The 72,089-nt window shown below is 46.2% G+C and overlaps 1 protein-coding gene across 1 annotated transcript; it reads right to left on the reverse strand.

Moving 5' to 3' along the window:
* Positions 1 to 32,764: 32,764 nt before the first annotated feature.
* On the reverse strand, positions 32,765 to 60,028 carry LOC104026332 (zinc finger and BTB domain-containing protein 5). The gene is made up of 2 exons (XM_075725680.1): positions 59,973 to 60,028; positions 32,765 to 34,790 (listed from the first exon to the last, which is right to left on the reverse strand). The coding sequence occupies exons 1-2, from the start codon at positions 60,026 to 60,028 to the stop codon at positions 32,765 to 32,767; spliced, it is 2,082 nt and encodes a 693-aa protein (XP_075581795.1).
* Between the last annotated feature and the right edge of the window lie 12,061 nt (positions 60,029 to 72,089).

A 72,089-nucleotide genomic window follows, 5' to 3' on the forward strand; every position in this document is an offset into this window, starting at 1 on the left:
ACACCTGGAACCGACTGCCCCAGGGGTGGAAGCACAGCCCCACCATTTGCCATGGACTGATCCAGATGGCACTGGAACAGGGTGAAGCTCCCGAACATCTGCAGTATGTTGATGACATCATTGTGTGGGGCAATACAGCAGAAGAAGTTTTTGAGAAGGGAAAAAAAATAGTCCAAATCCTTCTGAAGGCCGGTTTTGCCATGAAACAAAGTAAGGTCAAGGGACCTGCACAGGTGATCCAATTTTTAGGAATAAAATGGCAAGATGGACGTCGTCAGATCCCAGTGGATGTGATCAACAAAATAACAGCTATGTCCCCACCAACTCGCCAAAAAGGAAACACAAGCTTTCTTAGGCGTTGTGGGTTTTTGGAGAATGCATATTCCAAATTACAGCCAGATCGTAAGCCCTCTCTATCAAGTGACCTGGAAGAAGAACAATTTCAAGTAGGGCCCTGAGCAGCAGCAAGCCTTTGAACAAATTAAATGGGAGATAGTTCATGCAGTAGCCCTTGGGCCAGTCCGGGCAGGGCAGGATATTAATAATGTGCTCTACACCGCAGCCGGGAAGAATGGCCCTACCTGGAGCCTCTGGCAGAAAGCACCAGGGGAGACTCGAGGTCGACCCCTAGGGTTTTGGAGTCGGGGATACAGAGGATCTGCGGCCTTCTATCCTCCAACTGAGAAAGAGATATTGGCAGCATATGAAGGGGTTCGAGCTGCTTCGGAAGTAGTTGGTACTGAAGCACAGCTCCTGCTGGCCCCCCAACTGCCTGTGCTGGTGTCGTGGTTTAACCCCAGCCAGCAACTAAGCACCACACAGCCACTCACTCACTTCCCCCTGGTGGGATCGGGGAGAGAATTGGAAGAGTAAAAGTGAGAAAACTCATGGGTTGAGATAAGAACAGTTTAATAGGTAAAGCAAAAGCCGTGCACTCAAGCAACACAAAATAAGGAATTCATTCACTGCTTCCTATTGGCAGGCAGATGGTTAGCCATTTCCAGGAAAGCAGGGCTCCATCATGTGTAACGGTTACTTGGGAAGACAAATGCCATGACTCCAGAAGTCCCCCCTTTCCTTCTTCTTCCCCCAGCTTTTATTGCTGAGCATGATGTCATATGGTATGGAATATCCCTTTGGTCAGTTGGGGTCCAATGTCCCAGCTGTGTCCCCTCCCAACTTCTTGTGCACCCCCAGCCTACTCGCTGATGGGGCAGTGTGAGAAGCAGAAAAGGCCTTGACTCTGTGTAAGCACTGCTCAGTAGTAACAAAAACATCCCTGTATTATCAACACTGTTTTCAGCACAAATCTAAAACATAGCCTCATACTAGCTTCTATGAAGAAAATTAACTCTACCCCAGCTGAAACCAGGACAGCTGGGCTGGATGTTCAAAGAGAAGGTTCCGTCTACACATCATGCAACTGATGCTACATGGAGGAAGTGGATTGCACTAATCACACAACGGGCTCGAATAGGAAACCCCAGTCGCCCAGGAATCTTGGAAGTGATCATGGAATGGCCAGAAGGAAAAACTTTAGAATATCACCAAAGGAGGTGACACGTGCTGAGGAGGCCCCACTGTATAATAAACTGCCAGAAAATGAGAAGCAATATGCCTTGTTCACTGATGGGTCCTGTCGTGAGCAAATGGCTGCGTGATGTTTAGCTGCTTGCCAGGTTAAACCACAACAGCAGGTTTTCTTCTACGCCCCACCTATAACAAACCCTTTAGGTCTCACAGTTAAGCACTATATTAAGATGGCATAGTTTCAGTTTCTTCATCTTCTTCCAGTGCACCCCCAGAGGTGGACAGACTGGTATGATCCCCATCACTGTCATCTGCCCACCCTTCCATTCACATTAATCATCCTGGTGCCTTCCTTTTTCATTTCCTAGTTTGGGTTAAAGGGGCATCTTCTTGTGTGGGTACAGGTTTCCCTCATCCTCAATCATAATAAATGAAGAATATATAATCCATCTCAGCCTCCCAGGTCCCATCCTTGGGCACAAATGGCAGCCACTTTGGTGTCAGCTATTCGCCTTCCTTGAGCCTCACTTGGAAATCTGCTATTTTCTTGGCAGACAGCTGCACCACTTTTTGGCGGCCCCGTAGGTGGTATCTCCAGCAGCCTGTGCTGAGAGCAGCGCCTCCTTAAGTAAGCCATTACGGTCCTCTAGACCAGCTATTTGTCTCTCCCCTTCTTAAGCCCGAAGTTTGTCTCAGTCTCCAATCCATAAGAGTCCTGTATGCAAAGGTGCACCCCCAACATAAATGCAGCACATCTTTCATCATATCCTTTTGTTGTGGCTTGACCACAGCCTGCAGCTAAGCTCCACATAGCCACTCGCTCACTCCCCTGACCAGCGGGACAGGGGAGAGAATAGGAAGAACAAAAGCAAGAAAACTCATGGGTGGAGAAAAATATCATTTAATAAGCAAAGGAGAGGACAAAGAAAGAAAGAAAAAAACCAAAAACAACTGATGCAAATGCAATCACTTACCACCTCCTACAAGACGACCAATGTCAGTCTCCGAGCAATGGCTACCTACCAAAAACCCCCTTCCCTCAGTTTTTATTGGTGAGCACGATGTTATATGGCATGGAATATCCCTTTGATCAGTTCAGGCCAGCTGTTCTGGTTGTGTCCCCTCCCAGCTTCTTGAACACCCCCAACATACTTGCTGAGGGAGCAGAAACAAACAGAAAAAGCCTTGACACTATGCAAACGCTGTTCAGCAATAGCTAAAACATCGGTGTGTTACCAACACTATTTTAGTCACAAATCCAAAACACAGCACCATATGAGCTGCTATGAAGAAAATTAACTCCATCCCAACCAGACCCAGTACAATCTCCACCCCTTATTCCATACAATGTACATCATGCTCAGGATCTACACTATCCAATACATCCTCATTAACCACCCCCCCACCCCCGCTTTCCCATCCTTTGTTATATACACAGATATCATTCCCTTAGTCTATGGGTCACCCCCATGAAATGTCCCTAAAATGTCCATTGAGCTCATTTAGTCCATGACTTAGGTTCCATCTGTTATGGTGGTTGCCCAGGACTGAAAAGATGGCATGTTGTGTTGAGTTACTGCACACCAAAGCCAACTCAGGTTGGGTCACTGCTGCACTTGCCCAGCTTCTTGCAAGGCTCGTTATCCATTGGTTCAGGTGATTCCTGCTGTAGTACTTCCTACATCCAACTCAAATCATGGGTTATTCTCCCCCAAGGTTAAATCTGCTTGAGGCACACACCAGATTTCCCCATCCTTCCATATTACCCACCAAGTACACCTGGGTCCTTGAACAAAAGCAATCCCATGAATGGGTTTGCCTTTTCCCGAGGGAGGAGTAACCCATGCTGTCTTTCCCAGCCAGTTCCCTACACACACTATGGGGACCTTATCTCCTTCCACAGTACCTAGGGGCTTTTTTGGGGCAGGGCCAGGACAGTTATCTGATCCTCAGGTCTGCTCCTGTCTCCTGAAGAACAGTGCTTGGAAACAGTGGCTAGGGAATTAAAAGTGATCATCCTATTTCTAGCTCTGTCTTTACTGAAGCTGCTTGAAAAATTCTTTCTGGGAGAATTTTCCATGGGGGAATTCAGGCATGATGTGGTGGGAACATGATGGATTTTGGAGGAAGTTTTCTCATTGGGGAGTCTTGATCAGTCTCATGTTGTGTCACTCATGCTGACTTGTATATTACCATGATAGTCTCTGAGCTTATCTAGATATTCATCATGATGCAATTTCTGAATCTCCTGCTTTGTGTGATACAGTCAAATCTCAACATGAGTGAAACAATTTGATGTTATTGCATCAAAACACATCAGCATTTCTTAAGAAACTCCCTCCACCATGATTACTTTCTAAATTTCAAATTCTCAGCTGTGTCCCCTCCCAAGTTCTTGTGCACCCTCAGCCTACTCGCTGGCGGGGCAGTCTGAGGAGCAGAAAAGGCCTTGACGCTGTGTAAGCACTGTTCAGCAATAACTAAAACATCAGTGTGTTACCAACACTGTTTTGGTCACAAATCCAAAACATAGCACCATGCATGCTACTATGAAGAATATTAACTCTATACTAGCCAAAACCAATACATGTGCCATGGGAAAATCCATCCGGAGTCTGTCTGATGCTGCACAAAAGCAAGGTTCCCAGCATCTGAAGGGACATAAGATTTACTTGCTATCTATATTCCTCTTTTTATTCTATCTTATTAAAACAGTTATTTTATTAAACCATTTGTTGTCAGGTCTTTCTTATTGAGGTCCGGAAAGAACCATGGACTGCACCTCAGTTCCCCCACTCCGCTCCCCCACTCCAATGAAACAAACACCTTGGTCCTTGAACAAAAGCAATCCCACAAATGGGTTTGCCTTTTCCCAAGGGGTGAGCAACCCATGCTGTCTTTCCAAGCCTACACATACTACGGGGACCTTATCCCCTTCCACAGTACCTAGGGGCTTTTTTGGGGCAGGGCCAGGTCGGTTATCTGATCCTCTGGTATAACTAGCTAAGTGGCTTCTGCTAAATTTATATCCCAGTGCTTCCATGCCCTGATGCACAACGCTCTCAGCATAGTCTTTAACAGTCCATTAGATCTCTCAATCTTTCTGGAGGCTTGTGGGTGATAGGGGTTGTGATACACCCAGTCAGTGCCATGTTTATTGGCCCAGGAGTCTATGAGGTTATTTCAGAAATGAGTCCCGTTGTCTGACTCAATTCTTTCTGGGGTACCATGTCGCCAAAGAAGTTGCCTTTCAAGGCCCAAAATTATGTTTCCGGTGGTGGCATGGTTTACAGGGTATATTTCTAGCCACCTGGTAGTTGCTTACACCATGGTGAGCATGTAACACTTGCCTTCATGAGCTAGTGGCAGTGGTCCAATATAGTCAATTTGGCAGGTCTCGCCTTATCAAAAACCCAGCCACTGCCCTCTATTCCAGGGAGACTTTACTTACGTGGCTCACTTGTTTGCGGCACATGTTTTACATTCATGAGTGACCTGCGTGATGGCCTCAATGGTCAAGTCCACCCCTCTATCAGGAGCCCATCTGTATGTTGCATCTCTGCCTAGATGTCCTGATGTTTCGTGGGCCCACCGAGCTACAAATAACTCACCCTTAAGCTCTCCATCCAGGTCCACCTGAGCCACTTTAGTTCTGGCAGCCTGGTCTACCTGTTCGTTGTTTTGATGTTCTTTGGTAGCGCAGATCTTGGGCATGTGAGCATCTACATGATATACCTTTACAGCAATGTTTTCTACCCAGGCAGCAATGTCTTGCCACAGTGCAGCAGCCCAGATGGGTTTACCTCTGTGCTGCCAGTTGCTCTGCTTCCATTGCTGTAGCACCCCCCACAGGGCATTAGCCACCATCCATGAGTCAGTGTAGAGTACTGGCCACTTTTCTCATTCGGCAATATCTAGGAACAGCTCGATGGATTTTACTTCTGAAAACTGACTCAATTCACCTTTTCCTTTGATAGTTTCTGCGACTTGTCATGTGGGACTCCACACAGCAGCTTTCCAGCTCTGATGGTTTCCTACAATATAACATTGGTAAACAGAGCATATAGAGTCTCTTTTTCTGGTAATTTATTATACACTGAGGCCTCTTGGGAATGGGTGACCTCCTCAGGCAATGCTCTGAAATCTCTGACTTCTGGCCAGTTCATGACCTTTTCTAGGATTCCTAGGCATCTGAGGTTTCCCATCCAAGCCCGAGCCCATTGCATGATCAACACTACCCACTTACTCCATGTAGCATCAGTTGCATGATGGGTAGAGAGGAGCCTTCCTTTGAACAACCAGTACAGTACAGGCAACTGTAGTGCCAAGAGGAGCTGTGCTTCTGTACTAACAACTTCTGAAGTGGCTTGAACCCCTTCATATGCTGGTAGTATATCCTTTTAATTTCCTCACTTTGATTTAAAGATACAGCTTGATTTTAATTCACTATGCATGCCTAGACAGAGTGTATGGGGGGTATTCTTCTCCACTTTCAGTTGAGTCGGTGGTCTTGTTCTCCCCCCTGCCAGAATTACCTTTCTCCTACTTTATTCTCTGCCAAGGCAAATCTTTCTAGTAATAATACTCATTCATAGTTTACTGATCAGAACAGTAATATATCACTCTGTTCTTTGTTTTGAACAATTTGTTAACTATCCACAAAACCATATTTTACCTACTCAGCTAGGGTTGCTTTAGCAACTTATTAACTAAACAAAGAAAAGTTAGGGCAGGGCTGTATAATGGACATCTATAGCAGCATCAATTTTTGGATAACAAAGGGACTGCAGCCTGTGCAGGAAACTATCCTGGCACAGAGGAGCAGTAAAAAGCAAGGATCAGTGGAGGAAAACAACTAAGAAGCAGAGAGTGACAGAAAGAAAACGTTATGCACTGATCCCAACCTCCTGCACCTCCCATCACCTCACCAAAGGAATTGGGAGGGACAAAGTGTAATGCACAGCGAAAACAAGGAAGCTGATGCTAGAAAGAGGGGAAGAGAGGTGTGTTCTGCACTGGGAGAGGAGCAGTATGAGAGATTGAGAGATGGTGCAGGGCTCTTTCTAGACCTCAATAAGAAAGGCCTGACAACAAATAGCTTAATGAAACAGCTGTTTTAAGAGGATAGCATACAAAGAGAAATATAATCAGTGAGTAAATCTTATGTCCTTTCAGATGCTGGGAACCCTGTGTTTGTGCAGCATCAGACAGAGCCCGAAGGGATTTTCCCACAGCACACTGCACAGATTCTGTCTGCGGACAGGTTCTTCCTTTTTGGTTATTTGAGGTATTATATGATTTCCTTACAAGAAAGCAACTCTATTCTTCATTTCTACTGTCAGACAGAAAGGATGTTTGCATAAGAACACCTTCCTGCACCTTTTGATAAAGGCACGGCCACACAGGTGGCGTAATCGCAGGTACCAAGTAGGAGCTGCCTGCAGGCTCCTCTGTTACAATGAGCTGGTTACATTTATCCTGAGGCTGAGGAATTTGTGCAGCACAAGACAGGCTTGGGCCTACTCAGCTTAACTCTTATGTGGATCACTCCTTGAAGTACAATGGTGTTCCGGTCAGGATCACTACATTGCACCCCTTGATCCACATACACTTTGACTTTCTTAAAGACATTATAAGTTACAGATTATGTTAGTAAGGTGTTCAGCTAATAGAAAGTTTCCCGACAGGTTGGAATGTTAACTCTGTCATAACATCCACCAGCACACAGCACAGGCCAGTGTCACGGCCCAAACTGGACTGTCCAGAGAGGATCGTGGAGGTTCTGTGATTCCCTTGGGCTAAATTAAGGTGAAACAACACCAAACGACCAATTAAACACTTTATTGACAGTAAACACCAACCTGAACTTGGAAAGCACCACGATATGCAGGGGATAAGGAGGACCCTCCCATTGAGTCACGAGGTTCAGAATAGACCCCCTTGCTTTCTAAACTCCTTTCCAGAGAGGAGTCTAGGTGCAGCTAGGTCCAATCTTAGTCTCAGACATGGTCAATGGTTTCATGTGAATAAGGAGGCAACCTAAACCAGGAAAGCACCACAATAGGCAACGTGGGTTCTAATCCAAATACTTATAAAAGGAAAGGAAAAGGAAGAAAGAGGAGAGAGAGAGAGCTATCACCACCCTTGGATCCCACGATATCGATGATAAACATGGCAGTCCTCCAGTGGTGGACATGCTGCTCTCGGAGCACAAGGCCTCCGGCTGCGCTGGCAGCGGGTGGGGGAAGGCCAGTCCAGAGCAGGGCCAGCGGCAGCAATGTAGGATCCTCTGATGGTAGGGGTGCACCACGTGGCTCCTCGAAGTTGTGTCTTTTATAGGCCAGTCCCCGCCTCTAGTCTCGCCCCCCTTGAGGTTTGTTCCAGAATATTCTTCATCTTCTGCGCAGGCACCACTGAGGGGGGTGGTTGCGAGGGGTCTTTTGGGTGGTTGTGAGCCCCTTCCTCAAATGAACTCTGCATGACCTTTGGCCATCAGAGGGCGGAACTGCAAATCCTCTGACACACCTACCGACTCCATGCCAACTCTGCACCAATCGGCTTCTCACCTGTGGTGCTATGCAGACCCCAATTTATCGGTATGGAGACCTTAACTTGCCTCTTTGCAGACCTTAACTTGCCTCACCACAATGTTTGAGGCATTAACTCTTTCAGTCCCTGACAGCCAGCATGGAGCATTCCAGCAGGTTCCCATACAGCGGCTACTCAAGCTAACCTATGTGCTTCTCAAGCGTTAATACAAAGCCCAATAGACATGTCCTGTTCAAGATCACAAACTCCTCGAATACAGTGTCTTCCCCAAGGCTGCCAATACAAGGTGTTTCACTGAAGCTGAGCCTGGAGAAGGGGGAGAAAAGGTGTTTCCCTAAGTGTTTGTTTAATTGTCTTTTTTTTCCTCAATACCCCTATAAGAAATTAAAAATTTATGTTAATTTGCAATAAATTAAGTTAAATTACTCAAGGTGAGACTGTTCTGCCTGTGACAATAGGAAAATTAATTCATTTGAGTGGGGACCCAAGCAACAACAAGCCTTTGACTAGGTAAAACAAGTAGCAGTACATGCAGTTGCCCTAGACCCCATCAGAACCAGTCCAAATGTCTGAAACGTACTATACACATCAGCAAGGGACCAATCAGTACAATGGTGTTTATGGTAGAAAGCACCAGGAGAGACCAGAGGAACACCCATTGGATTCTGGAGCTGAGGCTACTGAGGATGTGAGGAAAACTATATCCCAACAGAAAAAGAAATATTAGCTGCCTATGAGGGAATCTAGGAAGCATCTGAAGTGACGAGGATGGAATCACAACTGCTGCTGGCCCCTCGTCTGCCAGTATTTCACTGGATGCTGAAAGGAGAAATGCCCTCAACTAATCACGTGACAAGTGCTACCTGGAGTAAATGGACAGTCCTGATTACCCAGCAGGCTCAGATGGGGAAACAGGGACATCCAGGTCTGGTAGAAGAGCTGATGGAATGGCTTGAAAATTGTGATTTGGGGACCCCACCCAAGGTATTACTGTATGCTCAAGAAGCCCCAGAATAAGACAAACTATGAAAAAGAGCGACAATATGCCCTTTTCACTGACAGTTCTTGTTGAATTATTGGCAATCAGGAAAAATGGAAGGCTGCCATTTCGAACCCTGTCCAACAGGTGATAAAAACAGATGAAGGTGAAGAACAACTGAGTCAGTTTGCACAAGTCCAAGCCATAAGACTAGCCATTGATGTAGCATTGTAGAGGAAATGGCCCAGGTTATACCTGCATACTGATTCTTGGATGGTGACCAGTGCCCTCTGGGGCTGGCTCACGCAGTGGAAACAGGAATTGGCAGAGATGCCAAAAGCCTGCTTGAATGGTAACATGTGGAAAAACATCATACAGGATTTGGAAAAACTCAGTGTGCAAGTACAATACATCAATGCCCATATCCCAAAGGGAAGGGCCATCGAAGAACAAACCAACAACCATCAAGTGGACCAAGCTGCTCAGATTGCCACAATCAACAAAAACCTGTACTGGGAACACAGAGAGGAACTATTTGTAGCTTGATGGTTTCATGAAATGTCAGGATGAGATGTCACCTATCACTGGGTAAGAGACTGAGGGGGGGACTTGTTTCAAGACCCCATTGTACAAATAACAAAGGACTGTGAAATTTATGCATTAGTGAAAAAAGCTGAACAATGAAAAATATTGAAGCATGAAAGACAACATTTAAACTACCAATCTGGAGATACATAGCAAGTAGACTACATTAGAGCTTTGTGCAGGACTAGTAGGGGGCATCAATATCATAGAATCATAGAATCGTTTAGGTTGGAAAAGACCTTTAAGATCATCCAGTCCAACCATTAACCTACACTACCAAGTCTACTCTAAGCCAATCAAGGGTAGACTGGACTAAACCATGTCCCATAGTGCCACATCTACCCGTTTTTTGAACACTTCCAGGGATGATGACTCCACCACCTCTCTGGGCAGCCTGTTCCAATTCTTGACCACCCTTTCCATAAAGAAATTTTTCCTAATTTCCAACCTAAACCTCCCCTGGCGCAGCTTGAGTCCATTTCCTCTCATCCTATCGCTAACTCCATGGGAGAAGAGACCAACACCCACCTCACTACAACCTCCTTTCAGGCAGTTGTAGAGAGCGATAAGGTCTCCCCTCAGCCTCCTCTTCTCCAGGCTAAACAACCCCAGTTCCCTCAGCCGCTCCTCATAAGGCCTGTGCTCCAGACCCTTCACCAGCTTTGTTGCCCTTCTCTGAACACGCTCCAGCACCTTAATGTCTTTCTTGTATTGAGGGGCCCAAAATTGGACACAGTATTCCAGGTGCGGCCTCACCAGCGCTGAGTACAGGGGAACAATCACCTCCCTGCTCCTGCTGGCCACACTATTCCTGATATAAGCCAGGATGCTGTTGGCCTTCTTGGCCACCTGGGCACACTGCTGGCTCATGTTCAGCCATCATGTTCATATGTCTTAAGAATGGCAGAAATGACTACAGGCTGGCTGGAGACTTATCTAGTAGCCCGTGCCACTGCTAAAAACATGATAGTATATCTCTAAAAACAAGTTTTATGGAGACTTGATACACCTGTGTGGTGGGTTGACCCTGGAAGGCAGCTAAAACCCCACCTGATGGCTCGCTCATTCCCCTGCAGTATAATGGGGCAGAGAATCAGAAGGGCAAAAGCAAGAAAAACTCGTGGGTCAAGATAAAGACAGTTTAATAAGTGAAGGGGAAAAAAAAGGAAAAAAGACAAGTGATGCAAAAGCTATCACTCACCACCTCCCACCAGCCCAGCCAGTCTCCGAGCAACGGCTACCTTGGACACCCCCCCACCCCCACCCCCATTTTATTGCTGACCATGACGTTATACAGTATGGAATATCCCTTTGGTCAGTTCGAGTAAGCTGATCTGGCTGTGTCCCTTCAACCTCTTGCCCACACCCAGCCTACTAGCTGGGGGGGGCAGAGTGAGAAACAGAGAAAGCCTTGATGCATCACAAGCGTTGTTCACCAATCGCAAAACCATTGGTGTGTTGTCAACACTGTTTTAGTCACAGATCCAAAACACAGCACCATACAGGCTGCTATGAAGAAAATTAACTGCCAGACCCAGTAAAACCTGAAAGAATTGATTCTGACGGTGTCTCTCATATCAGAAAGGAAATGATAAAGTTATAGAGAGATAAACATGGAATTCACTGGATATACAATATCCCCTATTATTCCCTGGCCTCAGGAAAGGTAGAACTATATAATGGACTCCTGAAAAATATGCTATGAGCCCTGGGAAAAGAGGATGTGAGAAACTGGGATGTTAATTTGGAAGAAGCCACTTGGCTTGTGAACACCTGAGGGGGCATCATACCAACAAGGCCTGTCCCAGGCTAGACCTGTTAGAATACTAGATGGAGAAAAGGTTAAAAGGTTCCTGTTGTGACAGGTTGTATTGGGTCTGGCTGAGATGGAGTTAATTTTCCCCATAGCAGCCCTCATAGTGCTGTGCTTTGTATTGGTAGCTAGAAAAGTGTTGATAACACACCAGTGTTTTCGCTACTGCTGAGCAGTGCTCCCACAGCATCAAGGCTGTCTCTCCAACATTTCCCCCCTCACCAGTAGGCTGGGGGTGGGAAAGATCTTGGGAGGGGTCATAGCCAGGACAGCTGACCCAAATTGACCAAAGGGATATTCCATACCATATGACATCTGCTCAACAATAAAAGCTAAGAGAAAGGAGGAGGAAGGGGGGCATTTGTTATTATGACATTTGTCTTCTGGAGCAACTGCTAGGTGTGCTGAAGCCCTGCTTCCCAGGAAGTGGCTGGACATTGCCTGCTGACAAGAAGTAGAGAACAAATCTTTTGTTTCCCTTTGCTTCTGTGCTTTTACTTTATTAAACTGCCTTTATCTTGACCCATGAGGTTTTTTCCATCTTATTTTCTCCCCTCCCTGTCCTGCTGAGGAGGGGAGTGATAGAGTGGCTTGGTAGTGGCTTGGTGGGCACCTCACGTCCAGCCAAGGTCAACCCACTTACAGTCCTTTTTTGGTGCCCAACGTGAGGCACAAAACAATGGCAGTTTTGTATTAAGCATGCTATAGCTATAGTAGTTATTAAGTGGAAAGCTTCTGTGTGGGTCATGGAGTTTGCTGGCTGCACTGCTTATCTCTTTATTTTGCTGAGCTTGGGAACATGTTAATACAAACAATGGCTATGTGTTTTGCCCTGGCGTTGATGGCCTTACTGTGCTGGGGGAGCTGTCTCGTGGAGAGGATGAGGGAATACATCTCCCTCTTCCTACCCAGGATTGATGTGGGTGGTTTTATTATGCAGGCTCCTGAGGTCCTTGTTCACCTTTATGTGAGCTGTTTAATACTACTAATTAACACTGTTGGCATATTAAGGGGTTTGTGGAATCTGGTGTTGTCCTGGTGTAAGAGAAGACGACTTTGGGGTAAGGCGATACTTGAAATGTGCCCTGAGGTGGCCGGTCCCTGGGTGGCGGGGTGTGTGGAAGGATTTGGGCAGATTCCTAGGATGGTTATCACCTCCCATAACCTGGGACTTTACACCTGAACAGGCAAGCAACCCTGGCAAACTGACACGCCACCCGATAGAAGGGTGCCTTGCCTACCCCAATGAATGCCAGCAGCTTCTAGCACTGTACCGGGGCCTGACCTGTGCCTATCAAGCCACAACTGAGTACTATCAATGGAGCATGGTTGAGAAAGGGACCCAAACTACATCTGAGGACACCATGGTTGAGATAGGGACCCAAACAACAACAACAACTATAGTAATTGCCCCAGTAGTGAAAAAGAAACAGTAGACAAGGAGAACAATGGGTCCATATCATCAATTAGTAAGGGAGGAGGAAGAAGAGGAAAGGTTTGATCAAGAAGCCGGTCCTTCGACACAGAAATTGGAGGAAGGAGTAAGAGAATTCAAACAGGAAGCGGAAACTACCCGGTCCCTGACCTCATCAGAACTTTGAGACATGCGGAAAGATTACAGCCGCCAGCCAGGTGAGGGGATTGCTGCCTGGCTGCTCTGATGCTGGGATAATGGGGCCGACAGTCAGCAATTGGAAGGTAAGGAAGCCCAACAACTGGGATCCCTTGCTAGAAACCAGGGAATTGAGAGAGGAATTGGAAAAAAGGCAGCAATTTGCAGTCTCTGGAGACGGCTCCTCTCAAGCGTGAGGGCAAGATATCCATTCAAGGAAGATCTTGTGAACTCCCCAGGAAGATGAAGGCATCCAGTACCCAAGAGAATTAGCAGTGCTGGAAGTCATCTACAGTGATCTAGACAATTATGAGGTCTCCAAAGATCCAGAGGATGTCCTGTGCACATGGGCCATGTGGAGGAAGGTGATTCAAAGTGCCCCAGCATCATATTCTAACAGCTTGGCAGCGATGTATTGCCCAGATATGGATACACCAACTGTGGAGAGAATGTCTTCTTGGCTCCAAAACTTTGAAGAAAATCTCTGTCCCTCCTCATCCCTATGGGCCAGCACCTTGACTGTCAGGGGTGCCCCGAGAAATCAGTCCTGTCCTGCCCCAGTCAGAGGGAAAGGGAGCCCCAGGCGCATGCCACGTGGCACACTCTGGTTCTTCCCGCGTGACCAGGGGGAGGACATGAGGAAGTGGGATGGTGAACCCACCTTTAAGCTGGAAGCCTGTGTATGTGAACTGAGAGGGAAGACAGCTGTTAAGAAGGGGCCACCAAGAAGGCTGTCAGCTTAGTTGCTGTAGAGACACAAAAAGGCAATCAGCAATCTTGCAGACATAGAAGAAGGACTGAAATCACCTCCCTTGATCCTGGTGAGGGGACTTCTGGTCTGGCACTGAAAGGGTCAGACAGTGAATACTCCAACCAGGAACAGGAATAGAGGGTCCCTGCCTTCGGCCAGGAGGAGGAAAGGGATGACCGGGTATACTGCACTGTGTGGATTTGATGGCCTGGAACATCAGACCCACAGAAGTATAAGGCTTTGGTAGACACTGGTGCACAGTGTACGCTGGTGCCATCAGGGTATAGGAGCACAGAACTCATCTGGATCTCTGGAGTGACAGGGGGATGCCAACAGTGGTCTGTATTGGAGGCTGAGGTGAGCTTAACAGGGGACAAGTGGCAAAAGCACCCCATTGTGACAGGCCCAGAGGCCCCTTGTGTCCTTGGCATAGACTACCTCAGGAGGGTGTCCTTCAAGGACCCAAAGGGGTACTGATGGGCTTTTGGTGTAGCCACTGTGAACACAGAGAAGATCAAACAGTTATCGACCCTGCCTGGCCTCTCGGAAGATCCCTTCGTTGTGGCATTGCTGCAAGTTGAAGAACAGCAGGTGCCAATTGCTACCAGGACGGTGCACCAGTGGCAATATCGCACCAACCGAGACTCCCTGGCTGCCATCCATGAGCTGATTCATCAACTGGAAAGCCAAGGAGTCATCAGCAAGATTCACTCACCTTTTAATAGTCCCATATGACCAGTGCAAAAGTCGGATGGAGGGTGGAGGTTAACCGTAGACTATCGTGGCCTAAACAAAGTGATGCCACCACTGAGTGCTGCTGTGCCAGACATGCTAGAGCTCCAATATGAACTGGAGTCAAAGGCAGCCAAGTGGTATGCTGTAATTGACATTGCCAATGCGTTTTTCTCAATTCCTTTGGCAGCAGAGTGCAGGCCACAGTTTGCTTTCACATGGAGGGGTGTCCAATACACCTGGAATCGACTTCCCCAGGGGTGGAAGCACAGCCCCACCATTTGTCATGGACTGATCCAGACTGCACTGGAAAAGGGTGATGCCCCTGAACATCTACAATACATCGATGACATCATCATGTGGGGAAACAAGGTAGAAGAAGTGTTTGAGAAGGGAAAAAGAGTAATTCAGATTCTTCTGAAAGCTGGTTTTGCCATAAAAAGAAGCAAGGTTGTCCTGGTTTCGGCTGGGATAGAGTTAATTTTCTTCCTAGCAGCAGGCACAGTGCTGTGTTTTGGATTTAGTAGGAGAAGAATGTTGAGAACACACTGATGTTTTTAGTTGTTGCTAAGTACTGCTTATGCTAGTCAAGGATTTTTCAGCTTCCCATGCTCTGCCAGGTGCACAAGAAACTGGGAGGGGGCACAGCCAGAATAGTTGATCCAAACTGACCAAAGGGATATTCCATACCATATGATGTCATGCTCAGTATATAAACTGGGGGGGGTTGGCTGGGGAGCAGCGATCGCTGCTCGGGAACTGTCTGGGTATCGGTCGGCGGGTGGTGAGCAATTGCATTGTGCATCACTTGCTTTGTATATTATTATTACTATTATTATTACATTGTTATTATTATTATTTTACTTTATTTCATTTCAATTATTAAACTGTTCTTATCTCAACCCAGGAGTGTTTCTCACTCTTACTCCTCCGATTCTCTCCCCCAACCCATCGGGGTAGGGGGAGTGAGTGAGCGGCTGCATGGTGCTTAGTTGCTGGCTGGGGCTAAACCACGACAAAGGTCAAGGGACCTGCACAGGAGGTTCAGTTCTTGCGAATAAAATGGCAAGATGGATGCCATCATGTGACTACGGATGTGGTCAACAAGAGAGCAACTATGTCCCCACCAGCTAACAAGAAGGAAACACAAGCTTTCGTAGGCCTTGTGGGATTCTGGAGAATGCATATTCCAGGTTATAGTCAGCTTGTGAGCCCTCTCTATCGAGTAACCTGAAAGAAGGACTGTTTTGAGTGGGGTCTTGAGCAACAGCAAGCCTTTAAGCAGATCAAACAGGAGATAGCCATGCGGTAGCCCTTGGGCCTGTCCGTACAGGACCAGCTGTGCAAAATGTACTCTGCACTGCAGCTGAGGAGCATGGTCTCACCTGGAGCCTATGGCAGAAAACATCAGGAGAAACCCAAGGTCAACCTCTAGGGTTTTGGATACCGGGGGTATCAAGGATCAGAAGCCCACTACTCCCTGACTGAATAAAAGATACTAGCATGTCGTGGTTTAGCCCCAGCCAGCAACTAAGCACCATGCAGCCGCTCGCTCACTCCCCCTACCCCGATGGGAAGGGGGAGAGAATCGGAGGAGTAAGAGTGAGAAACATTCCTGGGTTAAGATAAGAACAGTTTAATAATTGAAATAAAATGAAGTAAAATAATAATAATAACAATATAATAATAATAGTAATAATAATATACAAAGCAAGTGATGCACAATGCAATTGCTCACCACCCGCCGACCGATACCCAGACAGTTCCCGAGCAGCGATCGCTGCTCCCCAGCCAACCCCCCCCAGTTTATATACTGAGCATGACGTCATGTGGTATGGAATAGCCCTTTGGGCAGTTTGGATCAACTATTCTGGCTGTGCCCCCTCCCAGTTTCTTGTGTACCTGGCAGAGCATGGGAAGCTGAAAAGTCCTTGACTAGCATAAGCAGTACTCAGCAACAACTAAAACATCAGTGTGTTCTCAACATTCTTCTCCTACTAAATCCAAAACACAGCACTGTGCCTGCTACTAGGAAGAAAATTAACTCTATCCCAGCCGAAACCAGGACATAGCAGCATATGAGGGGGTTCAAGCCACTTCAGAAGTTGTTGGTACAGAAGCAGAGCTCCTCTTGGCACTGCAATTGCCTGTGCTACTCTGGATGTTCAAAGGAAATATCCCCTCTATGCATCATGCAACCAGTGCGACATGGATTAAGTGGGTAGTGTTGATCACACAACGAACTCGATGGGGAACCACAAACACCCAGGAATCCTGGAAGTGATCATGGACTGGCCAGAAGGCAGAGATTTTGGAGCATTGCCTGAGGAGGTGGCTCCTGCCCAAGAGGCACCACCACATAATAATGAGTTATCAGAAGATGAGAGGCGTTATGCTTTGTTTACTGATGGATCCTGTCCTGTGGTAGGAAACGGTCGGAAGTGGAAAGCTGCTGTGTGGAGTCCCACATGACAAGTCGTTGAAGCCACTGAAGGAGAAGGTGAGTCAAGTCAGGTTGCAGAAGTGAATGCCAGCCAACTAGCCCTAGAGATTGCTGAATGAAACAAGTGGCCAGTACTCTATCTCTATACTGACTCATGGATGGTAGCTAATGCCCTGTGGGGGTGGCTAGAGCAGTGGAAGAAGACCAATTGGCAGCATAGGGCTACACCCATTTGGGCTGCTGCACTGTGGCAAGATATCGCTGCCCAGGTAGAAAACATCGCTCTAAAGGTATATGTTGTGGTTCAGCCCCCATCGGCAACCAAGCACCACACAACCGCTCGCTCACCCTCCCTGCCCGGTGGGATGGGGGAATCAGAAGGGCAAATGTAAGAAAACTCATGGGCTGAGATAAGAACAGTTTAATAATTGAAACAAAATAATAATATTAATAATAATAGTAATAAAAATTGTAATGAAAAGGAGAACAACAAGAGAGAGAGAAAGAAAACCCAGGAAAAAAAAACAAGCGATGCAACTGCTCACCACCCACCAACCGACGTCCAGCCAGTCCCCGAGCAGCAATCACAGCCTCCCAGCCAACTCCCCCCAGTTTATATACTGAACATGACGTCATATGGTATAGAATACCCCTTTGGCCAGTTTGGGTCAGCTGTCCTGCCTGTGCCCCCTCCCAGCTTCTTGTGCACCTGGCAGAGCATGGGAAGCTGAAAAAGTCCTTGACTAGTGTAAGCAGTACTTAGCAACAACTAAAACATCAGTGTGTTATCAGCATTCTTCTCATCCTAAATCCAAAACACAGCACTATGCCAGCTACTAGGAAGAAAATTAACTCTATCCCAGCCAAAACCAGGACAGTATGTGATGTAGACGTTCACATGCACAAATCTGTGCCACTGAAGAACATCAAAACAACGAACAGGTAGACCAGGCTGTTAAAATTGAAGTGGCTCAGGTCGACCTGTACTGGGAGCGTAAGGGTGAGCTGTTTTTGCTTGATTTGCCCATGAAACATCAGGACATCTAGGAGAGATGCAACATACAGATGGGTTCATGATCGAGGGGTGGACCTGACCATGGAGGTCATGCAGAGAGGAAATTAGAAAGGCAAAAGCCCAGCTAGAACTCAATCTGGCCACTGTTGTAAGAGATAATAAAAAATGTTTTTATAAGTACATCAACAATAAAAGGAGAGCCAAGGAGAATCTCCATCCTTTGCTGGATGCAGGGGGGAACATTGCCACCAAGGATGAGGAAAAGGCTGAGGTACTTAATGCCTTCTTTGCCTCAGTCTTTAATAGCCAGACCAGTTATCCCCAGGGCATTCAGCCCCCTGAGCTGGAAGACAGGGATGGGGAGCAGAATGGAGCCCACATAGTCCAGGAGGAAGCAGTTAATGACCTGCTATGCCACCTGGATGCTCACAAATATATGGGGCCAGATGGGATCCACCTGAGAGTATTGAGGGAGCTGGCAGAGGAGCTTGCCAAGCCACTCTCCATCATCTGTCAGCAGTCCTGGTTAACAGGGGAGGTCCCTGATGACTGGAGGCTTTTGAATGTGATGCCCATCTACAAGAAGGGCCGGAAGGAGGATCTGGAGAACTACAGGCCTGTCAGCCTGACCTCGGTGCCGGGAAAGATTATGGAGAGGTTCATAATGAGTACGTTCAACAGGCATGTGCAGGTCAACCAGGGGATCAGGCCCAGCCAGCATGGGTTTATGAAAGGCAGGTCCTGCTTGGCCACCCCGATCTCCTTCTATGACCTGGTGACCCGCCTGGTGGATGAAGGAAAGGCTGTGGACGTCATCTACCCGGACCTCAGCAAAGCCTTTGACACCGTCTCCCACAGCATTCTCCTAAGGAATCTGGCAGCTCATGGATTAGACAGGCGTACTCTTTGCTGGGTAAAAATCTGGCTGGATGGCCGAGCCCAGAGAGTTGTGGTGAATGGAGTTAAATCCAGTTGGCGACCGGTCACAAGTGGTGCACCTGGGCCATCTGCTGCCTGAATTGTATACCACAATGACTCAGCACGAATTGTGGTCAGAATCATAGAATGTAAAATACTGAGAAAATACTGACCAAAGCCTGTCATTTCAAGATCCTATAGATAGTGATCCAAAAGGCAGACCTTTTGAGCTCTCTGGGACTCATCAGAATACCTTACTTTAAGCCTAACCCAGGGGACTGTGGCCCCAGATTAGGTACCTTCAGTATTGGTTAAGCTTTTTAAAAATGCAGGCAGGTGCCTGAAAGTGAGTTGGCAAAGCTACATCCCAAGGTGAAGTGCCTAGATTTCTGTCCAGTATGTGGCGATGGGTGGGAGCAAGCACCCTCTCCTGACAGCCAACAGCCGGTCAAGGCCCTCATTCACCTCCTTCCCCCAACCCATAGCTCTAAGCCAACACTTCTGAGTAAGTGCAGACCTCATCAGCACTGTGTGAGGTTAAGAGTGGGCCCATCATGGCTCCCAGCTCAAAACCCCACTACTGAACTTGCACCACAACTTAGCAAATACCCCTGGGGTTATTTGTGGGACAGACCCTGCTTGACATTAGGGTTTTAATGGTCCTTTGTGCAATTTTTTGGCAGCAGTACTAGATGAAGCAGCCCCTCACACACTCAGTTGATGGGTTCCTGACCCTGTGTCATTGTGTTATCCCTTCTATGGGATAAACTTACCCCCTATTTTTTCCTTGGGGTATTTTCCAGCAAGCTCAATACCCTAACCCAATGCAACCACACACTAGAGGTGGGGTGGGAGGGGGAAGTGAGGGAATGTAGTTTAAACAGCATTAACATTAACTGTGATACCAGAAATAGTGTCCCTGATGGGTCTAGCTGCAGCCTCCCAAACAGAGACATCTCTTTGTACGCAAACCAAAGGGATGTAGTATGGATGAGGAATGAAAAGCAAAATCATAGAATCATAGAATGCTTTGGGTTGGAAAGGACCTTTAGAGATCATCTAGCCCAACCCCCCTGCAGTGAGTAGGGACATCTTTAACTAGATCAGGTTGCTCAGAGCCCCATCCAACCTGACCTTGAATGTTTCCAGGGATGGGGCCTCCACTACCTCTCCGGGCAACCTGTTCCAGTGCTTCACCACCCTCATTGTAAAAAATTTCTTTCTTATGTCTAGTCTAAATCTATTCTTCTTTAGTTTAAATCCATTATTCCTTGTCCTGTCACAACAGGTCTTGCTAAAAAGATTCTCCCCATCCTTCCTATAGGCCCCCTTTAAGTACTGGAAGGCCACAACAAGGTCTCCTCACAGCCTTCTCTTCTTCAGGCTGAACAACCCCAACTCTCTCAGCCTGGCCTCATAGGAGAGGTGCTCCAGCCCTCGGATCATTTTTGTAGCCCTCCTCTGGACCCGCTCCAACAGGTCCATGTCCTTCTTGTGCTGAGGACTCCAGAGCTGGACACAGTACTCCAGGTGGGGTCTCACGAGAGCAGAGTAGAGGGGCAGAATCACCTCCCTCGACCTGCTGGCCACGCTTCTTTTGATGCAGCCCAGGATACGGTTGGCTTTCTGTGCTGCAAGCGCACATTGCCGGCTCATGTCCAGCTTTTCATCTACCAGTACCCCCAAGTCCTTCTCCGCAGGGCTGCTCTCAATCTCTTCATCCCCCAGCCTGTACTGATACCGGGGGTTGCCCCATTCCAGGCGCAGGACCTTGCACTCGGCCTTGTTGAACCTCATGAGGTTCACAGAGGCCCACCTCTCTAGCTTGTCCAGGTCCCTTTGGATGACATCTCATCCTCCTGGCATGTCAACCGCACCACTCAGCTTGGTGTTGTCTGCAAACTTGCTGAGGGTGCACTCGATCGCACTATGTCATTGATGAAGATATTAAATAGCACCGGTCCCAGTACGGACCCCTGAGGGACTCCACTTGTCACCGGTCTCCATCTGGACATCGAGCCATTGACCACGACCCTCTGGATGTGACCATCCAACCGATTCCTTATCCACCAAACCATCCACCTATCAAATCCATATCTCCCCAATTTAGAGAGAAGCATGTTGTGGGGGACTGTGTTGACCACTTTACAGAAATCCAAGTAGATGACATCCATTGCTTTTCCCTTGTCCACTGATGCAGTCACTCCTTCATAGAAAGCCACTAGGTTGGTCAGGCAGGACTTGCCCTTGGTGAAGCTGTGCTGGCTGTCTCGAATCACCTCCCTGTCCTCCATGTGCTTGAGCATAGCTTCTAGGAGGATCTGTTCCATGATCTTCCCAGGCACAGAGGTGAGGCTGACAGGTCGGTAGTTCCCAGGATCCTCCTTTCTTCCCTTTTTAAAAATGGGCACAACATTCCCCTTTTTCCAGTCAGCAGGGACTTCACCTGACTGCCATGACTTTTCAAATATCATGGAGAGTGGCTTGGCAACTACATCAGCCAATTCCCTCAGGACTCTGGGGTGCATCTCGTCAGGTCCCATAGACTTGTGTACATTGAGGTTCCTCAGGTGGTCTCAAACCTGATCTTCCCTTACAGTGGGAGGGGCTTTACCCCCCTGGTCCCCATCTTTTGGTCCATCGATTTGGGAGGGGTGAGGAGAGAGGTTGCCGGTGAAGACCGAGGCAAAGAAGTTGTTGTGTACCTCCACTTTCTCCTCGTCTGTTGATACAAGTTCGCCATTCTTGTTCATCGGGGGGGTACGCTTTCTTTAACCTTCCTTTTCTGGTTGATATACCTGTAGAAGTCCTTCTTGTTCTTCTTTACGTCCCTTGCCAAATTCAGCTCCAGCCGTGCCTTGGCCTTCCTGACCCCATCCCTACACAACCGGGCCGTTTCCCTGTATTCCCCCCAGGACACCTGTCCCTGCTTCCACTGCCTGTGCAGTTCCCTCTTGCTCTTTAGCTTGACCAGCAGGTCTGGACTCAGCCATGCTGGTCTCTTCCCTTCCTTGCCTGATGAGCCCTTCCTTCCTCACCTGCCAACCATCTGTTTCTTACAGTGATTTAAGCAACTATAAGATGCTGCAAATGGGATGTTACACCAGTAACAAACTTTTTCCCTAGTCACTTCACCATATTTGCCTCTCACAGGTGCACTTCCTACTTTTACTGCTGGGCCACTACCAGAATACACTGTGCTCTCTTGTAAGAACCTTCTCATCAAGGAAAGAAAATTAAGCCTTCCTTATACATGGCAAGGAGTGTAGTTGTACTTCAGGTCTTGGTGAGTGAAGAGCTCATGCCCTTCAAAATCCCCAAAAAGGAGACAGCAAAAGCAACACAAAGCCTTCTCTGCTGAGAGAAAGGATGTATAATTATTATTTTTTAAAATCACAGTGCACAGGGGAGGGAGGGAGAGGGGGCTTCAATATGCAGGAGGAAAGTTTTTTACTCACAGCTCCAGAACTTATTTGCACTGTCTCTGCTCTTGGTAGTTTCCTGCTGAAAATGTCTCCTCTCCACTAAGTGACTGGTTGCTGGGGTTAGGTGATACTCTTGACACTTCCTTGGAAATCAGTCTCAAATGTTTTTTCCAGCAAGAAGGCTGAAGCACTGCAGGATACCCTTCTGGACTGTGAAGAACTTTAAGCTCAGCTTCACAAGCCTCCTTCTGAATTAAACAAGTTCAGGCAAAATGCGTGAGGAGGCCATAATGCTAGAACACAGAGAGCATTTGGGGACAAACAAGGGCCATCCTTTCACAAGGCAGGCTGAACTGTGCAAAAGTAACAGAGAATGAGCAGGCAGTATTCAGCTCAGATTCAGTGCATCTGAGCAGAAAAACAAAGTTTGGAAGAAGGCCCAGGACAGTAATGGTACCAATAAACCATAATGTACCTAAGTTGTTCAATTTGCTGCTCATAGTTGCACAACATAGGAAGGTTTCTTGCAAAGATAAAAGAAAAGAGATTAACTGCATGTGTCAATGCATGTCTAAGTGCTGCAGTGTACTATTATCTCCAAGTTTCATCTCACATAAATACTGAACAGAGTGCTGCGTAATAATCCAAAATATCTTGTAAGAGTGAGATGAAAGGGGTGGCAGCGAGCAGGGTGTGTACAGAGAAAAGGACCCTGCACTGTAAAGAACTTTAAAATGTGTAGTTGGGGGGGGGGGGGGTTTACATTCAGCTAATATGTTCTATACTTCTCTTGCCATCCCACAGAAATTATTTTTCATACTGAAAAGAAGCCCTGAAGAAACCTCTGTACTTTTATTTCTGTTGGTGTTAAATGAACCATACTCTGATAGCAATAATAGCTATTGGAGGATGGTCATTAGTTTGTTATTGATACCTAGACTATCTAGTTAAAGGCAGATCTTTGCTTCATGCCTCACAGAACATCTGACGTAAATGAATAGCTACTGATACACTAGCATTGTCTATTATTACATGGCTATCAGAAACAGCCAGTATTTGAAAAGTTTCTAATGAGACCTCTGCTGACCAAGCATAGGTTTTCAGTAGCTGTGGTGGTATAAACAGAAAGGAAGCAAGCTCCCAAGCATACAAGCTGGTTGGAAACTTTTAGATTGGCGTAACAGAAATGAGAATGATTTGCTTTTGATACCGAAAGCCTTTGCCTTGTTAACTGGGTGAACTTAGTTTGTGAGGTTGTATGAAGCACTTGTGAGACTGGTTGGTTTTGGCACTAAGGATTTTGATATTCATAAAATTACTGTAATGCTAAAGGATTTCTATTAAATATTTGTAAGGTCATTGTGACCCCCTAATGACATTAAAAGTGCAGAAGTGTAAATGTAAATAAATTGATGTCTAAGCACTTGTATTTAGATACCCCAAATTTATTATGAAACACATATGAACTTGTAAATAAGACTGCCTTGGTTGTCTTATTTAGCCCTTATTAAGGGTTGTCAGGACCTGAGTGCATTAATAGTTCTTAACGGCCCTGATCAGCCTCACCCACACCCTCTGCTCATGGGCCTAGGATCCCCATTTAAGCTCAGGCCTGGGCCATTCAGTCTATTTAAGCTATATTGTAGATATACAATATAGCTGAGCTGGTCTCCATGGCAGTCATACCTCTGCTTAGTTGTAGACCCTGAACTGTAGATTGATTTCCTGGTTTAATCTCAGGCCTGTCTTATAAGTATGGACCTGCCTGGCAATCATTGGGTTGTCTGACCCTGGTTACCCTCACCAGACTTCATCCTGATGTGTAGATTGATTCCTTAACTTGACTTTGGACCTGCTTCTTCACCACAAACTTGCCTAAAGATCTGGACCCTTGGTTGAACCTGGCTACTGTCTCGGGGTCTGCCCTGCTCACCTTGCCTGGGTACTGCAGGGCTAGGCCCTAGCTGGTGAGACCTTGTCCTGGTTTCACCTGGGACAGAGTTAATTTTCTTCCTAGTAGATGACATAGTGCTGTGCTTTGAACTTAGTTTGAGAATAACATTGATAACACACTGATGTTTTAGTTGTTGCTAAGTACTGCTTATGCTAGTCAAGGACTTTTCAGCTTCCCATGTTCTGCCAGGTGCACAAGAAACTGGGAGGGGGCGCAGCCAGGACAGTTGACCCAAACTGACCAAAGGGCTATTCCATACCATATGACGTCATGCTCAGTATATAAACTGGGGGGAGTTGGCCAGGGGGCAGACTGCTGCTCGGGAACTGGCTGGGCATTGTTTGGCGGGTGGTGAGCAATTGCATTGTGCATCACTTATTTTGTATATTATTATTATTATTATTATTTTCCCTTCCTTTTCTGTCCTATTAAACTGTCTTTATCTCAACCCATGAATTTTACTTTCTTTTTCCTGATTCTCTCCCCCATGCCACTGGGGAGAGGAAGAGGGAGAGAATGGCTGTGTGGTGTTTAGCTGCCTGCCGGGTTAAACCACAACAGTCCTTTTTGGCGCCCAGCGTGGGGCTCGAAAGGTTCGAGATAACAACAGATCTGACCAGAGCGTGTTAAAACAAATTTGTGATAAGCATTTATTATATTAGTTTAATAGATCGCCATGTTGATTCATTTGCTCTCAGAGTTGTTGTGCTTGTTCTCAGAGTTGTGCTATGTAACACCTTACTTGCCGTATGCATTCCCTGTGGTGCTGTTTATCACCTTTGGGAGCTGGATTAAAGTTATCACTTTGCTCTACTGTGTAACACTGGCTTATGGTATGATAAAATTATCAGTCATGAGATTGTACTCAGCACTGCCATCATCCCCATGCTTCAGGAGCCATTTCTCAGAAACTATTAATAATTACACTTTTTATCTCTTTCCTTGGAGAACCGATCTGCGGGGGAGACAGAGGGGGACACTTTGCCCTGCTCCTTCACCTTCCCGTTCTCCTTCAGGCTAGTTACAACAGTTCTTGAGCATTTTGAATATCCTTGGGATGTTCAAACCAGCATCCTCCTACTGCTATGTCTCCTGAACACGGTTCAGGTCTTGTTTAGCGTTAAACTATTTAAGAATATCATCCAGAGATCAACCCCCACGACAGGCACCACGGCCACTCCAACCCCTGCGACGGGCACTGTGGCCACTCCAACCCCGGCAAAAAGCACTGCAGCTACTCAAATCCCAATGACAGGCAATGCGGTTACTCCAACCCCGGCGACAGGCACTGCAGCTACTCCAACCACTGCGACATGCAATGCAGCTACTCAAACCTCGATGACAGGCACTGCAGTGACTCTAACCCTAGTGACAAGCACTACAGCTACTCAAACTCCAGCGACAGGCACTGCGGCTGAACTAGAGAACCAACCCGTGCCAGTATCAGTTGCCCCTATACACAAGAAGAAATACACAAGAAGATCGGCTTGTTTTATAAGGGATGAAGATGAACCAGGGCCATCACGAGAAGAGGAGGAAGAGGCAGAACCCATAAATGAGATGGTAACCACCTGATCCCTATCCCTGAGTGAGCTGCGACATATGCAAAAAGATTTCAGTCGTTATCCAGGTGAGCACATCATCACCTGGCTGCTCCAATGCTGGGATAACAGGGCCAGTAGCCTGCCTGATGGGTTAAACCACAACAGACCCATACCCTGTTGGCTGTGTTAATACACTTGGCTCATGGTTCTCTATCCCTTAGGGAGCAGCCAGTCCTCACAAGGGTATGCTTCTGGAGTTTCTTCAAGATGATACCTTCTACATCTTTGAGTATATCCTCACTAGCAGGACTTGTTTCCTAAGATTTTTTTTAATCTGTTATTAAAATACTGAATAATATTAACATTCTTTTTCCCTCTTTGCTTAAAGGAGCCTACAACTTTTTATGAAAGGTTGAGTATGACTGTTCTGAGCTGAACCTAGCACAAGTAATGTGCTTGGTCTGGTCTGATGGTCTTCCTCCCAATAGGATTTTGTGCTGAAAAAATGCTGGGTGTCCTCTACATAAAATTATTAATCACAAGCTTTAGTCATCACTAAATAGTGTAGTAGCTTGCAAAAGCTACCACTGCAGATCTTCTACATCACTGCTTCAGAGTCTCCCTGTAGGTGTAAGCAGACACTGGCTGCAAAAGTGTCTGTGATGCTGCTGTCCTCACAGGATCCTTCTCTGCATGTGTGTAGGGAGGAATTTAGACATATAATGTATTCTGAGGGCAACAAATGACAATGGATTATGAATTTCACAGCTGCTGCATCTCACTTTCTCAATCAAATGCACTGTTTAAAAACAGAAGGCAAATTTTTAAGCTGACAAACTTGGCCATCTACAGCAAAGTTGATTCCTTATGTTTTCTCTTCCACACCCCCCCCTCACTCTTTCTTGATTCCTACAGCACAGAGATCAAATTATATATTATGACACATCTCTCCTGCTATAGCCCTTTCAGCCAATGCCATCAAAGACAGCTATTCAAGACCATGGCTAGTAGTATGTTTACATAAGAGTAACTGGTCTACCAAACAATTTATTAAAACACAAGTGTCTTCAGCACTCCAGCTGTGCAAAGATAAACAAGACTAACTGATATAGCATTAGCAAAAGTCAACATATAGTCCTTTCCATTTCTCTTACAAGAAAGATAGGTGCAAGAACATTTACCAAAAAAGCTATGATGGGTCTCCCTCTCTTGCTGGTGATATTACTATTATTTCAATAATGACCATAATAATTAGCTCATATAAAGAATATACCCTAAAGGAACAGCACTGTTACTATAAAAGAGCCCTTTACAATTAGTTTTAGATAAAAAAACAATATTCTTTTAAAGGCTAGCATAAGTAGTAGGTGACCACTTTCAAGATGACTTTTAAAGTGGCCCACATTGCCTGTTAGAGAAATTAATTTGTACAACCAATTAAGTCTGAGTGACATGCAGTGGTCATCTGCAGACATAATTGGCAGAGAACAGAAAATATGTTCTAACTTTATGCAAATATTCCCAATATACAACTGCTGCAATCTCACTCTGCTGGTTCAAACTGGCTCACAAAATGTTGATGGGATAACACAACCCTGTAAGACTTTATAATGGCTCAATTACTGTCCATTTGTATGTTGATCAAGTACTCTGTGTCCTTGTAGTTGGCAAAAAAAAAAAAAAATCAGTGTAAGGCAGGAGGCTTGCATGAGCAGTACTGTGTACTTTGTTTAATTTGGGTAAAAAAAAACCAAAACAAAACAGCTGTGTGTTCACAGTTGAACAAGATTAATTTCCACTGACAAGTGATTGCATAACACATGCAACCTTACTGAACACACAACCAGAACTTGTTCAGTCAATAATCCACTGCAAGCTATCAACAGAAAAAACAGGACAATATAAGCAAGTAAATCAAATCAGACATAAGAGCACAAATACATAGTATTTATTTTTTGATGTATTTCATAATACTAAACATACTGACATCTTCATGTGAGATCTCACTGTAATGCTCAGAAAGTAAGCCTTCCAAACAAAAAAAACCCAACAGTGATAGCTTTGTGACAATTATCAGGCTTGGAGATGCAGTATTTATTTTGCAGTATGGGTTATTTACATGGTGATATCTTTCTGAAATAATGCTTCATAGAGTTGACACCTGCAATGGATACAGGGGCAACAAGAGCAGCTGCTATTGATACATTAATAGTAAAAGGCTGAGCAAGACAAATGAGCATCTGTTGATGAATGGGGTAGGTAATTTAGTGATAGCAGACACAGACAAGGCTGAGGTGCTCACTGCCTTCTTTGTCTTGGTCTTCATCAATGAGGTCTTCCAGGACTTTGTACATAGAGACAGAGAACATGAAGGAGAAAAAAGTGATTGTTCTGCACTGGGGGGATGAGGGACAGGGTGGAGAAAAGTGAGGGAGTGAGACAGTGCAGGGTTCTTTCTGGATCTCAATAAGAAAGGCCCGACAACAAATGGCTTAATAAAATAGCTGTTTTAATAAGACAGAATAAGAAGAGGAATACAGATAGCGAGTAAATCTTATGTCCCTTCAGATGATGGGAACCCTGCGTTTGTGCAGCATCAGACAGACCCCAGATGGATTTTCCCATGGTATGCTGTGCAGATTCTGTCCGTGGGGAGAGGTTCCTCCCTTTTGGTCATTTGAACTATTATATAATTTCCTTACACGAAAACAACTCTGTTCACATGAGAACTTCTTGCTGCACTGTTAGATAAAGGCGAGACCACGCAGCTGGCATAATTGCTGGTACCAAGTGGGTGCTCTGTTACAATGAGTTGGCTGAGTTTATCCTGCAGCCAAGGAAGTTGTGCAGCACGAACACAGGCCTGAAAGCCATGCTGTATGTGCAGCACAGCACAGGCCTGGCCTCCTCAGGTTAACTGTTATGTGGATTCCTCGATGTACAATGGTCTCCTGGTCAGGATCGCTACAGTGATTAAGAACAGTCAGCATGGATTTACCAAGAGCAAATCACACCTGATCAACCTGATTGTCTTCTATGATATAATGGCTGGATTTGTGGATGAGGGGAGAACACTGGATGTCATTTAGCTTGACTCCAGCAAGGCTTTCAATACTGTCTTCCACAATATTCTTGTATCCAAGTTGGGAAATTACACACTGGATGGGTAGACAACTAGATGAGTAAAAAACTGGTTGGATAGTTGGGCTCAGAGGGTAGTGGTTAACAGGACTTACTTTACCTAGAGGCCGGTTACAAGTCAGGTACTGCAAGGATGTATCCTGGGAACTTTCCTGTTTAACATCTTCTTCAATGACCTGGAGGAGGTGATAGAGTGCACTCTCATCAAGTTTATAAATGACACCAAATTAGGGCATCAGTTGATATGCTAGGGCATGGCTGCCATTCAGAGAGGCCAAGACAGGCTAGAGGAATGGGCCAAAAGGAAGAACCTTATAAAACTCAACAAGGACAAATGCCAAACTCTGCCCCCATGAGGGGAAAAAATCCCTTGCAACTGTACAGGCTGGGGACAGACTGGCTGGGAAGCAGCTCTGCTGTAAAGGGCTGGGGACTGTGCTAGAAATCAAGCTGAACATGAGCCAGCAGTAGGCCCAGGCAGCAAAGGCAGCTAACAGCATCCTGGGCTGTATTAACAGGAACATAGCAAATAGATCCAGGGAAGTGGTCATCTCCCTTTACTTGGCACTCATTAGACCACATCTAGAATATTGCATCCAGTTTTGGGCCCAGTGTGTTATCAATACTGTTTCAGCCACAAATGCAAAGCACAACTCCATATGGGCTGCTATGAAGTTAACTCCATCCCAGCCAGACCCAGTACAGCCACCAAGAAGTGCAGGGAGCTAGAGCAAATGCCCCATAAGGAGAGGCTGAGAGAAATGGGCTTGTTCAGCTTGGAGAAAAAAAGGCTTTGGGGGACCTAGTAGCAGCCTTCCAATATATACAAGGAGATCAACAAGATGGAACCAGGCTCTTCACAGTGGTGCATAGTGGGAGGATGAGAAACAACAGGGATAAAGTTGAAACAAGAGAAGTTCAGACTGGACATGAGGAAAAACTTTTTCACTATGAGGACAGTCAAGCAGTGGAACAGGGGCCAAGAGAGGTTGTGGGAGTTCTGTTCTTGGAGGTTTTCAAGCCCTGACTGCACAAAGCCTGAGCAACCTGGTCTGACCTCATAGCTGACCCTGTTTTGAGCAGGATGTTGGACTAGAGACCTCCTGAGGTCCCCTCCAACCCAAATGTTCTGTGAATCTATGATAGTGAAAGACCAAGAAAGCAAGAGCAGTCAGGCACAAGTTCCTGGGTTTTCAGTATGCCCCTCCAGGAACACTAGAATCAATGAATGATGAAAATTAAAAATTGTTATTTGGGGAAAAAAAAAAAAATTTTTTTTTTAAACTAAGTCCTCCCTTACAACCTCTGGCTAGTCAAAAAGTACAGTTAAACATGGTAGGGTTTCAGGTGCAATGTAGCATATGAAGGCAGATAGAAAATACAGATAAAACTAATTTTAAGGGAAACACCAGAAAGGCAAGGAAGATGGAAAAAATAGGCAGGATGTCACTAATAAGGCAACACACGAGCAAGATAATTAAGTAGAAAATACTGTATCTTATTGTTGATCCAGTGAGACTGAGTGAGGCTCAATGTCATTAGACCCTGATATCAATATATTGTTTGATAATATATATTGTTTGATAATCATCAAACAAAATGTGCTCTTTCCTACTGCTTTCTGTAAGTATGACAAATTTCTTTAATGCTTTAAAAAATAAAGATACAGAAATGTGACCATTAAATAAAACCTATAGTGAGATTTTAACATACTAAAGGATTTAATCATGCCATTCACCATAGTTCCACATTCTTATTTACTTTGGATACTCAAGCTGCAAATAAAGTATAGATAGACATTAGGCAGCTTTTCCAACATGGAGAAGTGTGGTTAGAGGAGATGAAGCTGTATTTCTTTATTAGTGAACTACTGTTTCATATAAAGACACATGTAGAGAGAGTTCCATATTCCCTTTGGTCCGACAATGCACATTTTGTTTTGGTGCTTCAATACTTTGGATTGTTCATCCAGTTAAAATTAGTTACAGCACTGTGAATTAGGATTTTCTTTTCAGTTTACCTAAATATAAATCCAAGATCATTCAGAATGCTAACCTGTCTATCAGGTAGCACAAGTTCCTCAAAACTGGTCAATAACATCACACAGGATATATTTGCTATACAGAACAAAGAGGGGAAGTTCGCAAGTACGTCTTTATATTAAAAGCAGCAACTGCTGTGTGACTTAGATATAGAAAATGTTAAATATCTGTCTGGTTTAGGTAGAACTGACATGCTGAAGCACTGACCCAGTTCCCACATAGCAGAGTAACATTTATCAATATTTATCAGTACTCCAAAATTTATTTAAAAACTTAATATATTGAAAGGCAGTAGTTAGTTCATGGGCATCTGTAACAAAAAACAAAAACAAAAAAACCCCTGCAAACATTATTAGTTACAGTGGTTTCTAAGAAGAGGAAATTAAAACACAATCTATGAGATTCACCTGAAGAATAAAGATCACTGAACTTCTGCTTTACAAAGTGTATAATGCTATATTTTTAATGAAATTAATGCTAGATTTTTACTTACTTGAAAAAGTACATTTATGATACTACTCTAAACTGAAGAATTGGTGTTGATAGCTACATTTTATAGAGACATCCATAAATATGGCAAGTGAGGCTCATTCCTGACATTGATCTGAGGAACAATCTATAGTTAGGAAGGACAGTAAATATATGGAGGAAGAAATTAAAGCCTGAAGATAAAATAAGGAAACGATGATATGCTTACACAATAATGTGAATCAGATTGACTATCTGCATCTGGAGTAAGAAACTACCTTACCCAGTAAAAAGAGCCGCTACAAATCATTTCTCATTTTAAAAAAACAAAGTAGATATAGATAAGCTCATTTCAGGCTTCCATGTCTATGAAATTTAAACATATGAAATACAAGTTGGTTAAAATATTGCTAAGAATAGCACAAACAAGAAACAGTATTTCACTTATTACTCAATACAATTTTTTACAGAAAAAATGGTGAAACAACCAGATCTTGCTGTATTCAAAGTATTTATATACACATCTAACAGTCCAGAAGTTACTTGTCGTGGACTTATTTTAAGTACCTTCATTACACACTGTCCTTTACTGCAAAACAGCCAAAAATGCATTCAGAACCCTAAAACTACTTTCATAAGTAACATTTTAAAGCATTTTATGGCAGACAGGTGCATCTGAGGTTGGTTTTCTTTTAAGAATATGTATCTGTATTTGGTACTGTAAAGATCTCTTTGCATTACTGTTCATACACAATTTACCAACTTATGTTATGGGTCATTTATTTAAATGTTTTCAGTATTTTACAAAATCCCCCCCCCAAAATGATTTACCCTTCAGTTTTTCATTCTTGAAACATGCTACTCCAACATAATTAGGAGTTAACTACATTCTCACTCAACCCCCACCTGTCTGCCCTACAATGGAACTACTTGGTTTTAGGGATTACATCCCTGTGAGCCCAAGACCTGCATGTATTTAACAGTAACTCTTAACCTGTCTACAGTGCCTTCTGAAGATCTCAAAGCAGTTCATTAACAGTTGTTTAAGTCTCACAACACCCCTGTGAGGTAAATACAGCATTATCACCAATTTACAGAACCAAGACTTTTGTGAATGCAACACAATCACATGCAAGCATTCACTAATCTACAAGGGCAGCTTCTTAACCTTCAGCCTTGAAGAAAAGAACATTAGTGTTCCTGAAATACTCCAGTCTTAAAAATTTGTATTAGCATTCCCATGGGGCTAGGGAGTGGGAGAGATTAAAGCAAAGTGCTAGGTAGATTGCTGCTCTGCCACCTCAGACAGGTTGTTTTGGAATGTTTATACAGATGGCTAGACTGGCTGAACCGTTTGCCACACTTTAAACAGGCATAAGGCTTTTCTCCTGTATGCACACGAATGTGCTTCTTACAGTCTGTTAGGGTCAAAAAAGTCTTGCAGCAGATCTTACAGGCATATTTACGAGCACCTTCAACAACCAAGACATTATGTTCAGATAAGGCCTTCTTACATTTTGAAAGAACATCTGCAGATGCCCTTGTCAACTGTGGTGGACCAGGTTGTGAAGGATGTCCATTTTCAAAAGTGGTCCCATTGATTAACAGCTGGGAACTGGAAGTGTTATCTTGTAGCTGGGAGCTCCTGACAGAGGTCATAACAGGCATTTTGGGGGCTATGCGACGATAGCCAGGAAAGCTACTAGCTCCACCTCTTACAGATCCCATCACTGTCCTTGATGAAGAGTGCAGGCCCAAGCCTGACCTTGGAAAATCCATACCAAATTGTTCTGCAGCCCTGTACCCGGAAGCCTGTACACATGGAAGAGCCATTGCATCCTGCATTGGTCTAACAAAATGAGAGTCTGCAGACTCACTGAATGGATTCTCTACATGACAAACTGTAACAGAGGAATGACTCCTAGCAGGCCCAGACTCTGGACTCAATAGGTAAGAGGCATCACCATCCATTCTGCAGTCCCTTGTTGTATTTGGAATGTTATCATTGCTATTTTGACTTGCACCAAAGTTACCACCTCTGCTTTTATTCAGAAAATTTGAGATACTGAAAGTGGACTTGTGTTCCAGGTTATTTGACACTTCCATAATATGGATGTCTCCCACCCTATCAGTACTAGACTGTGGGTCAGAAAAGCTACGATCACTGCTTTCAGGACTCAGTTCTATCTTCTCTGCGCTCAACACTCCTCCTTCCACTTCAACAGACTCACTGCCTTCTGCTTGAGAAGTGACATCACTCACTTCATCTTGAGGCTCTGGGGAACTCAAAGGCTCAGATTTAACCACCACCCCCATGTGTTCTTTTTCATTTAGACTGACCTCTGGATTTTTGCATGGGAAGTTGTTTTTTTCAGAAGTAGCTTCCTGATCAAAACTGGTTTCCACTTGTATTACCTGAGATGAGATGGATATCTGTGAAATGTTTCCTCCACTGTTGTCTGACTGGCTGGGCACTTGAGCATCTTCTTGAGCACCAAAAGACTGATCAAATATAACAGTATTATCCTCTTGTTTATCAGTAACAGCATCAGCCTTAGAATTGTCCACATTCTTCAGTGAATCTGGTGAAAAAAAATCTTCTCGTGAATGAACTACTGACTGCCCGCTCTCTGGAGTAACATCTGAAATGGACTCATCTACAGTAGGTCTGATTGGCTGTCTGGCCCGATCATCAGAAGACTGTTTACGCTTGTGGAGACGCCGGATAGGAAAGGTACTACGTTGTTCTATGTTACTTCTCATCGATGAGCTCATGGTATTTAGTTGTTCCTCTGTGCTCTGAGTGGAATTTAACGCAGAGCTCACAATACTGAGCCCAAGCTGCTGAAGCATGAAAGATCTTTGGATGCGTGCATTTTGCTCCTGAACTCTGTCACTAGGTGGAGACATTGGTAGTGTCCTGGTAGTAAGGTAGTGTTTACACGCTTTAACAACAGAGTTCAAATGTAGGTGAGAAGCAGCTAGCAAGACATCCATTACATTGCTCTCCCCAAGCATTAGTGTAGAAGTGTACATCATATCAATCAGGGCAGCAAAAGCTTCTGCTGTCACCACTTCACTGTCCAGCTGAATCATGTTCATAGTTTGATCACCCTCTGCTACAGTAAAGAGAGCCCGGAAATGTGTACTACATGCTGCCAGAACAGAGCGATGGGCTTTGAAATGTCTGTTTCCCACAACAATGACACAGTCACAAAGTTGGCCATGAAGCCTCTGGTAGTTTAGCTGCTGAAAGACTTGCTCGAAGTGTCCTGGAAAATCCATGATTCTATAAAATAAAGCAGAAGAAGCTATAATGCTAAAAATGGATGAAGTTTGATGTAGATCACAGTGAGAACAGTCTAAAAAAAAAAAAATGAGGGCTAAGAGACAGATGACCAAAAAAATATCTTAATGTCCCACTACCATATTGATATTCTACTCATGCTGGCAACCCTGTGAAGGAGCACAAAAACAAACAAAAGAACCCCCAAACCAGAATCTGTTATGGAGTTATCATAGTATAATAGCTAACACCACATTAAACGTCATAGGATGCTCTACTGTGAGCTGAATAATGCAATGTGGTTCTTGAAAATTCCTGTTCAAACTAAAACACCACTTCAGTAAACCATCCAATCCCAATGTAAAAATTTTTACTTGTGAAGAAGCCAACAGAGTCTTTGATAAATTGTTCCTCATACTGAAAAATTTGAGCTTTAACTCTAGTCTCAATTGGTCTAGCTTCATCTTCAGGAGCATATAAGGAGCCAATTGCTATCTGTTAAACCACAAAAAACTTCATTCAAATATCTGCCTTCTGCATAGGAACTTTTAAAATAGAGTGATTATTTTCATATGTGTGCAGCCATGAACTACAAACATAATTTGCATACAGAAATCCAGATAGACATATAACCTTGTATTTGGTTTATGTGGAAGGTTTTGGTAGCAGGGGGCTACAGGGGTGGCTTCTGTGAGAAGATGCTAGAAGCTGCCCCCATGTCAAATGGAGCCAAGATGACCCACAGCTGGTGAAAGCTGAGCCAATCAGCAACGTTGGTAGCACCTCTGTGATAACATATTGTCCTGGTTTTGGCTGGGATAGAGTTAATTTTCTTCCTAGTAGCTGGCATAGTGCTGTGTTTTGGATTTAGAATGAGAAGAATGTTGATAACACACTGATGTTTTAGTTGTTGCTAGGTAGTGCTTATGCTGGTCAAGGACTTTTCAGCTTCCCATGCTCTGCCAGGTGCACAAGAAACTGGGAGGGGGCACAGCCAGAATAGTTGATCCAAACTGACCAAAGGGCTATTCCATACCACATGACGTCATGCTCAGTATATAAACTGGGGGGGGGGTTGGCCGGGGAGCAGCGATCGCTGCTCGGGAACTGTCTGGGTATTGGTCGGTGGGTGGTGAGCAATTGCATTGTGCATCACTTGCTTTGTATATTACTATTATAATTATTATATTGTTATTATTATCATTACTATTTTACTTCATTCCAATTATTAAACTGTTCTTATCGCAACCCAGGAGTTTTTCTCACTCTTACTCCTCCGATTCTCTCCCCCATCCCATCGGGGTAGGGGGAGTGAGCGAGCGGCTGCGTGTTGCTTAGTTGCTGGCTGGGGCTAAACCACGACACATATTTAAGAAAGGGTAAAAAAACTGCTGTGTAACAGCAGCTGGGAGAGAGGACTGAGAATATTGTGAGAGAAACAACTGTGCAGACACCAAGGTCAGGGAAGAAGGAGGGGAGGAGGTGCTCCAGGCACCAGAGCAGAGATTCCCCTGCAGTCTGTGGTGAGGACCATGGTGAGGCAGGTTGTCCCCCTGCAGCCCATGAAGGTCCACGGTGCAGCAGATATCCACCCTGCAGCCCGTGGAGGACCCCACGACGGAGCAGGTGGATGTGCCCTGAAAAAAACTGCAGCCCAAGGATAGCCAATGCAGGAGCAGACTCCTAGCAAGAACTGCAGCCTGTGGAGAGGAGCCCATGCTGGAGCAGTTTTTCTGGCAGGACCTCTGACATTCTCAGCCTTGCTACTGGTTGGATCTGGGGATATGGAGCTGTGGCAGACTTGCCTCTATGGTGCTGCCAGATTCAGTAATTCCCTAACAAGAGATCAGGATGTTTCCCATCTTGACTGAACTACTGAGTACTGTAGAGTGTGTACCACTTAAAAAAGCCCGATGGCTTTCAGGTCACAGGTTATTCAATTAGTTAACCAGAATAGTACTGCAAACTGGTACTTCTGTACCACCAAATATAGGAAACACTGGCCCTGTCTATTTTAGTTTTTATCCCCATCCTAATGCCAAGCACAAGCATGACAGTTAAAGTAGAAGGTTTTATGGGGTTTGTTTATTTTTCAGGTTTGATAACTTATCACTAGGATAGTGTCTAATTACTGCCTGCTGGCTCTTGAGTTGGTAATTCTTAATCAATATCAACCAACTTAAAACAGGAACAATTCAATATTTTTCAAAACTTGACTACAGATGGTTCCTAACTATCTGCATTAACCTCTAAGTCTGACACTTTTCAAGATGTAGCTATGCATGTAAGAAATTCTTCAATCTTGGTAGCTCATTATAATAGAGGAACCCTTAATACTTCTTACAGATACTGGTGAAGGCCTGTCAAGTAAGACCTATTAGTTGCACTGTAGCATTTTGCACAAGCAGTCAACACACTGAAGAATCATTATAATTATTTTGGTGTTAAAACAAAAAGTTGGGCCAAGTAAAAGCAGAAGTGGATGAGTGGCTTGCTAGTGCCAAAATGGTTGCTTAGTTACTGCTGACTTTGAACTAAAATATGGTACAACTGAAATAAAAATAAAAAAAAAAAAACAAAAAACCTATTTGAACTACTTAACAAAAGATACTAAAATTTGAAGTGAACTCCCCCCCCCCCCCCAGTAACTCTGCATATCCATCTGGGGGAAAACAAATAGCAATATTATGTAGCATCCTTTAACCTGTTTCTCCACAGATAGCTCCCCATACAACTAATAGTTACTATGAGCTGACATGTTTATGATATTTGACTGCCACCTTCATTATATGATTTAATCAGAAGTTAAATATCATAAAGGAAATTAATTTGGTTACGCAGTTTGTTTTTATTTTCCAAGAAGTGATTCCATCCCAGATACAGCTATATCTTTGCTTACATTGGTCTCAATTTCCGAAGATTACCCTTACAACTAACAGGAACTGAACAAGATCAAAGCAGAGGCCAATAAGTGTGATATTGTGGCAGGAGTTTGTTACAGACAGGGTGAGGAAGCAGACAAAGCCTTCTTTAAGCAACTTGAGGAACTCTACAGATCACAGATCAAGGGCAACAAGAGCTTCTACTACCACTTTAATAGTAAAAGACTGAACAAGGAGAAGGTGGGCCTATTGCTGAATGGGATGGGTGATCTAGTGACAGTGGACATAGATGAGGCTGAGGTACTCAATGTCTTCTTGGCCTCAATCTGCACCGACAAAGTCTCCCAGGCCTCTGTGCTTAGAGACAGGGTTCAAGGAAAACTACCAACAGTGGATGAGGATTGAATCAGGGATTATTTCAGAGAACTTAATCTGTACAAACCCATGGGACCAGATGGGCTGCATCCAAGAGTGCTGAGAGAACTGGCTGGTTTCATAGTGAGGCCGTTCTCTTATCAGCTTTGAAAAGTCATGAAGATCAGGGGAATTCCCTGATGACTAGAGAAGGACAAATGTTGCATTCATCTTAAAAAAAAGTGCCAAAAATTCAACCCAGGGAACTTAAGTTCCTGGGAAAATCATAGAGAAAGTCCTCTTGGAAGATGTTTTTGGGTGCATGAAGGAGAAGGTGATTGGGAACAGTCAGCATGCATTTACCAAGGGGTTATCATGCCTGACCAACCTAATTGCCTTCTGTGATAAAATGGCAGGATTCGTGGATGAAGGGAGAGCACTGGATGTCATTTACCTCGACTTTAGCAGTGCTTTCAATACTGTATCCCACAATATTCTTGTATCCAAGTTGGGATATTATAGTCTGGATGGGTGGACAACTAGATGGGTTTAAAAACTAGTTGGGTGACTGAGCTCAGAGAGTGGTGGTTAATGGGCTGTACTCTACTGGGATGCCTGTGACAAGTGGGGTACTGCAGGGGTCTATCCTGGGACCTGTCCTGTTTAAAATCTTTATCAAACACCTGGAGGAGGTGATGCATCTCGCTCTTGTCAAGTTTGCAGGAGTTGGGAGGATGAAGTAAATACACTCAAGGGCAGGGCTGCCATTCAGAGAGACCTAGACAGGTTGGAGGAATGGGCTGACAGGAACTTAATTTAATTCAACAAGGACAAATGCCAAGTCCTGCACCTAGGGAAGAAGAACCCCTGGCATCAATACCATCTGGGGACTGGCTGGGGAGCAGCTCTGCTGAAAAGGACCCGAGGATCTTGGAAAACAGCAAACTGAATATGAGCCAGAACTGTGCCCTGGCAGCAAAGGTGGTTAGCAGTATCCTGGGCTATATCACCAGGAGCACAGCTAGTAGATTGAGGGAAGTGATTATCCTCCTTTACTTGGTGCTCATTAGATCACATCTAGAATGCTGTGTCAAATTTTGGGCACCTCAATACAAGAAAGTAATTGATCAAGTGGATCAAATTCAGCAGAGGGCCACCAAGATGTCAGGGGGCTGGAGTATTTGCACTATGAGGAGAGGCTGAGGGAACTGTGCTTGTTCAGCCTGGAGGAAGGAAGGCTGCAGGGGCACCTAATAGCAGCCCCCCGGTACCTATGAGGAGGCTATCAAGAAGACAGAGCCAGGCTCTTCACAGTGTTGCATAGTGGGAAGATGACACAATGGGCACAAATTGAAACAAGCAAGGTTCACGCTGGCTATAAGGAAACTGTTTTTCACCATGAGGACAGTCAAGCAGTGGAACAGGGGCCCTGAGAAGTTGTGCAGTCTTCAGTCCTGGAGGTTTTCAAGCCCTGACTAGAGAAAACCCTGAGCAAGCTGGTCTGAATTCAGTGTTGACCCTGCTTTAAACAGGAGGTTGGACTAGAGACCTCCAGAAGTCCCTTCCAACCTGAATGGTTCTTTTTTTTTTTTTTTTTTTTTTTTCTTCTAGCCTGAGAAGATATTCTCTGTAAAGAAGTGGAACTGCCAAAAGAAAAGACACCTAAACACAGTGTTGAGTTTGGAAGGCAGCCATTGCATTCTCTTGTTTAGCCTTTTCCTGGTGCCCGCATCAGGAACAATGCAGGGATTTAGAGAAGCAACCTGATTGTGTTTGTGTCCTGAGCAGGATCAGGCTTTCAAGCTCTGCTGTGTAGACTGCCACCAGCTCCTCGGCAGCAGGTACTGCAGAGCTCACTGCCTGCGTGGATGAGAGAAAGTGACCAAGGGATCAGCAGCTAGTATTCCAGGCAGCTTGCAGAAGACTGCCGCGTGCTGTTGTTATTCTCCCTACTCCTGTCCAGTCGTCGCCAACTCCGCAGCATGGCGGAATGTCTCTCCTGCGGTTCCCGCTGAGGAGCGTGTCCCAAGACGCCACACCCAGTCTGGAGCGCGGGGACGAATTGATGCAGGCCGGCTACCGTACACCACCCCCACCCCCACCCCCCCCGCCGCTTCCGGGTGCTCCCCGCCCCCCTCCGCGCTGCCGTGACAGTCTAGGACGCTCATGCTCCAGAGGCAGCAGCGGTCCAGCCCGGCGCGACCTTCACCACTGGCGGGAATCCTTATGAGACAGGAATGAGGGACGAGAAAGGGTGGCCCCGCCGCAGTGGAAAGAGATGCGAGCAGCAGCATACCCTCTCCCCAGTGGCTCACCTGTTGCGTCTTCCATGCCACCTGAAAATGCAATTTGGAGATAAAAGTTGCCACTGCCGCCGACCAAACCGGACGCTGCATCCACCACCTCACATTCTCGATGATGTAGGAAGTGCAGCACAGAAACCCAACTCGCGTCAACTACACGTGACCAAGAGAAAGAGCAGCTGGGAGGAGTAAGCCCCGCCCCGTCTCCCCTTTCCTCAGCTAATCACAGAGCTGCCTGGGTATGGCCTCGCTCCAGAAGGGCTTTGTGGGTGTCATGATACTCCTTGTGTTTGGTGAGCTGTGCTTGCAGAAGGATACATATCAGGGTAAAATACGCTGCGCAACAGCAGCTGGGAGAGAGAGGAGTGAGAATATGTGAGAGAAACAACCCTGCAGACACCAAGGTCAGGGAAGAAGGAGGGGGAGGAGGTGCTCCAGGCACGGGAGCAGAGATTCCCCTGCAGCCCGTGGTGAAGACCATGGTGACGCAGGTTGTCCCCCTTCAGCCCGTGGAGGTCCACGGTGGAGCAGATATCCACCCTGCAGCCCATGCAGGACCCCACGCTGGAGCAGGTGGATGTGCCCTGAAGGAAGCTGCAGCCCATGGAGAGCCCACGCGGGAGCAGGTTTTCTGGCAGGACCTGTGACCCCTGCAGGGGATCCATGCTGGAGCAGTCTGCTCCTGAAGGACTGCACCCTGTGGAAAGGACCCATGCTGGAGCAGTTCGTGAAGAACTGCAGCCCGTGGGAAGGACCCACATTGGAGAAGTTCATGGAGGACTGTCTCCCGTGGGAGGGACCCCACACTGGAGCAGGGGAAGAGCGTGAGGAGGAAGGATCGGCAGAGACGAAACGTTATGAACTGACCACAACCGCCATTCCCCTATCACCCTGTGCCGCTTGGGGGTAGCAGACTCGGGAGCGAAGCTGAGCCTGGAAAGAAGGGGGGGGGGGGGGGGGGGGGGGGGGAAGGTGTTTTTAGATTTGTTCTTATTTCTCATTATCCTGCTCTGTTACAATTAATTGACAGTAAATTAAATTAATTTCCCCAAGTCAAGTCTGTTTTGCCCGTGATGGTAATTGGCAAGTAATCTCCCTGTCCATCTCTTCTCCAGGCTGAACAGGCCCAGTTCTCTCAGCCTCTCCTTGGATGTCACGTTCTCCAGCCCCTGACCAGCTTGGTGGCCCTCCGCTAGACTTGTTCCAGTGTGTCACTATCCTTCTTGTACTGGGGAGCCCCAAACTGGACACAGTACTGCAGCTGCAGTCTCACAAGTGCTGAATAAAGGGGAAGGATCACTTCCCTGGACCTGCTGGCTGCACTTTTGCTAATACAGCTCAAGATGCAGTTGGTCGTCTTTGCTGCAAGGACCCCCAGATCCTTTTCTGTGGAGCTGCTTCCCAGACAGTTGGCCTCTGGCTTGTATTGTTGCATAGGGGTATTTCATTCCAGATGCAGGACTTTGGATCTGCTCGTGTTGAGCTTCATGGGGTTCCGGTCATCCCATTTCTCCAGCCTGTCCAGGTCCCTCTGAACAGCAGCCCTGACCTCCAGCATACTGACCACTCCCCCCCCAATTTGGTGTCATCCACAAACTTGCTGAGAGTGCACTCCATCCCATCATCCAGATCATTAATGAAGACATTAAATACCAGTATTGGCCCCAGTACTGATCCCTGAGGGACCCCAGCTGGGCTTTGTACCACTGATCACAACTCTTTGAGCTCAGCAGTCCAGCTAATTTTCCATCCACCTTATCATCTGCTTATCAAGCCCATATCCCAACAATTTGGAGATAAAAAGACTATAGGAGACTGTGTCAAAGGCCCTGGCTAAAGTCAAGGTATACAACATCCACTGCCTTCTGCTCTTCCACAGCGCCAGTCACCTCATTACAGAAAGCAATGAGATTGGTCAGGCATGATTTGCCCTTGCTAAAGCCATGTTGGCTGCTCCCAATCACCTTCTTGTCTTTCATCTCTTTAGAAATGGCTTCCAAGAGGATTTGCTCCATAATCTTCCTGGGAAAAGAGGGTAAGGCTGACCAGCCTGTAGTTCCCTGGATCCTCCTTCTTGTCCTTCTTAGGAATAGGAGTCGTGTTTGCCCTGTTCCAACCATCAGGAACCTCCCCCAATTGCCATAACCTTTCAAAGATGATAGACAGCGGCCTCCCAATGACATCGGCCAGCCCCTTCAGCACGCTTGGATGCGTCCCATTTGGTCCCATGGACTCGTATATGTCCAATTGGCTTAAGTGCTCCCTAACTCTTTCTTCCTGTACTGTGCTAGCTGGTTCAGGGACCTGAGAGCAGACCTTACCAGTAAAAACTGAAGCAAAAAACCTATTGAGTAACTAGACTTCTATGATGTCCTTGATCACTAGGTCCCCTGCCCCACTGAGCAATGGGCCCACTGTGAAGAAAAGTGCAAACTTAGGTCACTTAATAGGATGAACCTTACCCTCGTTTTGGTGAGCTTTCCAAGAACTCAAGGAGGGAAGACACTGAAGCACAAAAGCTCAGCTAGTTGCGACAACCTTGCCTGATAACAAACCCGTGGAAACCGGTTCTGAGCATGTAGCAGACAAAGGATGAAAACCAGCCCAGACCACTGTCTCTGATCACACAGCCATGCAAAGGATCGGCTGACTATAGATAAGCTTAGGACTGTAATTGGGCAATAGCCCACCTGTATATTCTATATAACCTGTGTGTTACTTATGATTAGGGTCCCTCGGAACTAGGCTGGGGCACCACATGTGCATTGCAGTAAAGAATTTCCCTTTGGAATTCTATACTTAAGGGTGTCTGCATCTCTTTCCTTGGTCGGCAATAAAGAATCCCGCAACAGTTTTGGCACCCCAGAAGGGACTTTGCCGACTCGCTTGAATCCACCAGCCGCTACGATCCCCTGCGATTCAACGACCCACTGATAGCAAAAGGTGAGTTCACCTGGGGAACTTGAGCGCAGGGGGTAGCGGTTGGACGAATAATTTTTTTGCAGTGAGGAGGTGAGAGTTAATAATAATGGGGACCGGACACAGTATAGTGAAAGGGACACCTTTGGGTGAATTGCTAACCAATTGGTCAAAAACAGATGGAGCCCAGGGGTTATCTAAGAAAAGGGCACTGGAACTGCATCAGGATACCTGGCCCGCATTGACCACCCTTGGAATCGCAAATCAACGGTGGCCTGAGGTGGGCAGTTTTGATTATGATAGGCTGCATTTTTTGTGACTCGAATTGGATGAACAGTTCCCAGGGCAAATGCATTATTGGTATGTTTGGAATAATGATGTATGGCAATGGAAACTTCCCCCTCTGAAAGGGAACCGATCTCAATGTGAGAGTGTGAGGAGGAAGGAGCCACAGACAAAATGTTATGAACTAACTGTAACCCCCATTCCCATTCACCCCGGGCTGCTTGGGAAGAGGAGGAGATAGAAGAGGCAGGAGTGAATCCGAACCTGGGAAGAAGGGAGGGGGGGATGGGAAGGTGTTTTTAGATTTGTTCTTATTTCTCATTATTCTGCTCTGTTACAATTAATTGACAGTAAATTAAATTAATTTCCCCAAATCAAGTCTGTTTTGTCTGTGACGGTAATTGGCAAGTAATCTCCCTGCCCTTATCTCGACCCATGAGCTTTTCATCATATTTTCTCCCTGTCCTGTTGCTGGAGAGAGAGTGATAGAACAGCTTGGTGGGCACCTTGCAGCCAGCCAAGGTCAACCGGCCACAGACATACCTGGCTAATAGCCAATACTTGGATACAAGACAGTATTAACTTTTGGCTTATTAGCTCAAGTTACATTTTACAAAAATATTAGAACACTCTTCTACTGTGCTTAATGATTGTGCTAGAAATAACACAGCTCAAAAAAAAAAAAGTTCCCGTCAAGCCTGAAGTGGATGGTTAAATCCAGGTTATAGTCAGTGATAAAAGCACTATTTAAAAATATCCTTCCAATTGTTTTGGGGATTTTTTTTTTTTTTTTAATAAGCAAGCAGGTGGGAGAGGAGAGTGAACCTTAAGGTTTGTGGTTTGGTTTTGCTGGGGATTTTTTGGCATTTTCCAGTAAGTTAAATCACTTCAAAATAAGGAGCTAGATATATCAACAGCTCTAAGAGTGTACTCAGACTGAACATGAACCAGAACTTCTCGAAATAATTTTAACCACCATTTAACTGATTTGCTCCATCCAACCAAAACCTCAGTGCATATATGTGACACCTTCATTTCATCTACAACACTAAATGTCAAGCATTACAGGACTTCTATTTCACGTCTAAGAAATACAACAAAGCAACAGCTAATGGCTTTAGTGCCTGACATTCAAGTTTGCACAGTACACTTGCAGTGTTTGCTTAGTGTGGTTTTATGAACAGTTCAACATGTACAAGTTTTCCCCTTGTTGGAGAGGATGAGTTACTACTTGCCTAAGAATCAGAGGAGATAAAGTGCACTGCTGAAGCTGCTCCTGGTTGCAGCAACCCTCCAATGAAGGACAAGAGTTTTCCATGTGGCTCTGAAAGTGTCCAATGTTTTATCACCATCTGAAAAGTACTGCAAATAGATACTCCAACCTGCTGTGAGACCAACTTGCTAGTAAAAAAAAACAGTACAGTCTGCTAGCCACAGAAAGCATGTTGAGAGGGTATTCATAAAAAGCTTTTTTTAAAAAAACCCCCCAAAAAAAAAGGGACACACTTGGCTGTCTGAAGTAACCAAAGCCATCTGGTAGGGTGCATGCCCATCTACTTATGTTGTTTGTCTTGTAGGTCACTGTGGTGGGTTGACCCTGGCTGGATGCCAAGTGCCCACCAAGCCGCTCTATCACTCCCCTTCTCAACTGGACAGGGGAGAGAAAATATAACAAAAAGCTCATGGGTCGAGATAAGGACAAGGAGATCACTCAACAATTACCGTCACAGACAAAACAGACTCAACTTAGGGGAAATCAGTTTAAATTATTGCCAATCAAATCAGAGTAGGGTAATGAGAAATAAAAACAAATCTTAAAACACCTTCCCCCCACCCTTCCCTTCTTCCCAGGCTTAACTTCACTCCCAGTTTTCTCTACCTCCTCCCCCTGAGCAGCGCAGGGGGACGGGGAATGGGGGTTGCGGTCAGTTCCTCACACGTTGTCTCTGCTGCTCCTTCCTCCTCAAGGGGAGGACTCCTCACACTCTTCCCCTGCTCCAGCGTGGGGTCCCTCCCACAGGAGACAGTCCTCCATGAACTTCTCCAACGTGGCTCCTTCCCACAGGCTACAGTTCTTCACAGACTGCTCCAGTGTGGGTCCCTTCCGCGGGGTGCAGCCCTTCAGGAGCAGGCTGCTCCAGCATGGGTCCCCCATGGGGTCAGGTCCTGCCAGCAAACCTGCTCCAGCATGGGCTCCTCTCTCCACAGGTCCTGCCAGGAGCCTCCTTCACACAGCCTCCTTTGGGTATCCACCTGCTCCAGCGTGGGGTCCTCTACGGGCTGCAGGTGGATATCTGCTCCACCATGGACCCTCCATGGGCTGCAGGGGGACAGCCTGCCTCACCATGGTCTTCACCATGGGCTGCAGCAAACCTCTGCTCCAGCACCTGGAGCACCTCCTCACCCTCCTTCTTCCGTGACCTTGGTGTCTGCAGAGTTGTTCCTCTCAGATATTCTCACTCCTCACTCCAGCTGCAGTTTGTGTCCTTTGTTTTGTTTTGTTTTTGTTTTTTCCCCCTTCTTAAATATGTTATCACAGAGGCGCTACCACTGTCACCGATTGGCTCAGCCTTGGCCAGCAGCAGGTCCATCTTGGAGCCAGCTGGCATTGGCTCTATTGGACATAGGGGAAGCTTCTAGCAGCTTCTCACAGAAGCCACCCCTGTAGCCCCCCCGCTACCAAAACCTTGCCACACAAACCCAAGACAATCACTTATCTCCAACCCTATCATGCACCTCTCTCATAGTATCACACTTTAATATTTCAGTCTCTTACCGTATGTCTTGCTTTCAACTCCTGCATTTTGATGTGCCTTGCCAGTTAAGGTGTTTCCTGTTATAATTATGACTAGAACATGAAACAGTCTCACAGACTGCGATGCTGAACACTGGTGCTTGCTAATTCTTTGCCGATGCCTTTATTACTTGAGCTTCAAAGTCAGTACTATAACCTTTATGCGAGTCAGTCTCTAGAAAGACCTGACACAAGCTTTTCTAGTCTGTTATATGAAAGCACAATGTTTGTTAGGCATCAACAGAAAAGTGGAAATTAAGTCATTAGATTCCATTCTTGAATTTAAGAAGATAGCAAAACATACCTGGATACAAGAAACTAGCTATTCACAAGAGCAGGATATCTTGTTTGATAAGACAGAGGGATATAAAAGAAGAAATCCAGTTGGGTAGTAACACTGATTTTAGAAAGAGAAAAAACAGGGTCTTGTCTATTCATTGCCACACAGAACTGGCAATAAAGCCAAAGAAGGGCATAAAAGCATAAGCTGCTACCAATGAGCGTTAATCTGAATTTACAGTTTCCACATTATCAGCCCAGGAAAGTGTCCTTTGGGGTTCATGGTATTCTGGTAGTCTTTGCTATTAGCCATCTTCCCCACAGGAGGGGATCCAACTTTAAAAAAGAAAACTCAATCGACAGCTTTTCCTGTCTCAGAACAATCCTCTGTTCATGAATGAAATCACAAATTACGTGTGAAGCTAAAGGTCTGCATGTAAGCATCCAAAGGGAAAGATCAACCATAGATATCTCAGCATGATGCCTGCCTTGATGCAGCATTAATTTCCAAATGTAACAGTTCAACTTAGAATCATAGAATCGTTTAGGTTGGAAAAGACCTTTAAGATCATCCAGTCCAACCATTAACCTACACTACCAAGTCTACTCTAAGCCAATCAGGGGTAGACTAGACTAAACCATGTCCCAAAGTGCCACATCTACCCGTTTTTTAAACACTTCCAGGGATGGGGACTCCACCACCTCTCTGGGCAGCCTGTTCCAATGCTTGACTACCCTTTCCATGAAGAAATTTTTCCTAATTTCCAACCTAAACCTCCCCTGGCGCAGCTTGAGCCCATTTCTTCTCGTCCTATCGCTAACTACATGGGAGAAGAGACCAACACCCACCTCACTAAAACCTCCTTTCAGGTAGTTGTAGAGAGTGATAAGGTCTCCCCTCAGCCTCCTCTTCTCCAGGCTAAACAATCCCAGTTCCCTCAGCCACTCCTCATAAGGCCTGTGCTCCAGACCCTTCACCAGCTTTGCTGCCCTTCTCTGAACATGGTCCAGCACCTCAATGTCTTTCTTGTAGTGAGGGGCCCAAAAATGGACACAGTATTCCAGGTGCGGCCTCACCAGTGCCGAGTACAGGGGGACAATCACCTCCCTGCTCCTGCTGGCCACACTATTCCTGACACAAGCCAGGATGCTGTTGGCCACCTTGGCCACCTGGGCACACTGCTGGCTCATGTTCAGCCGGCTGTTGTCCAACACCCCCAGGTCCTTTTCGGCCAGGCAGCTTTCCAGCCACTCTTCCCCAAGCCTGTAGCGTTGCATGGGGTTGTTGTGACCCAAGTGTAGGACCCGGCACTTGGCCTTGTTAAACCTCATACAGTTGGCCTCGGCCCATTGGTCCAGCCTGTCCAGGTCCCTCTGCAGGGCCATCCTACCCTCCAGCAGATCGACACTCCCACCCAGTTGGGTGTCGTCTGCAAACTTACTGAGGGTGCACTCAATCCCCTCATGCAGATCATCGATAAAGGTATTAAACAAGGCTGGCCCCAAAACGGAGCCCTGGGGAACACCGCTCGTGACCGGCTGCCAACTGGACTTAACTCCATTCACCACTACTCTCTGGGCTCGGCCACCCAACCAGTTTTTTACCCAGCGAAGACTACGCCCGTACAAGCCATGAGCTGCCAGCTTCCCAAGGAGAATATTGTGGGAGACGGTGTCAAAAGCTTTGCTAAAGTCCAGGTAAATGACATCCACAGCCTTTCCATCATCCACCAGGTGGGTCACCAGTTCATAGAAGGAGATCAGGTTGGTCAAGCAGGACCTGCCTTTCATGAACCCATGCTGGCTGGGCCTGATCCCCTGGTTGACCTGCACTTGCCTGTTGAACTTCTTGCTGGGCTTTTGCTTTTCTAATTTCCTCCCTGCATGACCTAACAAGATCCCTGTACTCCTCCTGAGTTGCCTGCCCCTTCTTCCAAAGGCGGTAGACTCTCCTTTTTTCCCTGAGTCCCCGCAAAAGCTCCCTATTCAGCCCGGCGGCTCCCTATTCAGCCAGCTTGACCTGCTGTTTACTAACAGAGAAGGGAAAAAAAAAACCACACAAAACAAAACAAAACAAAAAACCCTTAACTGTTTACTGAAAGCTCAAGAATCTTAACAACTCCTCTCTCAGACCTCCTTGGTTCTGAAGATGCCTTTCCCTACACTTTTAAAACACCACTTGGACAAAACTAGAGACACTTAGTTTAACTTCATGTGGGGGTGGGGTGGGGGGGGGTTGTCTTTTCCCAGAAAAATTTAGCTTATGATAACAAATGTCAGTTGTGCCACCTGCACAGAGACCACATCAGTTTTCAACACGGGTTTTAAAATCTGAACTAGATCCACGTAATGGATTGACACTCTTCCCCATTACCAGTATCAGTAGGGTACACAGATTGCCAACACTCTGCCCCGACTGACATCCACAGCAGCATAAGCAGGTTGCCACCCACATTATTCATGGAAGGTATTATTCTCTCAAATCACTCTACCATTGGTGGAGCAACTCTCACCCGCATTCAAAAGGCATTTGCACAGTTGGCTGTTGCTGCCAGATGACCTGGACACTGAGTGTCCCTGGCAGTCCACTGGAGCCATGGCATCACTTATGAGCCTGTGTTTGCTATTGGCGAGTTGCCGTATGGGCACGTTGTTGCTCATCTTTCCTACTGCCTCAATAAAGCTTTGTTTTAGAACATGTTGTCAGACTCCATTAGTGTTTGGACCACATTATTGGCATCACAAACAGGATAAGAGTCTTTCCAACAACTACTGGAGGTTTTAGGAAAGGAGCAAGTTCGGAGCTCCCCACAATGGGAGGAGGATTTGGTCCAAGATAACTGAACAGATCCCCAGGCTATGAGGGATGAATTTGAACTGTGGCATAAGGCCAGTCACTGTAAACAAGGAAAGGGCAAGGGAGCCTTAATCAGCCTCCTGAGTTGTGCCCTCAACATTGCCTGGACTGAAGTTACCAGGCTGCATGGCACTCTCAAACAGGTGGGAGAAGCTAAGCAAGGGACCAAGAGGGATGAGCATAAGTTATCCTCCTTGGCTCAGCAGGCCCTTGAGGCCTGGAGAAATCACCCCAGTACAATGGCCCAAGTTAGGGCCACTATCTACCAGGACGATAAGGATGATAATTGGGACAGGGACATTTTTGGTCATGGACCAGACCCTGACGCCCTTCCCAACCCTACAGGGGAAGGCTAGGTGGAGCAGCTCAGGAGTCTCTGGCGCACTGGGGCAGCTCTAACTTACCTCAGTGAAGGGGACCATGGGCGTGGGAGCTCTGCACACCCTGGCTGCAGGGGTGGGCACGATGGCAATGGCTTCTGTACCCAGCAGTCAGATACAGAGGAATCCTCACCTGGGCAGAGGACAGGGCACCTACACAAGCCAGACAGAGAGGGACCACCTCAGACGGCTCCTGCTGGAAACTGGGTTTACCCCTCCCAACAAATTAATAAATTGCTGAATAATGTTTTGTTACAGCTTTTGAATGGCCATCATCTTGCAGCACCTCCCGGCAAGCCAGTGTTAACCCCTTAGCATCCCCCCCAAGGCACTGCCAGACAACTAGTTGGCAGGTATCCACTGCCAGATGGAGATCTGCCTCCTATCCCTGTTTTCTGGCATACCCTTTTTGCTTAGCCCACATCATAGCCCCAACTAGAAGTTGTCATGAATGACTGGCGCTCAGTCACCATTGTTGTGGACACCAGGGCCCAAATCTCAATGTTAGATCCACAGACCACCCCTTCAGGCTGTTCTAGAAGCAATTTTGTATTTCAGGAAGTGATAACATCCATGACAAGCCCAGAGCTGCCGACTCAGCCTGGCTACTGGACCCATCTGTGTACTGGATTTGGCTAGGACAGTTAATTTTCTTCTTAGTAGCTTGTATGGTGCTATGTTTTGGATTTGTAATGAAAACAGTGTTGATAACACACTGATGTTTTAGCTATTGCTGAACAGTGCTTGCACAGCATCAAGGCATCTCACCCTGCTTCTCACACTGCCCCACCAGCAAGTAGGCTGGGGGTGGGGGGCTGACCTTCAGAGTTATGGCATTTGTCTTCTCAAGTAACCATTACATGTGATGAAGCCCTGCTTTCCTGGAGATGGCTGAACACCTGCCTGCCGATGGGAAGTAGTGAATGAATTCCTTATTTTGCTTTGCTTACACACGCAGCTTTTGCTTTACCTATTAAGCTGTCTTTCTCTCAAACCACGAGTTTTCTTACTTTTGCTCTTCTGATTCTCTCCCCCATCCCACTGAATGGGGGAGCAAACGAGCGGCTGTGCAGTGCTTAGCTGCCTACAGGGGTTAAACCACAACAACCTGGAAAAATCCTCTTGCTACATTGCATTCGTTTTACTTGTACTACTGTTGGTTATTCTGTGCAAGAACCAATTTTGAATATGCTGTGGATACTGTTCTGAGGAACAGTCCACCAGGGCCTTGCTGGTTGGGATTTTAACTTGTTAATTTGCACATCTCAGGTGCTGGCAAATGTTAGAAAGGGAACTTATTGGGGGATTTGTACACAGCATCCTGCATCTGGCCACCAAGGAGTTCCTGTGGTGGGACTGCTAGTATTGGTGGAATTGTGGATCCATGCGCCCAAAACTTTTATCAAATGTTACTCTATTTGGGCTAATCTCTCAACCACTGACTACCCACTGCTGCCTCAGTGAAGAGCAGATCAGAATTCTACATCCTCCAGAACTTTACGGGCTATGATCCATCCCATGATCAGCTACAAACCATGTGGCAGGGTTTGCAAGAGCAGGGCGCGTGGGGAGGGCCGAGTGCTCCTGCTCCTAAGTTCCAAAGGGAAACTCGGGCAGCGGTCATTGTCTGCCCAGGAGAACACCTGGCAGCTATGGTCACCACTCGCCCGAAAGCCTCTGCCAGAAGGAATGCAGGGACCCAGACGGAGCTCCCGCACAAACACGCAGCCGTCCAGGTCGCCGGCTGCAGGGAGTGCCTGAGCCTGTCGCTTGTACCACAAGGCAGCAGAGACGGCAAATGTCTTCGCTGTGAACAGGTAGATGATCTGCTCAGCCTGGTGGCAGAGCTGAAGGAGGAGGTGGAAAGGCTGAGGAGCATCAGGGAGTGTGAGAGGGAGATAGACTGGTGGAGCCACACCCTGCCGTCCCTGGGGCCAGGGCAGCAGGCGGAGGCCCCACAAGGAGCGGAGGATCCCCTGCCCTCTTGCCGGCAAGCAGAAGGAAGGGACCTAAGAGATGGGGGGGAATGGAAACAGGTCCCTGCCCGGGGTGGCAGGCGAATCCCCTCCCGGCCTCCCTCACCTTCCCAGCTACCTTTACACAACAGATATGGGGCTCTGGAAGTTGAGGCCCAGGCAAGCCAGGAGGGAGGTGAAGGCGAAGGTCCAGCCAGGGGGTTGCCAAGGGCCAGTCAGTCCACCCCACGGATTACAACTGCCCCTGTTAAGAAAAAAAGGAGGGTAATTGTGGTGGGGGATTCCCTCCTGCGGGGAACTGAGGGCCCGATCTGCCGCCCGGACCCATCCCACAGGGAAGTCTGCTGCCTCCCTGGGGCCCGGGTTAGGGATGTTACTAGGAAACTCCCTGATCTCGTAAGGCCCTCCGATTACTACCCATTGCTGGTTGTACAGGTGGGCAGTGACGAGATTGCACATAGAAGTCCTAAGGCAATGAAGAGGGACTTCAGGGCACTGGGGCGATTGGTCGCAGGATCGGGAGCGCAGATAATTTTTTCCTCTATCCTGTCAGTGGCAGCTAGGAGTGCTGAAAGCAACAGGAAAACTCACCTGATTAACAGGTGGCTCAGAGGCTGGTGCCGTCAGTGGAACTTCGGGTTTTTTGATCACGGGGAGGTTTACACGGCACCAGGCCTGCTGGCAGCTGATGGAGATCGGCTGTCTCCAAAGGGGAAAAGGATTCTCACCCATGAGTTGGCGGGACTCATTGAGAGGGCTTTAAACTAGGTTTGAAGGGGGAAGGGGAAGGGGATATAAACGGGCCCACTAGTGAGGAGCCCAGGGGCAGCATGGCAACATTGGGGGCGAAATCGATAGCTCGGCTCAAGTGCATCTACACCAATGCATGCAGCATGGGCAACAAACAGGAGGAGCTGGAGGCCCTTGTGCAGCAGGATGGCTATGACATAGTCGCCATCACAGAAACGTGGTGGGATGACTCTCATGACTGGAGTGCTGCACTGGAGGGCTATAAGCTCTTCAGAAGGGATAGGCAAGGAAGGAGAGGTGGTGGGGTGGCTCTGTATGTTAGGCAGTGTTTTGACTGCATAGAGCTCAACAGTGGTGATGACAAGGTAGAGTGCTTATGAGTGAGGATGAGGGGGAAGGCCAGCAAGGCGGATGTCCTGTTGGGAGTCTGCTATAGACCACCCAACCAGGATGTAGAGGTAGATGAAGCATTCTATAAGCAGCTGGCAGAAGTCTCGCAATCACTAGCCCTTGTTCTCGTGGGGGACTTCAACTTGCCAGACATCTGCTGGAAATACCATACAGCAGAGAGGCAGCAGTCCCAAAAGTTCCTAGAGCATGTGGGGGATAACTTCCTGACACAGCTGGTAAGCAAGCCTACCAGAGGAGGTGCCTCGCTTGACCTGCTGTTTACTAACAGAAAAGGGCTTGTGGGAAATGTCGAGGTCGGAGGCCGTCTCGGGCTTAGCGACCACGATATGATAAAGTTCTCGATTCTGGGTGATGCCAAGCGGAGAGGCAGCAAAACTGTTACGATGGACTTCCAGAGGGCAGACTTTGGCCTCTTCAGGACCCTGGTTGGGAAAGTCCCTTGGGAGGCAGTCCTGAAGGGCAAAGGGGTCCAGGAAGGCTGGGCCTTCTTCAAGAAGGAAGTCTTAAGGGCGCAGGAGCGGGCTGTCCCCGTGTCCCGTAAGACCAACCGGCGGGGAAGACGACCGGCCTGGCTGAACAGGGAGCTTTTGCGGGGAATCAGGGGGAAAAAAGGAGAGTCTACCGCCTTTGGAAGAACGGGCGGGCAACTCAGGAGGAGTACAGGGATCTTGTCAGGTCCTGCAGGGAGGAAATTAGAAAGGCAAAAGCCCAGCTAGAACTCAATCTGGCCAATGCTGTAAAAGATAATAAAAAATGCTTTTACAAGTACATTAGCAATAAAAGGAGAGCCAAGGAGGACCTCCATCCTTTGCTGGATGCAGGGGGAACATTGTCACCGAGGACAAGGAAAAGGCTGAGGTACTTAACGCCTTCTTTGCCTCTGTGTTTAACAGCCAGACCGGTCATCCCCAGGGCACTCAGGCCCCTGAGCTAGAGGATAGGGATGGGGACAAGAATGGAGCCCTCATAGTCCAGGAGGAAGCAGTTAATGACCTGCTATGCCACCTGGACGCTCACAAGTCTATGGGGCCAGATGGGATCCACCCAAGAGTACTGAGGGAGCTGGCGGAGGAGCTTGCCAAGCCACTCTCCATCATCTATCAGCAGTCCTGGTTAACAGGGGAGGTCCCTGATGACTGGAGGCTTGCCAATGTGACGCCCATCTACAAGAAGGGCCGGAAGGAGGACCCGGGGAACTACAGGCCTGTCAGCCTGACCTCGGTGCCGGGGAAGATTATGGAGAGGTTCATCTTGAGTGAACTCAACAGGCAAGTGCAGGTCAACCAGGGGATCAGGCCCAGCCAGCATGGGTTCATGAAAGGCAGGTCCTGCTTGACCAACCTGATCTCCTTCTATGACCTGGTGACCCACCTGGTAGATGATGGAAAGGCTGTGGATGTCATTTACCTGGACTTTAGCAAAGCTTTTGACACCGCCTCCCACAATATTCTCCTTGGGAAGCTGGCAGCTCATGGCTTGGACGGGCGTAGTCTTCGCTGGGTAAAAAACTGGTTGGGTGGCCAAGCCCAGAGAGTAGTGGTGAATGGAGTTAAGTCCAGTTGGCAGCCGGTCACGAGTGGTGTTCCCCAGGGCTCCGTTTTGGGGCCAGCCTTGTTTAATATCTTTATCAATGATCTGGATGAGGGGATTGAGTGCACCCTCAGTAAGTTTGCAGACGACACCAAACTGGGTGGGAGTGTCGATCTGCTGGAGGGTAGGATGGCCCTGCAGAGGGACCTGGACAGGCTGGACCAATGGGCCGAGGCCAACTGTATGAGGTTTAACAAGGCCAAGTGCCGGGTCCTACACTTCGGTCACAACAACCCCATGCAGCGCTACAGGCTTGGGGAAGAGTGGCTGGAAAGCTGCCTGGACGAAAAGGACCTGGGGGTGTTGGTAGACAGCTGGCTGAACATGAGCCAGCAGTGTGCCCAGGTGGCCAAGGCGGCCAACAGCATCCCGGCTTGTATCAGGAATAGTGTGGCCAGCAGGAGCAGGGAAGTGATTGTTCCCCTGTACTCAGCGCTGGTGAGGCCGCACCTGGAATACTGTGTCCAGTTTTGGGCCCCTCAATACAAAAAAGACATTGAGGTGCTGGAGCGTGTCCAGAGAAGGGCAACAAAGCTGGTGAAGGGTCTGGAGCACAGGCCTTATGAGGAGCAGCTGAGGGAACTGGGGTTGTTTAGTCTGGAGAAGAGGAGGCTGAGGGGAGACCTTATTGCTCTCTACAACTACCTGAAAGGAGGTAGTAGTGAGGTGGGTGTTGGTCTCTTCTCCCATGTAGTTAGCGATAGGACGAGAAGAAATGGGCTCAAGCTGTGCCAGGGGAGGTTTAGGTTGGAAATTAGGAAAAATTTCTTTATGGAAAGGGTAGTCAAGCATTGGAACAGGCTGCCCAGAGAGGTGGTGGAGTCCCCATCCCTGGAAGTGTTTAAAAAACGGGTAGATGTGGCACTTTGGGACATGGTTTAGTCTAGCCTACCCCTGATTGGCTTAGAGTAGACTTGGTAATGTAGGTTAATGGTTGGACTGGATGATCTTAAAGGTCTTTTCCAACCTAAACGATTCTATGATCCTACACCATGCAAACCTACCATGGCAATATTGACAATTGCCTGTGTCCTGGTTTTGGCTGGGATAGAGTTAATTTTCTTCCCAGTAGCTGGCATAGTGCTGTGTTTTGGATTTTGTATAAAAATAATGCTGATAACACACTGATGTTTTAGTTGTTGCTAAGTACTGCTTATGCTAGTCAAGGACTTTTCAGCTTCCCATGCTCTGCCAGGTGCACAAGAAACTGGGAGGGGGCACAGCCAGAATAATTGATCCAAACTGACCAAGGGCTATTCCATACCATATGACTTCATGCTCAGTATATAAACTGGAGGGGGTTGGCTGGGGGGCAGCAATCGCTGCTCGGGAACTGTCTGGGTATTGGTCGGCAGGTGGTGAGCAATTGCATTGTGCATCACTTGCTTTGTACATTATCATCATTACTATTTTACTTTATTTCAATTATTAAACTGTTCTTATCTCAACCCGGGAGTGTTTCTCACTCTTAGTCTTCCGATTCTCTCCCCCATCCCACCGGGGTAGGGGGAGTGAGTGAGCAGCTGCATGGTGCTTAGTTGCTGGCTGGGGCTAAACCACAACAGCCTGAAAGACACCACTCGCTGCAGTGACCCTAGCACAATAGGCACCCCCAGCCTATACTGGCTGTGCAGCAATCATGCCATGAAAAAACCTCACACAGAGGTGGGAGGGGACCTGCACACTCAGACAAATAGTGCCTGGGATGGATGTTGTGAAGAAAACCTTGATGCAACCCATGCCCACAATTGCCCTGATACCCTGCAACATCTGAGTAGATCAGCCCTTTAGTAGAACAAAGACCTGGATTTCACCAATTTGCCCAGGTCCTCCTTTCTCAGCTAGGGGTCTCCAAGCTGGAGAAAGCAACTGTCAATCTCTCTGCTACCCTGGAAAAAATATAGAAAACATAACAATTGATACCATCCAAGCACTGCAGCAAGAAGTCTCTCAAGTATCACAGACTACCATTCAAAACCATTTAGCCTTAGACTACTTGCTGGCCGCACAAGGTGGCATTTGCATGTTAGTAAATACTACCTGCTGTGTCTATGTCAATCAAGATCAATGCATTGAGACAGACCTTAAGAAAATCCAGGCACAACTAAATCCCTTGCATCAGGTGACAACCGAAAATACTCATTGGGGAATTGGCAAACTGTGATCATGGCTTACCTCTTGGTTCTCAGAGTAGTTGTCAAAAGATTTTGGCTGTACCTTTTGTAATTAACTTGTTTATTGTCATTGTTTATGTTTTGTTTCATATCACTGGATGGGGTTGTAGATTGTGCTGTAAAGTATTTTCCCAGTCAAGGTCAAGCCACTCCCTGACCCAGGTTGGGGGCCACTAGATATAAGCGGATACTAACCCTGAATTGTAATTTCTTTTGCAGCCTCTCTTGTAGCAATCAGGAAGATGCTGTAGTAATCACCTCCTGGATACCCATGCAACTAATACTTGATAGAGGTAATTCTATAGTACCCATCTCGTGATACACAGCTTTTGACCTCTGACTATGTAACTTATACCCTGCAGGTGTCAGGACACCAACCTCACCTAGCTTATTATATAGCTAATGACCCACCAAAATAACACTCTAGCCTATAACTCTGCATCAAGTGACGATTTGAGAGAATCAAGGGGTGGAAGTGACACCCTGCCCCTTGACCAATATTGGCAGTGTAGACAGACTGCTGACACCCTCCCCCTGACCAACATCAGCAGCGCAGGCAGGATGCAGCCCACATTATTCATATAAGGTACGATTCTCTCAAATCACACTACCATTGGTGGAGCCAAGAGGCAGCATGACTCTCACCTGCATTCAAAAGGCATTTCAATGATTGACTGTTACTGCCAGATGACCCAGACACCAGATGTCCCTGGCAGTCCAATGGAGCCATGGCATTGCTTATGAGCCTGCTTGCTATCAGTGATTGGGTGAGTCACTGCATGGGCACACTTGTTTATCTTTCCTACTGCCTCAATAAAGCTTTGTTTTATAACATGTTGTCAGACTCCACTACTGTTCGGACCACATGAATTCAAACAGATAATACCGCATTTAATTTGAGACTTACCATGATTATTTGCTTTTGATCTTCTCAAACTCATTTGGATGTAAGTAATTTTAAAAACTCATCTTCTAACAATGACTCGGAACATTAAAAGCTTGTTACACAATCTTTACATCAATCTATTATACAGTTCTAGACATTTTAACACATACTGAGGAATAGAAAAAGCAACCACCAAAGACATATTTTTCAAATCATGTTTTATCAGTCACACAAGAATTTTAATTCAATGTATGTTCCAATAATTAAATTATTTCTGAACAGTTTTAAACAGATGGGAAAAAAAATTAAGTGGCTTTTTTTCCCCTCAGTTCAAAAATAGTAACTTCTCCATTTTTACACCAGTTCACATTACCTTTGCTTTGTTATTTATCAGTTCACAGAAGAGTACAACAGAAGCAGCATGATTACCAGCTTGACCTTGTTAGCATGAATGAAGTAGTCATGGCTAATCATGTCAACATGACAGAGATAATACATATTTATAACAGCCAGCTATAATTTGCACAGCTCTTGTATGCTGACAGCTTAGATAACATTTCTCCATTTGATTAAACATTATCCTCCACAACATAAACTATTATGAGCAATTTAATAATGACAAGTACAAAAAAAGTAGTTCTTCCTAAGGTGTCACAAAAAAACAAATCCAAACTTTAAGAATTCCAAATAATGAAACTAATTTTTGGAGGAGAAAGACTACTTGTTCACCTCTCAGCATATTCAAAAACAGGTGGAGAAACTGAAGAATCAAGTCATAGATGCTTTAGATCAACTTGGACATTCAAATTTCATGTATAGCTCTAGAAATTCAGGGTTACATATACATTTCATCCTTGTATAATTACTAAGTAGAACTATATAATATATTCAGCACTATATTTTATACAATTATCATCATCTGCAAAGCAAACAAGTTCTACAGGTTGGGTTTTTTGCGCTTTTTGTAAGTATGACTTGATCAGAGTAAGATTTTTCAGCAAGTTCTGAAGCAGAGGCAAAATACAGTTTCAATTCACTAGTTTGTTTTGGTTCGGGGTTCCCCCCCCTTTTGTTAGTTGAATGGTATTGAATACTTCACTCCCTCTTGGTTTTGGATTTGCCAGACAACTGATGGTTTGAACATGATAATCATATACAGCAAGAAAAAAAAAAAACCAAAAACAAAAAACAAAACACACTAAACCAAACTTTGAATCTACCAAGAGGAAACCTGAACAACAACATAAGTATACAATCAAAGATATAAATAAAGCATCTACTGCTTTCTAGGAATTATGTGCTAACCTTCAGTTACTTTTTAACAAGTCACATTCACCATTATCTAAAGAAGTATTCCTACATAATTACCATGACTTCAGCAGCATTGGCTGAATGGAGATATCTCAGTGTTGCAAGCCTCTCATTCATACAATGCTGCCAAAATGAAATCACTAGAACTTCTCACTGTATAGCACCCAGGTATTTTTCAGTATATGTATTGCTAGGTTATTATGCATGTTATACCACTCACAAAGCCATACTAGTGTGGCAACCACCCGGAGAAAGCGGTGAGTGATGTAGTGGGCAACCCCCTGCTACCGGGCAGAGACACCCATCTGCCATCTGACCTGTTAGCTAGAGAAGTTTGCTGCTTGCCAGGGGCCCAGATCCATGGTACTGTGGAGAGACTGCCAAAACTTGTCTGACCCTCTGACTATCATTTAGGTGTTGCTGATGTCCAAAAAGCTGCCTATGAAAGGTGCATTCATAACTTGCATTCCCCCTGTAAATCAGAATCTACAAGTTTGCTAAAGATAAACCTCAGAGCTAGAAGCTTTTTCCCTAATGACCTGTCCTTTCACCTTTTCCCCAGAGGCACACACATGCTTGCGAAAGACAGTCTGCAAGAGCATCATTCCCCTCCCATGCAACTGCTCAGGTGGAAGTCTCATTCAAACCCAGCTGAACTACCACCGCACGCTCCAAATTGAAGGAACAAAGTGCTACAGAAGACTGCAAGGAAAACAAGGACTTCACAGCAACCCCAGGAAGTGCAAGGGGAGGATACCAGAGAGCAAGATACAACCCCACTCTCTACCTGATTCCACCTCTGTCTTACCTCCCAGATCATGCGCAGAAGACACACCCCCCACTCCCCCTACCATCAGCTAAATAGCCAAATTAACAGTAAACCACCCGCCGACACCCCCATCCTCTCACATTTACCAACTCGCGCCCAGGCGCACGTCCGTGATTCAGGCGCGTGCGCACCACCCACAACTCCCCCACACAACACAACCAGCTGCCTCTTACAACTACCACTACCTGTTGCCCGTCTACCTTACCTGCAGTCCCCCAACCCACTTCTCTTTATATCCAGGTGGAAGAATTTCCAGAGCATGAAAAGGGCCAAAAGTAGCTATTATTTTCAATCCAAGCAACTCTGTCTCCAGCTCGTTCTAATGCTTTCCCCGCCCCCGCAGCCGCCTCACCGGCACCCGGAAATAACGTCATCGTACCACGACCCACTCGGTGCAGAAGAGCGTAGATGACTAAAAGAAAGCGTCAAAATCTGTGGGGATACGAAACCACCAACCAATCACAGAACCTCATCCACTGCCCTATGGTGCCCTAACACACATGATCAGCCTGGGGGGCTGCTGGAGCTTTATCAATTAGCTGTGCGTTCTTCCCTTCCTCTATAGTTGCGGGAAGAAAGTCTGTGAATATCTCTTTTTGGTTCAGTTATTACCTGCACCCTATTATGCTGGAGGTCCTTGGACAAGGCGACAACTTTTAAAGTAGGTGCAGGGGACTTGGGGTGGGCTGGGTCTCCAGAGACAAAGGGAGCATGTCAACAGCCAGAGCAGGTCATTCCTGCACAAAACGTGGGACCTTCCTTAGTATCGGCAGTGCTGCTTAAACCTGCCCTTCCTACGGTGACAACTGGGCTGTAAGCATCTGTGTGTACCAATTATTGCATGCAACACCCCTCTGGGACTGTATCACCATGTGCTGCTGGGGTCTAGCCTGTGCCTTAAGGTCAGTCTGAAATTACCCGCTGTCGTGGTTTAGCCCCAGCCAGCAACTAAGCACCATGCAGCCGCTCGCTCACTCCCCCTACCCCGATGGGATGGGGGAGAGAATCGGAGGAGTAAAACTGAGAAATACTCCTGGGTTGAGATAAGAACAGTTTAATAATTGAAATAAAGTAAAATAGTAATGATGATAATAACAATATAATAATGATAATAATAATAACAATATACAAAGCAAGTGATGCACAATGCAATTGCTCACCACCTGCCAACCAATACCCACACAGTTCCCAAGCAGCGATCGCTGCTCCCCGGCCAACCCCCCCCGCCCAGTTTATATACTGAGCATGACGTCATATGGTATGGAATAGCCCTTTGGTCAGTTTGGATCAACTATTCTGGCTGTGCCCCCTCCCAGTTTCTTGTGCACCTGGCAGAGCATGGGAAGCTGAAAAGTCCTTGACTAGCATAAGCAGTACTTAGCAACAACTAAAAACATCAGTGTGTTATCAGCATTCTTCTCATACTAAATCCAAAACACAGCACTGTGCCTGCTACTAGGAAGAAAACTAACTCTATCCCAGCTGAAACCAGGACAGTATCCACCCCTTATTCTATACCATCTACATCATGCACAGGCCCTCCCCTTTCCAACGTGTTCTAATTAATCACCACCACTTTCGCTATCTTGATATATATATTCACAGATATCATTCCCTTTGTCTATGGGCCATCCCTGTAAAATGTCCATTGAGTTCATTTAGCCCATGACTTTGGGTTCCATCTGTCATCACAGTCTTTCGGAGCAGGAGAGGTGGTGTGCGGTGTTGGATTCTTGCATGCTGAAGCCAGTTCTCATTCCAACACAGTTTCATAAAACTTCATTTTCATTAAGCTGGGCAATTCTCACTGTAATACCATTGATGTGGCATATAGCAACCATAACACACAGTTTTATCTGCTTAACATTAACATACTATATTATTATATTAACATTATACTATATTATTATATTAACATACAGTTAAGAAATAACATACAGAAAGAGATAACATACAGTTAAGAGATAACATACAGTATTATATAGCAATTAATATACAATTCAGTTCATTGGCTATTTTCACCCAAAATCAAATTCCCTTGAGGTACACACTGGACTTCCCCATCCTTTCGCATCACCCACCAAGTGCACCCAGGTCCTTGAGCAAAAGCAATCCCACGAATGGGTTTGCCTTTGCCTGAGGCAGGGGTAACCCAGACTGTCTTCCCCAGCATATTTTTTATGTGCACTACAGGGACTTTATCTCCTTCTACAGTACATAAGAGTTTTGATTGGGCAGGGCCAGCTCAATTGGCAGATCCCCTGAGGTTGACCAACCAGGTGGCTTTCGCTAAATGGGTATCCCAATGTTTGAATGTCCCACCACCCATTGCTCTCAGGGTAGTCTTTAACAGTCCTTTGTATTGTCCGATTTTCCCAGAGGCTGGTACATGGTAAGGGATGTGAGATACCCACTCAATGCCATGCTCTTTGGCCCAGGTGTCTATGAGGTTGTTTCGGAAATGAGTCCCGTTGTCTGACTCGATTCTTTCTGGGGTGCCATGTCACCACAGGACTTGTTTTTCAAGGCCCAGGATGGTGTTCCGGGCGGTGGCATGGGGCATGGGATATGTTTCCAGCCATCTGGTGGTTGCTTCCACCATGGTGAGCACATAGTGCTTGCCTTGGCGGGTCTGTGGGAGTGTGATATAATCAATCTGCCAGGCCTCCCCATATTTATATTTCAGCCATCACCCTCCATACCAGAGAGGCTTGAACCGCTTGGCTTGCTTGATTGCAGCGCATGTTTCACATTCATGAATAACCTGTGCAATACTGTCCATAGTTAAGTCCACCCCTCAATCACGAGCCCATCTATATGTTGCATCTCTTCCTTGATGGCCTGAGGCGTCATGGGCCCACAAAGCTATAAATAATTCACCCTTATGTTGCCAGTCCAGATCCACCTGAGCCACTTCAATCTTAGCAGCCTGATCCACCTGCTGGTTGTTTTGATGTTCTTCAGGGGCCTGACTCTTGGGTATGTGAGCATCTACGTGATGTACTTTTACAACCAGGTTCTCTACCTGGGCAGCGATACCTTGCCACAATGCGGCAGCCCAGATGGGTCTGCCTCTGCGCTGCCAGTTGCTCTGCTTCCATTGCTGTAACCACCCCCACAGGGCATTTGCCACCATCCATGAGTCAGTACAGAGATAAAGGACTGGCCATTTTTCTCATTCAGCAATATCTAAAGCCAGCTGGATGGCTTTCACCACTGCAAACTGACTCAACTCCCCTTCTCCTTGAGCAGTTTCTGCGACTTGTCGTATAGGACTCCAGACAGCGGCCTTCAACCTCCGATGCTTTCCCACAAGACGACAGGACCCATCAGTGAACAGGGCATATTGCTTTTCATTTTCTGGCAATGTATTATACAGTGGGGCCTCCTCAGCACACATCACCTCCTCCTCTGGTGATATTCTAAGGTTTTTTCCTTCTGGCCATTCCATGATCACTTCCAAGATTCCTGGGAGGTCAGGGTTTCCCATTTGAGCCCATTGTGTGATTAGTGCAACCCACTTACTCCACAGAGCATCAGTTGCATGATGTGTAGAGGGGACCCTCCCTTTGAACATCCAGCCCAGCACCAGCAGTCGGGGTGCCAGCAGGAGCTGTGCTTCAGTACCAACCACTTCTGAAGCAGCTCGAACCCCTTCATATGCTGCCAATATCTCTTTCTCAATTGGAGTATAGCGAGCCTCAGCTCCTCTGTATCCCCGACTCCAAAACCCTAGGGGTCGACCTCGAGTCTCCCCTCGTGCTTTCTGCCAGAGGCTCCAGGTAGGGCCATTCTCCCCAGCTACGGTGTAGAGCACATTTTTAATATCCTGCCCTGCCCGGGCTGGCCCAAGGGCTACTGCATGAACTATCTCCCGTTTAATTTGTTCAAAGGCTTGTTGTTGCTCAGGGCCCCATTTGAAATCGTTCTTCTTCCAGGTCACTTCCGTGTCACCTGCTCTCAGTATTAGGCTGTGATGGATGTTCACTTCATTGAATAATTTATTTATTTAATTTTTAAATCACAGAATGGTTGAGGTTGAAAGGGTCCTCTGGAGGTCATCTTGTCCCACTCCCCTGCTCAAGCAGGGCCACCGAGAACCAGTTGCCCAAGACCATGTACAAACAGCCTTTGAATATCTCCAAGGAGGGAGACTCCACAACCTCTCTGGGCAACCTGTTCCAGTGCTCAGTCACCCTCACAGTAAAAAAGTGGTTCCTGATGTTTACATGGAACCTCCTGTGTTTCAGCTTCTGCCCATTGCATCTGGTCCTGTCGCTGGGCACCACTGAAAAGAGCCTGGCTCCGTCTGCTTTGCACCCTTCCTTCAGGTATTTATAGACATTGATGTGATCCCCCCTGAGCCTTCTCTTCTCCAGGCTGAACAGTCCCAGTTCTCTCAGCCATTCCTCATAGGAGAGATGCTCCAGTCCCTTCATCATCTTTGTGGCCCTTTGCTGGACTCTCTCCAGTATGTCCATGTCTCTCTTATACTAGGGGAGCCCAGAACTGGACACAGGACTCCAGGTGTGGCCTCACCAGTGCTGAGGAGAGGGGAAGGATCACGTCCCTCGACCTGCTGGCAATGCTTTGCCTAATGCAGCCCAGGATACCATTGGCCCTTGCCACAAGGGCACACTGCTGGCTCATGTTCAACTTGGTGTCCACCAGGACCCCCAGGTCCTTTTCTGCCAGGCTGCTTTCTAGCTGGGCGGCCCCCAGCATATATTGGTGCATGGGGTGGTTCCTCTCCAGGTGCAGGACTTGGCACTTCTCCTTGTTGAACTGCATGAGGTTCCTGTCAGCCCATTTCTCCTGCCTGTCCAGGTCCCTCTGGGTGGCAGCACGACCCTCTGGTGTATCAGCCACTCCTCCCAGATTTTGTATCATCAGCAAACTTGCTGAGGGGGTACACTCTGCCCCATCATCCAGATCATTAATGAAGATGTTAAACAGAACTGGAATGAGTGTTGACCCCTGGGGTACACCACTAGTTACTGGCTTCCAACTGGACTTCCTTTTGTCACATATGTACTCATAGAAGCTCAATTTATATAAACATTTATAGAATACATATTAAAAGAAAACTTAGCCAAACCCTAAACAATAGGACCTCTGCCCTTCTTCACAGATGTGAGGAAGGTGGACATAGGGGAGGCCAGAGTGGGAAGAGTAGTTTAAAACTGCAGGTCCTCCACTGAGTATCATCAGGTTGGCTCTGACATCATGGCCTTCTGCTAGTTTACAGTCAGATATCACCCAAGCACAAAGGTCTCCCTGTCTCTGTTCCTGTACTTTTGTTCTTAGACAGGAGAGTCAGTGTATTGGATTTCCATGGCAAGGTTTTGGTAGCAGGGATCTACAGGGGTGGCTTCTGTGAGAAGCTGCTAGAAGCTTCCCCTATGTCCAATAGAGCTAATGCCAGCCAGCTCCAAGACGGACCTGCTGCTGGCCAAGGCCAAGCCAATCAGCAAGGGTGGTAGCGCCTGTGTGTCATGAATACAGGTTTCTGAATCCTGCTGATTATGTTAATTTATCGTGAATGAGTGACTTGACACAGTTTGATTTAGTAGCAGTTCAGAAGCTACTTGTGGCAAATCACAGGATTTGATTGTGATATTTTAATAGCACCCAGTCATCAGTGATTAACAAAGTGATTAGACAAAATTGATCAAAACAGCGACTTAGTTATAGATTCGAAGATGGCAAGGTTCACTCTATTACTACATGGAAGTGCATAAAGGAAAATTGAGCTACGCTGAGTTGGAATGATTCACAGAGGGATTGTGGGTGCAGGGGATAAGGAGGACCCTCCCGTTGAGTCACAAGGTTCAGAATAGACCCCCTTGCTTTCTAAACTCCTTTTCAGAGAGGAGTCTAGGTGTGGCTAGGTCCAATCTTAGTCTCAGACTTGGTCAACGGTTTATAGGAATAAGGATAATGCAGCAATATAAGACTCACTTTGTAATTAAATCATACATCTACAGACTACTTAAACAGATTCACACATGCATACCCACAGACATGAATACATATATATAAAAAAGTTATACCTGTTAAAAATTCCCCTCGAGTTCAGTGAAATATTTACATCAAATGTCTTGGCATTTCTCAATGGGCAAGGGTTGAGCCTCAAGGAGTGAAGGGTTTCAGCCCAGGCTCCACTGTCGGTCTTTGGCAATGGACCTCTGATTTCTGCAAACTTTAAAAGTTTGCTAGCTCTGAGAGGTGTCCCGCTCAGAGGTAGGTGCTGGTGCAGCCTGCAGCAGTCCAGGAGAGCTCAAAGGGCCTCACTTAGGACTGCTGTTTATAGGATCATGAGATGATTTGCTTTAGTCATCGTAAATCTCCATCTGAGCCACAATCTGGGTCGGTAATTACTGGAATTCCAGTAATCATGATACTGCTCTGTTTCAAGGCTGCCAGGGGTAACTGATTGTTCTCACTCCCCAAGTCAATCACGTAGGAGTTTCTGATAAGGACAAGGCCACTCTCCGCTTCAACCATGTAGGAGTTTCTGGTACAATTAAGGGGCACCTAACTGACCAACTCACTACACAAGGTCTCGGTCTGGCAGGAATTCCTGAGGTCATAAAGCAGTTGAAGAGAGAAAAGGTGTGGGGGGCGGAATGCACCACCACACTCTGTGATAACCTATTTAAGAAGGGGAAAAAAAAAACCTGCGCGACTGCTGCCAGAGAGAAGAGTGAGAATATGTGAGAGGAACGACTATGCAGACACCAAGGTCACTGAAGAAGGAGGGAGAGGAGGTGCTCCAGGTGCCAGAGCAGAGATTCCCCTGCAGGTTGTCCCCCTGCAGCCCATGAAGCTTAACGGTGGGGCAGATATCCACCTGCAGCCCATGGAGTGGGCTAGCCACACCTAGACTCCTCTCTGAAAAGGAGTTTAGAAAGCAAGGGGTTCTATTCTGAACCTCGTGACTCAACGGGAGGGTCCTCCTTATCCCCTGCACCCACAATCCCTCTGTGAATCATTCCAACTCAGCGTAGCATATTCCATGGGGTGGAATATATTGGGTTTCCGTGGCAAGGTTTTGGTAGTGGGGGGGGCTACAGGGGTGGCTACAGGGGTGGCTTTTGTGAGAAGCTGCTAGAAGCTTCCCCTATGTCCAAAAGAGCCAATGCCAGCCAGCTCTAAGATGGACCCACCGCTGGCCAAAGCTGAGCCAATCAGCAATGTTGGTAGCACCTGTGTGATAACATATTTAAGAAGGGGGAAAAGATAAACCCAGCAGCAGCAGCAAGGAGTGAGAATATGTGAGAGAAACAACCCTGCAGACGCCAAGGTCAGGGAAGGAGGGGGAGGAGGTGCTTCAGATGCTGGAGCAAACATTCCCCTGCAGCCCATGGTGAAAACCACGGTGAAGCAGGTTGTCCCCCTGCAGCCCATGGAGGTTAACAGTGGAGCAGATATCCACCTGCAGCCCATGGAGGACCCCATGCCAGAGCAGGTGGATGCCCGAAGGAGGCTGTGACCCTGTGGGAAGCCTGTGCTGCAGCAGACTCCTAGCAGGACCTGTGACCCTGTGGAGAGAGGAGCCCATGCTGGAGCAGGTTTGCTGGCAGGACTTGTGACCCTGTGGGGGACCCATGCTGGAGCAGTCTGTTCTTGAAGGACTGCACCGCATGGAAAGGACACGTGGAAAGTACCCAAGCTGGAGCAGTTCTTGAAGAACTGTAGCCCATGGGAAGGACTCACATTGGAGAAGTTCATGGAGGACTGTCTCCCGTGGGAGGGACCCCACACTGGAGCAGGGGAAGAGTGTGAGGAGGAAGGAGCGGCAGAGACGACGTGTGACGAACTGACCGCAACCCCCATTCCCCATCCTCCTGCGCCACTCATGGGGAGGAGGTAGAGAAAACCGGGAATGTAGTTGAGCCCAGGAAGAAGGGAGGGGTGGGGGGAAGGTGTTTTAAGATTTGGTTTTATTTCTCATTATCCTACTCTGATTTGATTGGTAATAAATTAAATTAATTTCCCCAAGTCGAGTCTTTTTTGCCCTTGATGGTAATTGGTGAGTGATCTCCCTGTCCTTATCTCAACCCACAAGCCTTTCTCCCCCTGTCCAGCTGAGGAGGGGGAGTGATAGAGCGGCTTGTTGGGCACCTGGCGGCTAGCCAAGGTCAACCCACCACAATACTTATACTGCCCTGGCAACTGGTGAGGACATGAGGGGTCTTTAAAGACCCATCAGAGCCAACTGAGCCCAAACTTTGTGGCCAGACAAAGGAGAAAAAGCATGTGATAGTTATCGGAGATTGCCTCCTGCAGGAGATGGGGGAATCTGCTGATATGACCTGATATCTTGTGAGGTTTATTGTTTGCCAGGGGCCAGGATATGGGATGTTGCAGAGGGACTGTCCAGCCCTCAGACTATTACCCCTTTTTGCACTTCCATGTGGGCACCAACCATTTTGCTAGGCATAACCAGAAGCATATCAAGAGTGACTGCAGAGCTCAGGGGGTGAGTGAAAGGTATGGGGGCCCAGGTGGTGTTCTCCTCAATCCTTTCAGGGAGGCAGAAAAGACTTGAGTAGAAGTGGACTCATCCAGCAGATCAACATCTGGCTGTGTGGCTGACGTAGGCAGGGCTTTGGCTTCTATGACCATGGGATTCTCTTTGAGGAGTGAGGGCTACTGAGAAGGGATGGGATACATCTGACAAAGTGGAGCAAAAGTGTATTTGCAAACAGGCTTGCTAACCTACTGAGGAGGGCTTTAAGCTAGGTATGCTGGTGGGGAATTACCATAACTTGAAGAGAAGTTAAGGCACAAAGGGTAGAGCAGATGTGTCTGTGGGAATGTTGTGATGGGGAGGCTCTTACACTTCCCCTGTAAAAGCAGCACGACTTAGGGCCCGTCTCAAATGCCTGTTGTACTGGGTATGGCTGGGATAGGGTTAATTTTCTTCATAGCAACCCTTATGGTGCTGTGTTTTAGATGCGCGACCAAAAAAAGTGCTGGTGGCACACTGATGTTTTAGCTGTTGCTGAACAGTGCTTGCACAGCATCAAGGCCTTCTCTGTTTCTCACTCTGCCCCACTGAGTAGGCTAGGGGTGGGCAAGAGGTTGGGAGGGGATACAGCTGGGACAGCTGACCCCAACTTACCAAAGGGATATTCTATACTGTATGACGTCATGCTCAGCAATAAAAGCTTGGGGAAAGGAGGAGGAAAGTGGGGTGTTTGTGGTTATGGCATTTGTCTTCCCAAGCAACTGTTATGCATGATGAGGCCCTACTTCCCAGGAAGTGGCTACATATCTGCCCGACGAAGGGAAGTAGTGAATGAATTCCTTATTTTGCTTTGCTTGTGTGCACAGCTTTCGCTTTACCTGCTAAGCTGTCTTTATCTCGATCCATGAGTTTTCTCGCATTCCTTCTATTTTCTTCCCCTCTTGCAGAAGAGGGAAGTGAATGAGCAGCTGTGTGGGTGTTTGACTGTTGCCTGAATCAACCCACAGCACTGTACACCAATGTACATGGCATGGGGAACAAGCAGGAAAAGTTAGAAGTGGCTATACAGTTGTAGAGCTATAAACTCATGGTGATTAGAGACATGGTGGGATAGCTCTCATGATTGGAGCACTGCAATGGAGGGATACAAGCTCTTTAGGAAGGATAGGGTAAGAAGGTGATGAGGAGGATCTTCACTTTACATAAAGGAATGGCTTCAGTGCATGGAGCTCTGCCTTAGGGCAAGTGACAAAGAAGTTGAAAGATTGTAGGTAAGGATTAGAAGCCAGACTAGCACAGCTGTTCTTGTAGTGTCTGCTACAGGCCTCCTGCTCAAGAAGAAGAGGCAGATGAAGCCTTCTTTAGGCAGCTGGAGAAAATCTCACAGCTAACTTTTGGTCAGCCCTGAAGTGGTCAGGCAGTTGGATTAGATGATCATTGTAGATCACTTCCAACTGAACTATTCTATTCTATTCTACCATTGGCACAAACTATGCTTTTCTAGAATTTTTTAGAGACCAAGGCTCATTTACGCTATCAGATAATTAGAAAGGATTTTTAATTCAAACTGGCATTTTTTCTCAATGGAAAACAGCATCAGTTCACTATTACTGACAGCAGATGGTAGCATTCTTCATTTCTTATCTATTTGTACTGCACTGTAAAATAAAGATTTCTGAACATTATTTTTTGCATGTTCTGAAGCTTCTGGGGTTTTAAGTTCTCTTAGACACAAAATGGTTGATCCTTATGAGTACATTTGCAGCATAAGAACCAAGTGTCCTTGAACTGTAAGAGACCCTATTTAATATTTAATAATATAGAACATGTCCTGATTGCTGAAGATGACAGAAAAACATCTGGTGGGCCAGGATTTGTTTTTTGCTTGTAGGCAAGCAGTTGGAGAAAGATCTTTTACTATATAGCAGTAAGACTAATTCTGTGAGCATATTCTCTTTGGTGCAGACAATCTACTAGATGTTCTGATAAAATGTAGTCACAGAACTAATGGAGTCTGGCTGCAACTATATCAACTTGGACAAAGGAATTCCCTCTTAGAGTATAAACTTAGTATAGTTTCTTCTTTGCTATCCAGAGATAGAGTGAGCATAAGGAGAACATCTAAGGAAAAGGGCCTTTACTCAGGATAAAATATCCGTCATATCAGTCCTCAGAGTCAGTCTCTGCTGTGGCTCTTGGTGTAACAGCGCAGTGGACCAGCCTCACATAGCTGAATGAAGAACACCATACAGAGGTGGTGATCTTGCTGTTCTCTTAGTCATGGTCCATTCCTGATTCTCCTCACCCCTCTGCATTGCATTGTGTACTTCTCAGCTCTGACAGAGTCCTGGGCCTAGTGACATCTAAACACAGTCTGTGTTCAGTTGTAAATAGGCTATCATGGTGTTTCATATTTGATATCTTTCTTGTCTGGAATCACTTTCCAGATGTTCCTTACTGTGCTGTATTAAATGCTTATGCCCCTTATTGAGTGTGGGGATGAGGCAGGATTTTTTTTTTTTTTTTTTTGGTGCAGAAGCAGTAACAGTGACCTCAACAGCATTAAAGGAAAATCACTTCCCTAGTGCATAGTGTGTAACAGTTAGATACACTGATCTGCTGGTATCACCACTGTAAGATGAGATGAGATCACTGTTATGGTTTTTTATTGAGTGCAAGCTTGATTAAGTCAGGACACGTATTCTGTTTGAATGTCTGTTGGAGATGAAAGTGAAAGCTTTATGGAGCACTGGTTTGAGTTTTCAACAGCATCATGTGCAGTGTCAAGGTGGAAAGGAACAAAGTCTTATGTTGTAGGGGGTGTGTCTGAAAATTTAACTGTCACTGATTTTTTTGTTCCTCAGGATGATTTTGACTGGGTTTCTTGGAAGACAACTACATTTTAGGACCTTTTTCTGTAGCATAGCCTAAAATGATGATATCCCATCTAGTTAAAGTTAAAAGCCACCCTGAGGGCTCTTCCTCCTTCCTTCTTGCTCCCCCTCACAGGTTCCAAATTAAACTTTATTTACTTCCCAGTACCAGTTTAACAAGATCCAAGGATAAGGGGTGAAGGTTGTTAAAGAGCTTTTCCATGGAGCAGCTTTGTTTTATGTGTTACATTTGTTCAAATACTTGTTCACACAGTAGCTTTGCCTATTTGCCTTCAGATAATGCTGATACAGTAACTTGAGCTGCTTTTGAAAACTTTTACATTTTAACTAAAACTATGGCATAGCCTGGTTGGAGCTCCTCTTATTTATCTTTCTAGATATGAGAATATGCTCTCAAATATTAGTTTGTCAATGACTATCATTAGAAGAACATTGTGGGTTAAATTCTGAAATAAGAAAAGTTACATCAAGGATTAATTGGACCCTGCTTTGTCATCTTTGAATGCAAATGATGTCTTTTCTGTTGCCTTTTTGCATAATAAAACAACTGATATTCTCTCTTGGCAGCATTCCTTAGGTGGGCAGCCATTTTTTTGTTCTACACTCCTGCCAGACTTATGAATTCATGTATTTTATACTGATTGGTTCACAAATAGCTGAGAAACACTAATATATGATGCATGTAAAATAAATCAGCTGGAAAATAGACATGGTCAAGACAACTTCCTTGGTCCAGATAGAATAAGATTCTGGATTGCCACTTAAAAGTTGAAAATTAAAATAGACTTTATGTAGATAAAGTGATGGAATAACCTCATTTGAAATTACTTTATGACTGTCAAGTGTATCTGCAATTCAGAAAAGGTTGGGACAATAAGTTTATGGAGGTTTGTTTTTTTTTCTAGACACACAAATTACATTACACCATGGCTAAGTATTGTAGGCCCAGTTG

This window comes from Pelecanus crispus, chromosome W, assembly GCF_030463565.1.
Source record: "Pelecanus crispus isolate bPelCri1 chromosome W, bPelCri1.pri, whole genome shotgun sequence".
Taxonomy (NCBI): domain Eukaryota; kingdom Metazoa; phylum Chordata; class Aves; order Pelecaniformes; family Pelecanidae; genus Pelecanus; species Pelecanus crispus.

What these genes read in the sequence shown, in the direction of transcription:
- LOC104026332 (XM_075725680.1), bottom strand. Translation starts at nt 60,028, where the DNA reads ATGCTCTGGAAATTCTTCCACCTGGATATAAAGAGAAGTGGGTTGGGG. An exon ending in AGTGGGTTGGGGGACTGCAG is followed by an intron (nt 34,791 to 59,972) that starts GTAAGGTAGACG and finishes TTTATTTTATAG; the next exon opens with AATCATGGATTTTCCAGGAC.